At 39.4% G+C, this 72,089-nt stretch overlaps 1 protein-coding gene across 2 annotated transcripts; it reads left to right on the plus strand.

The window, feature by feature from the left end:
* The first annotated feature begins 9,872 nt into the window (after positions 1-9,872).
* Positions 9,873-47,465, plus strand: URM1 (ubiquitin related modifier 1). Of its 2 annotated transcripts, none has more exons than XM_072431462.1 (5): positions 9,873-9,961; positions 16,620-16,690; positions 23,521-23,602; positions 23,904-23,952; positions 46,830-47,465. In XM_072431462.1, exons 1-5 carry the CDS (start codon positions 9,927-9,929, stop codon positions 46,902-46,904), a joined length of 312 nt encoding a protein of 103 aa, XP_072287563.1. In that variant the 5' UTR covers positions 9,873-9,926; the 3' UTR covers positions 46,905-47,465. The 2 variants fall into 2 exon arrangements, with proteins under 2 accessions (XP_072287563.1, XP_072287564.1); XM_072431463.1 differs by lacking the exon at positions 46,830-47,465 and adding an exon at positions 27,133-30,731 and having other exon boundaries at positions 9,877-9,961.
* The last annotated feature ends 24,624 nt before the right edge of the window (positions 47,466-72,089 follow it).

The following is a 72,089-nucleotide window of genomic DNA, read 5'->3' on the forward strand; positions in this document are numbered from 1 at the left end:
GCTTTAGTGTCACTTTCAGCCTTCTTTTTTTTTTTGGAAGGTTAAATGGCTGTTTAGAGCTGGGCATTGAAAGTTGAGCAGGGGGTTTATTGTTAAGGGGCTCCCCTGCATTGTTGAGTCCTATTCAATGGTTTCCTGAAAAGAATGCACTGGGGGCCCCCACTTTTTTCCTCCTCCCTCAGCTGGAACACAAGTGCTTCGTATGGGGGAGGCCTGGAGCTTCCTGAAGGTCATGATGGTATTCACATACTCCATCGCTTCAGCTCCCTTTTTCTTTCTGTCTCTCTTTTTTTCTGCAGTTTAACCCGGGCAGAGAGACTCACTGATCTCTGCTTGATACCCAATTACCACATGAATGCACAAGAGTGGCTGAAAAAGGCCTCTCACTTTTGCTGACCCCCTCACTTCTTATGCTGAGAGGCTGTGGATCAAACAAAGATACTGCAGGCAAGCCTTCATTGTCACCCCTGCAGAGGGGTCCTCCTCTATTTCAAACCAACTATTGTCTGCAATGTTAATAAATGCTTTCACTGCACAGGATGCAAACAGCTGTTCCAGGCCTGGCATGTACTCTATGCAGAATTAGAATTGGCTTTTATTTTTTGCCCCGCTATTGCTTTACACACGCTGCAGAGATGGCAAATGTCTCTCTGTACTCAAAAGCAAAGCTTGTTGGACTGCAGTCCAATGAAATGAAATGAAACTTCACCTAGCTTCCAAGCTACTTTTAAAATGATCAAGTCAAAATGATCTACCAACAATAAAAATTCTAAACATATATTTATTTTTATATATATATATATACAGAGTATACTTTATATTTAAATTATATATTGTTTACCTTGAATAACACCGTGAACATGTATGGCACAATATACAATATATATATATATATATATATATATATATATATATATATATATATATATATAATCTCCATGCATTTTCGACTGATGGTGGAACATACATACACACACATCTGATTTTGTATATATAGATATATATATTGTTTACCTTGCATAGCAGCATGAACATGTAAGGCACAATACAATTCTGTACATTTTTTGGCCATTACCTTACTCTGATGACGTCTTAAACTGAATGGAATCGGCCAAAGTTGCATAGTCCTGACAGTAGTTGCTGGTAGCCAGCCTCCAACAGACTTCCAAATGATCATCAGTCATGGTGGAACGGTATTTGGACTTAATAACTCCTGTTATTAACCTTTGCGATCTACTGGTAGATTCACGTGTTGGACACCCCTGCTTTAGAGTAAGCCTGTGTTCATTTTAAAAGTTCCATACAGCAGGCAGATGTTTATGGCATTCACCTATAGTGCCCAACTGAATTTTTGTTTCAAATTCCTCTGTTCTCTTTAGGGTTTCCCCGCTTTTAGAAGCTATAGAAGATCCTTACAAAAAAAGTTAATATTTAGCTACCAAATAAGTTATACTACACAAGCCCTAGATCCAGAATCTAAAAGATTGCATTTATTATTCTAAAAACTCAGTCCAAAGAAAATATGTGCTGAAAAAGTAGTTGTAAGGGTAAGTGAATGTTGTTTCTGTATTTTAGTTAAAGAAAATTTAGTGAAAAAAAAATTACAAGCAGACAGGTTCTTTATTGCAGAAGGGAAGGACAATGTTTCTTGCAAGAAAACAAACTTAGCTGTCTATTCATATTCTTCCCTATAATGTTCATTGAGATGTACATGCCCAAAGCTGAGCTACTGTGTAGGGCCTAGTCCAAGACCTTTGGATGCTTGCAGTCTGCACTGCACATTAGAAACTAAGTGTGCAGACCAGGTCTGAAAACAACAAAGAAGGAACCTATTGTACTTTTGTGCAAAGTCGAGATAGAAAATGATGGGATATCTAAAATATTACAGTTCCCTCCAAAGTTAGAGATGAGGGGAAATTTTCCAGCGGGGGCACCTGTTCCAATGACACCTTCCAGGAGAGAAATTCCCCTCACCTTGTAGAAATTTCCTTTTATGACCTGTTGTGTTTTCAGACAGAAGTCTTCATGCCTCTCACACAACCTTCAAGATTCCTTCCTGCTGCTTTCCAAGACAGGAGGGGGACTCTTCCTAATAGTAATTGAACTATAACAGATTTGGGTTACCTATCATGGTAAGCTTTCTTTACTCTATCCCAAAGTAAAATAAAATAGTTTGGTCTTTAATCACTGGGGACAATAGATGTGGGAGCTGAGCCCTCTAAAACTCCAATGTTTGGATATCCTGGAGGAAAGCAACGACAGACCTCTCACTGTTGTAAATGGCGCCAGCAGAGAAGATCTATAACTATCTTCCTTTGCCAGGCAAAAGAGATGGCATCATCTAATGCACAGCTAAAAAGAGGAATTCAATACTAGATGATCCTCTCTGGTTTTGTGTCCAACAGTGAACAGTCAGACATGGGGATCGCCTATCTCAAATAGGGGACTCAGTCTCAAATGAGACCTCCGTAATCTCTGTTCCTATGCCACTAATCGTGAACAAGTGTGTAATGCAGTGACTACAGCGGTCAGCAGTGCTCAACACACTGAGTGCAGAGATCAGGAGGTGTGTAGTACATTGCAGTTACTTTATTCTTATGTAGCTCAGCAAGAGACCTTACAATTAAAAGAAAAAAAACTTTTCTCCTTTTATATAATTTTCTCTCCCACCTAAGGTGTTTTTTTTCACCCTTTCTTATTCTTTTTTTTTTTTTTTAAAGTCTTGTCATGTGACATGGCATTGTTGGGGGTCTGCTAGTGCTAAGCAGCTGTTAATGATGCAGAAACTTCTCACAAATGTTATGCCAGAATTCTGCTCTATGGAGAGCAAAATGGTAGCCTGTATGGCTCTGATGGAAGAGGTTGCCTTTAAAAAATACTGTATGTGTATTAAAATAAACTAATACTAAGGCTTTTATTGTATCATCACAGTGACCTCAAGAGTTCCAAAGGGAATAATAAGATAAACAAGTTCTGGTAAAATAGAATGTTGTATTTTGGGCATGGTACACATGGACAGTCAGATGTGGTGCTGTAATGGTTTCATGACTGTGCCTATCGAGCAAACGCTGGAAGTGATGCCTTGCCCATGACTACTCTACAGAGAATGAATGAAGGCAGTGGATGATTGCTTATTAGAAGCACCTGAATATTCATTGGTTTTAAAATGATCATAGTGGTGATTGTGGCTTAGTGGCTGGAAAGCAGTATGTTATAAAGAGCAACGCAGAAACCATTGGGTGGAGCCAGAAACGGCCTGAAAACCGTTTTGTCCTTTTTTTTGCCTAAGCAAATACACTCTTGTACAAATATTGTATACATTTAAAGAAAATAATGCATCAATTTATAAGTTTAAAAATGTAAAGTGAAGAGTAGCAGAAACCGATACACTTTCTCAACACAACAGCTGCAAATTATACTGCATTACATCTATTGCACTAATAACGCCATTGTTTCAAAGCAGGAATCAAAAAGTTCTATTCTAAGGCAAAGTGCAAGTCATTCTAAGGCATTCCTCACATTCTTGGTTGTAATCACCCCATTGCCAATTATTTCTTGCTTTGTGTAACTGTTAAATGGGAAAGCATTCTCTTTTTATCTTTTCTATGGCTCTGTTAGCTTTTGTCACAACTTTTCTCTGCATCAGCATCCCTTGCTCTGTGCAGAAACAATTTAATTAATTATTTGAGGAATATCAGGAATCTCATTGTTCAAATAACTTCCCATTCCTTTCCCATGTACCTATAAGAATTCACTTCTGCATTGAGAGAGATATAATTTGTTTTTGTTTTTATGAAGATCTAAACGCTGACCAGGGGTGCCCTTTGGATATGCATAGGGTAATACCTGTCATTATGGTGTCTGGTGTGTGAATTCCTTTTTGTTTTAAATGCTTGTTTTAATATTTTCTACACATTTACCTAAAAAAGAGTTTACAAGTGGCTCTGTATGCATTATCTGGTGTCCTGAATTATGTGTAGTCATGAAGTGGTTTTAAAGATTCTGTGGGAGAACAGCAACACTAAGATGTAACAAAAAATAAAAAATCCACTGAAATTCGTATTGTATACATTTTAATTGTGCACTCACTGCAGGTGTTGTCCAAAACGCAATCTTCCCCCTCTTCTCCTAACCTAACCCACTCTCTTTTTCTTTTTGCCAACATCCAGAGAGCTGAATTTGTGGTATTTGTCTATATTTATCTGTAAAATACAGCCACATAGCCAGCTAAGGACTGCTCCCTGACTGTGAGATTCATCCCCATAGACCTAACATAACCCACCCTCTTCTCCCACAGATTCCTACTTACTGACATCTGAAGGCCTGCGGTCTTGGTGTTTATTTACAACCAACTCAAGCTAGCTGTGCATGCATTGTACAACCCCATACCCATCTAGGGACTCCTATGAGGCTTTACTGACAGTGTGCAACTACACTGAGGGTGGATGTAGATGAACACTGAGACTGCTTCACCCTAAATATCCCTGGATACGTTATATATACTATACCATACTATATGAAAAAGTTTCCCTGTCTTCTCCCAATCCAATGGAAATGCAGGATACTAAAGAAGCATCGATGGATAAGTCACATGGCAGACAGAACAGTTTAGCTATGACATCATGGCCTAAAAACTAACTAAGGAGAAAAGTAGAAAAGGGTCTTTTCAGGTTGGTCAAGGTATTAGCAGGGGTAACTTGATGTCATTAGTATGGATGAGTGAGAATGCCTCCGTCATTCTCGCAAAAATTTCATCGAATTTCAGATGGTTTCGCAAAATTTAGACAGAAGATCTAGGAAATTTTACCTGGAGGATTTGCCGGGAATCCTTCTGTTTGTGATCCCCAGGCCACTAGAGGTTGCTCTTTGAGAAGTGTGATCGCACATTCATTGAGAAGATGTGTGATCCGCGGCACTAGAGGTTGACCTCTAGTGCAGGGGATATTCTCAATGAATGCGTTGCCAGCCGCATTATTTGAGAATATTAATTAACCTCTGGTGCTGTTGATAGCACACTAAATTTTTTTTTTTTTTAATGCGACTTAGATCGGCAAATTTAGACCGGCTGTTCTCGCTTCAAATTTGGTAACAATGGCAGGATTGGCAGCAAGATTGAGTTTTAAAAACTCTCTCGCTCATCCCTAGTCATTAGTCAGTGTATTTTACTGTGAACAACAGGTTCACAGTGTAGTGTCTACCTGAGATATGCATATATAATATAAATTCTAGTTTAACCAAAACCTTGCTTATATTTTACTCCATTTCAGCAATGCAACATCCACATATGCTGGTATTTTATACTAAGTTCAGCAGCTCAATGTACCATGGAAGGAAAAAAGATTTTATTATTTATAAAGCAGAGAATCTGACATTAACCTCCCAACCGTTAAGCCAGAACTTTTCCGTGCTAAAAAAAGTTGCAATTATCGTTAACCCCGAACTTTTCTCACTATATTAAAATCCCCACTTACCTGGTCCCACTGTCCTCATCCAGCGTCGTGTCCGTGTTCCAGGGTCGTCCTCCAGCGTCGATCTCCCTCTCCAGCGTCGGGTGCCTTCTCCTATACCAGCGGGACCAGTAAGATGCTGGCCGGCATCTTGTGTTCCGCCGGCCGGCTTCTGTCTGCGTGCGTGATGACGTCGGCGCATGTGCGGGAAATTCAAATTCAAACTCATTCATTCATTTTGTATTGGATTGAATACAAAGTCCTGTATCCAATCCAATACAAAATAATTAAAAATAAATACAAAGTATGTATTTTGTATTGGATTGGATACAGGAGTTTGTATTCAATCCAATACAAAATGAGAGTTTGAATTTTGTTCTCATTTTGTATTGGATTGAATACAAACTCCTGTATCCAATCCAATACAAAATAATAGAAAATATATTTATGTGGTTTTGTCTATAGGTATGTGACGGACACTAGGGAGGTGTTTTAGAAAAATATATTACTATACAGTATACCGAATCATCGCATTTTCAGTATTGGATTGAATACAAACTCCTGTATCCAATCCAATACAAAATAATAGAAAATATATTTATGTGGTTTTGTGTATAAGTATGTGACGGACACTAGGGAGGTGTTTTAGAAAAATATATTACTATACAGTATACCGAATCATCACATTTTCAGTATTTTTCATTTATTTATGTATTCTTGTTTAAGCTGAATTTTGTGTTTTTCCTTTAATTTTATTAAAAGTAATTTTTTTTTTTACATGATTGTGTGTTTCAAACATTTTTTATATTCATTATATCTACTAGACCCCTATTCGGACATATTTCTGTAAGTTACAGGTCTACAATTTAAAAAAAAAATTCATGAAAACCTGTAACGCTTTGGTACAGAAATCTAGACATCAGTGTAACGCCCAGGTGGTTAAGCAAATATTAGCTGGTGGTGAATCAATTACTGCCATTTAAAACACATGGCCATGGACCATTTACTTTTAGAGAATGTTTGTATAATGCCATATTTATCCTTTATAAACAGACCCTGAAAATATCTTTTCTGTAATGATAATTGAAATTTAAACTTGTTTTTTTAGGCCACAGTTCTGCTTTACCCTTTACTCTTTCCTCCAGTTTCCTCCATGTCTTATTTTACTAGTCTCAGGCTTTAATTGCATTTCAATCCCCTACTCATTAACCCCTACCGTCTTCTGACTGGCAAATAACAGTAAGGAAGTGTTTCCAATTATTTCCTTCTCTGATTTTTGAAAAATACAAGATTGCCAAAAATAATAATGCAAGTTGTGAAGTGGCAGGCAACTGTATAATAGAGATGGGGTGAAAATGACTAATTAGTATCTATAGCCTGTGCATCTAAGTGCAACACACACACTCACCATTACAATGTTAACAGCACTACAATCATGAATGTATTGGAAAGAATACAATATTTTTTGTAAGTAAGCTTTTTTATTTGTTTACCTGAAAGTGTTTGTTCCATAATGGCTGACAGATGATATCAGAACTCATTTTACCCAACATGTTTGTTAAGCAGGGCAGATGTAGCCAACAGTGAGCCCCTGTGCAGAACTGGCCTAGGACCCTTGTGGGAACTCTGTTGACTGGGGAGGGTCTTCATGCAATGGCACACTTCACATCTCCCTATATCCACTCCTAGTGTTAGAAGAAGCCAGGGAGTGGCTGATTCTTAATTACAAAAACATATTTCAGATTTTTTAGATGCCACTGGTATATATCAATATCTCTACTCAGACTATATAAATGTTATTAGTTTGCTAGGGATTCCACATGTAGAATATTCCCTGCCCCATGGAGAAAAGTTTATTACAGTGGAATATGGCTACATTTTAATGCTACTTTTCAGTGGATAAATAACAATAAAATAAATCAAAATGCTGACAAATGCATATACCAATGATGATACGAGTGACCAAATATAATCAACTAAAATTATAGTTTGAGGAACTTTTCAAAAATAAAAATTTCTCAAAGAAAGTCAATAAAATCTGGGACAATTCCAGGAACCTGCAGATTTTTAAATCGCTCCCAGCTTTTTGGAAGTACCACACTGAGAGTTATGTAGGTGTTCAAGTTTAAATACATTAGAAACAAGGCTAACCTCAAGTTTAAGACAACCCCTCAAAAAGTTGTACTGGGAAAGAACACATTCTCCTGTAAAGGGTCTCAATGGACATGAGAGCAAAGCATACAGTTAGGTCCATAAATATTTGGACAGAGACAACTTTTTTCTAATTTTGGTTCTGTACATTACCACAATTCATTTTAATTGAAACAACTCAGCTGCAGTTGAACTTTAGACAACTTAGACTTTCAGCTTTAATTCAATGAGTTTAACAAAAAGATTGCATAAAAATGTGGGAACCTAAGGCCTTTTTTTTAACACAATCACTTCATTTCGGGGGCTCAGAAGTAATTGGACAAATTAAAAAGCTAAAAATAAAATGTTATTTTCTAATACTTGGTTGAAAACCATTTGCTGGCAATGACAGCCTGTGGTCTTGAACTCATGGAGATCACCAGATGCTGGGTTTCCTCCTTTTTAATGCTCTTGTTTGTGGGGCTTTCTGTCCGAAGTTTAGTCTTCAACAAGTGAAATGCATGCTCAATTGGGTTTAGATCAGGTGAGTGACTTGGCCATTCAAGAATATTCCAATTCTTTGCTTTAATAAACTCCTGGGTTGCTTTGGCTGTATGTTTTGGGTCATTGTCTCTGTATTATGAATACAATCAACTCCCAATCAATGTGACTTAATTTAGATGGATTTGAGCAGACCGTATGTCTCCGAACACCTCAGAATTCATTAGTCTGCTTCTGTCCTGTGTCACATCATGGATAAACACTAGTGTCCCAGTGCCACTGGCAGCCATGCACGCCCAAACCATCACACTGCCTCTGCCATGTTTTACAGATGATGTGGTATGCTTTGGATCATGAGCTGTTCCATGCCTTCTCCATACTTTTTTCTTGCCATCATTCTGGTAAAGGTTGGTCTTGGTTTCATCTGTCCAAAGAATGTTTTTCCAGAACTGTGCTAGGTGATATTTTTTTTTTTTAGCAAAATCCAATATAGCCTTTCTATTCTTGAGGCTTATGAGTGGCTTGCACTTGCAGTGCACCCTCTGTATTTACCTTCATGCATTTCACGCCTACCTCCTGGAGAGTGTTGTTCACTTGGTTGGCTGTTGTGAAGGGGTTTCTCTTCACCATGAAAATGATTCTGCGATCATCCACTGTAGACGTCCAGGTCTTTTTTTTTTTTTTTAAATATTTTTTAATAAGGGTTAACTGTGATAAACAGTAATACACACAGAATCATATATACAGGATATTACGAAAAGGCATAGGGCATAAACAACAGTGCAAGTACCATAACACAAAAATAGGCACATATCGGTGAACAGCATTACATACAAAATAAAAATTCAATAGTCATCAACATACAGATGATAGTGCAATTACAAAATATATAAAATAAAATGCAACCCAAACAGTAATGTCATTAAACATAAGTGTTTACATCAGCAGTGATTCAACTTTTATAGGAGGATCATGCTTCAGCTCCCTTCCTGAGTACCATGTGGTATGTCGAAAACAATAGTACAATTTTATTTTTGTGGGAGTAGTATAGCAATAAAACTCTCCCATGTTTCAAAGAAAGATTGTGTTTTGGATTCTTTATGTATGGCAGTTTCCGCCCATTCCAACCTTAATAATTCTTGTAATTTGACCATAAAAAGACATATTGCTGAGGGGGAATGTTCCAACATTGTAGCAATTTCTCTGATTTTTTTTTTTCTGCTTTAGTTTAAGGATGGCTTGTTTCACCTGCATGGAGAGCTCCTTTGATCGCATGTTGTCTGTTCACAGCAAAATCTTCCACATACAAGCACGCACCCCTTAGCCTTTGAGTCAATTGTCCAATTACTTTTGAGCCCCTGAAATGCTGTGATTGTGTAAAAAAAGGCTTTAATAGAGCCCCAAGGGTCGCACATTGTAAACCCCACCCAAAATAATATAATCTCTACATTTGTATAACATTGTGTGCTATTACTTTTTTTAATACAATGAATATTGATAAAAATACACCTTCTACCTATTCACCCTGCCAGTGAGTTCCTTTTGCTTTTTATTTTGCCCATAATTCAGCTGTGGGGGACAACCCAATAGGATTCACTCATCTCTAGCTCATTAGATTGGAGGCCCATGTGATTACAGATTAATGTCAATGTTTTAATAATTACCCCATTAAGAAAACAAAGTGTATAGACATAAAACTAATATCCGCAGCTGCCCACCCTCTAATGTGCCTTGCTGCTGACATGTCCGGCTGTCACGTGACACTGGACCGTTCGTTTTATACAGAACCCAATGCTTCCGCTTTGTCGCCATAGAGAGTTGCAGATCACTTCCGGTGGGAGTAGCAAGATGGTAGCGCCTATAAATCTGCAGCTGGAGTTTGGGTGAGAAGGGGATTAGGGGGTTTGTTATTCGTTTTTTCGGGGGAGGGGCGGCCGTAAATAGCGATAAATAGACTGTGTGTGCGAGCCGAGCTTGTATATGTCAATATGTAGAGCAGACTTCTGGTTGCTCTGTTAACAACAAACACGTGACAGGCAGTAGACACAAGTGTACTATCATTGCCATGTATAGGAAGCACATACATGCAGTGTACACGTTGTATGTCTACAACATCCAAAGTGCCATGCATTCTACATTGTGGAGGCTGAAGGGTAAAGCACTAATGTGGGTGACGTACAAAATGTTTTAGGTACCAAAGTTTGGCCATTCAGGTATTCACATATTAAATGAATTGTCCAAAAAAAGAGCATTGGCATATCTGCAATACATAAGCATTTCTCCATGTTTTATCTCTGTATACATAGTGCATGTACTGAAAATTACAGAGTTATCTGCCATGAATTCACTGAGCTCCTGTTTGGGCTGTCAGCAGTGATGCTGCACTGATATAGTAATCAATGCTGTCACCCTGCCTTACAGAACAGCCCCCATCCCCTTATGTTAGGACAGGAAAGTGTTCTGTTGCTTAACAGGAGAAATTGTCAAGGCTGACAACACTGCTTGGTATGGAAGTGCAACCAAGGCACAGTGTTGTCAGCTCACACAAGAAGGTAGGCTGCACACTGGATTTCTGACAGTTCATCAGACATTTTCTGTACTTGACACAGTTAAAGAGGAACTAAACTCAAAAGTGCAAAAAAAAAAAAAAATTCTTCTTCCTGTTCTTCATCCTACATCACCTGACCCAGGCTCGAGATTGGGTGACGTAGGATGAAAAAAACTGCGCATGGGTGATATCAGCAAATTTTACTCTTTGTGCAAAAAGGCTCCTTCTGCGCATGCAGATTAGCCTCCTGGGATGCCTGACCTAGGCGATCGAGAATCAGGGGGTGGTGCTGCACCCATTTTTTTTTTTTTTTAAAAAAGGATTTTTACCTTACATCAAAGGGTGGTCTACCTTTTTAAGTAAAGTGAAAATTCTGAGTTTTGGTACGCTTTAATTATGATTGAAGATGTGCCCAATGAAAAGCCTGTATTGTGCTAAGAAAACTTCACAGCTACAGTTTAGGCAGAGAGGTAGGTATAAGACTAACATGAAGACTTACATGAGAAGGGAGGTAGGTAGCTCAGAAAGTCAACCCCAATGTATAAATCCTATTTACAGTTAGGAGGTACAAGAGCCTAGTTTATTTTGTAGGGTGTTGAGTATGATGCACCACATTTCCACCCTAATAATGTATTAGTGCAAAGAGCTGGGTAACCATATTGGTCTCTATTAGTTGCGCACCACTGGTTTTGAACATGCTGTAATTGATTACTCTGCATTTGTGTAGCATTTCCATTTTTTCCCAGCACATTGGTAATAGCTGAGTCTATTGGAATCAAAAGACTTCAGTTTGTCAGTGCATTAAGCCTTGTGGTAGGCAATTCAGCCCAATACATGCAATGTAAATGCCCTCTAAACATTTCTGTCACTTGCAGGAGTTTGGGAGGGGATGCCCAAGAACATAATGGCAAGGTTGTAAAGGTATTGTGATATGCATCTCGTGTTTTGGGGCAAATCGTAGGTGACACCTTTGTTATCAGTGATTTAATATTTTATTTTGAGTTTCCTATAGGAATGCATATATAGAGATAGTGGATGCTTGTCACCATATGGTTTGCCTCAACATGGGGGGAAACCCCTTGAAATAATTTTCGGATCTTCAGGAAACCCCTGCTATAATTACTATATCCGTAGCTCACAGTACATTTGTGTGGTGGTCAGTGTAAGAATGCCTCTTACACTGCTGGCCAATAGAAAAATTTGGCACAAATTGCTCATGGAACCCCTAGCAACCTCTGGAGGAATCCTAGGGTTTTGCAGAACCCTGGTTGGGAAACACTCATCACTGTGATGTTCACTGGAGAAGCATAAGAAATTCTCACTTCTTCCCCTGTTTGCACCTAAAACAGTTCTGTAATGAAGCAATATAATCAGCTGACTCACCAAAAACACCAAAACATGTTGATTATGTGCTCCATTTTGGGCTGCCACTGACCCCTTCATCACTAAAAAACAGCATTGATGTTGGGCTAGTACAATAAACTACTGAGTGCAGTGGGGAATCAGGAAATAGACATCCATGAAGTGTCAGATTCTGGAGGGTCTTCTAAAGGCAGTTTACCTTAATTTCAGTTGGATTTAGTGGTGTAGGCAGTGGAAGGGGTAAGTATTGATAACCATCTTTTTCCAGGATCCTTTTTTATTCATTTTAGTGATAGAGTCAATTTTATACTTTTCCTAAAATGCACATGCAAATGTAAATGTTTTAAAATAAAAGCCCTGCTGAACACAAAAACAATGCTATCACTTTCCTTTATTAGGGCGTGTCCCTGTCTGTATTATTTTGGTTTGGGGCCTGGCTTTTTATAATGTGGTCAATATATTAAATCAGAGTATTCCGTGAGTTAGTTCCTTTTTTTAGTTATTGTGCAGAACAAGCTGCTCACTGACAATGACAGTAGTTAGGACAAATTATAATACCAGTTTTTTTAAAGGATTTTTTTTAAGAAATACCAAGGAATGTTCAAAAATCACAAACCATAGAAAATATTGTATTATACATCAGACAATGCAAACAAGACATCAGAAACATGTAAATAGTAACAATTAGTAAAAAAAACAAACCCGGGCATTTCCATTTTTCAGGTAGGTAAGAACCTGGGAGCTAGGGGACTAGAAAAGAGAGGTGGAAAGGGGGGGGGGGGGGGTGTAACAAGGAGAACGAGCAGATTCCATAAATGCATACATAACTCCATTACAACAAAAAACACATGAATGAATAGTTTTAATTCAGGGGTGAAGGTGTCAGTTCAGCAGGGGTTGTTGTAGTAGACTAGTACATTCTACAGATGTGTAGAATTGGATCCAGTGATACCATGTCTTGGTAAATTTGTCACATCTATTGGCATCAGTAGAAATCATATCCTCCATGCGATAAATGTCAGCTACCCATTTCAGCCAGTGTTCTAGTGTCGGTGGAGTCACTCTTTCAGCAAACTGGAATATATGCCTTTGCCACATTCAAGAGATGTCTTTGCAGTGAACGTTTGTAAACCTTCTTTGACAAATCAGAAGACGTGAAGGAGGGCCAAGGCCGGTTTATCCACATCACTAAGCCTAAGAGTGATATACGCCACCGAGTCCCACAAAGCTTTAATTTTGGGGTATTCCCAGAATATGTGTATGAGCAAACCCTGTGCCGCTCATACAAGAGCCATCCACATGAGGGAAAATCTTAGCAAGCTTGGACAGTGTTCTATACCAGTGAGTGGCCAATTTATAGTTGGTCTCCTGGTATCCGTTACAAACTGAAGCTTTTTTGACAAAAATGAAGCATCATCTCCCTCTGTTCCTCAGTAAATTGAGTATTTAAATCCACCTCCCATTTAGCAGCGTAATTAGGAGAGACGGGTGTGTGTTGCCAAGAGGGCCTGGTAGGAATAGGACAGCGTGCTTCTTAATGCGTGTTTAGCAGCACATAGTTTCCAGGGGCAACAGGGATCGACTAAAGTTCCTGGGTTGTGGCAGGGATTGCAGTACATATGAGAGCTGTAAAAGTGTGCCATAGGGATGGGGTGGGGGGGGCAACTCCTTCTCTAACTGCAGAAAATTTAGGGGATCCATTCTCCATTCCGGAGAAAATGTATGGCTCTAAAGACGTCACCTTTATGCCAGGAACAGATAATTGGGTCAGAAAGACTTTTTGAGAAATAAGGAAATTCAGGGTTCCCTTAAATGGGAGACATAGGAGAGGGATAGGTATCTACTTTTTGAGAAATAAAACATTTGGAGACCACTTTTAGGGTTTCCCCAATCAATGGGTGTCAAAGCACAATATCTTTAACCACATTTGGGGCCCATGCAAGGGTGTCAATTGGGGAAGGTGAACAGGCATTCTCTAAACAGACCCACAGCTTGGCATCGCTATTCTTGCACCAGTCCAGTAACCTCAATATTGAACAGCTTGTTGGTATAAGAGGATCTGGAAACGCCATAGTTTTGGGAAGTCTTAAGCCTTTCATCCCAATCCATGGGGAACCCAAATGCAAAATTAATTTGGTAAATTCTGATCGGAACTTACACAAAATTTAGGTCGGGATATGTTATGGGAAAGGCTTGTAAAACATGCAACAGTCTGGGCTGGCCTTCGTTTTCAGTATGTTGCAATGCCCGAACCAAGTGAAGGCTAACCGTTTCAATTTCTGGAGATCCCTCCTGATTTGATTCAGCATAGGCAAAAAATTGATGTCAACCGTGCGAGGTTCACCGGGATCTGGACACCCAAATAAGATATAGTGTTTGCCCAATTAAAGGGAAAGGAGAGGGCCTCTTGGGTAGATCTAGGGATGGTGATATTCAGCTCCTTTGACTTTTGCAGTTTATGTTGTAGTTAGATAGTTTAGCAAATCTGCGTAGCTCCAACAAAAGATTGGGAGGTAACGGGTGAGGTGACATAGAAAAGTAGGTTATCCACGTAATTCGTGACTCTGTCTTCCATTTGGCCAATATGTACGCCCTTTATATCAGCGTTTAATTGCATGAGCAGGAACAAGGGTTCTAGGGATAGAATAAACAACAATTGGGATAAGGGCCACGTTTGTCTCGTCCCATTTGCAATTGTAAATGGTTAGGAAAGCTCGCCATTTATTCTCTCTCGCACTAGGCGAAGAGTACAGTGCCCCTATCAAACTTGGCAATCTCATGGGTAAACCTAAGTTTGCTAGGGTGGTGCGCAGAAAAGTCCAATCTACCCTATCCAACGCTTTCTTTGCATCTGTGGAGAGAAGCATAAGTGGAGTCTTGCTAGAATGTACAAGGTGGACGATATTTAGGGTACGAATGGTATTGTTCCTGGCTTCCGCAATACAATACACTCGCAAACAACTTGAGATCACAATTTAACAGAGATAACGGCCTGTAACTTGCGCACTCTTGGGGATCCTTGTCGGGCTTTTATAGCACTAAAATATGGGCAGATAGTGCATCTCGAGGAAACTCGTGACCCTGGGATAGTGCATTCAGAGCTATCACCATTTGACCAAGGATGGGGGGGAATTTTTTGTAGTACGCTAACGTGAATCCGTCAGGGCCAGGCGCTTTCCCTGAAGCCGCCCTTCTAATTGCTGATTATATTTCAATGAGAGTGATCGGTTTATCCAACAAATCAGCGGTATCGGGTGGAAGGGTTGGAAAGTCAGAGGCACTGAGAGAGTCATGAATTTTATTTACCCGATCAGGTGATGGCAGATCTGTGGAGCCCGAGTGCAGATTGTACAACTGGCAATAAAAATCAATAAAGGCGTGTGCAATTTCGTCAGTGGAGTGAACAATTGTACCTGAGGCCGTCTTAACGCTAGAGATATACATAGACGCCTTCTTAGACTTAATAGCATGTGTCAGAGCTGTGCCACAGTGGTTGGGATGCTCGTAGTAAAAACATCTACGTCCAAACAATTGGGCTTTGGCTTTTTTTCCTATAGAGGGAGTTAATTTGGTCACGTTTTGGGTGTAATTCGGCCTCCAGATCTACTATGTGGTGACGCTTGTGTGTTATCTCCAATTGGTGGAGTTCCCTGTGTAGGGTTTCAAGCCGCTCTGTTTTGAGCTTCTTAAGCCTGAAGAATATACCCCTAATGATAATACCAGTTTAATGACAGTCCACAGGCTTGAATACCATTGTAAGCCAGTGTACATAGGGTACAATAGTGTATATAGAACATAATGTATTTCAAGAAAACTCAGATTTTAAGTTATTGCCATTATTCCATAAAAATCAGCTGACTTTAGATGCCCGTAGATGATTTTCACCGAATTGATTGTCTTTAAAAATCTAGAACGTGTACAGGAGTCCCCTGGCAACGTTTAGTGATCTGTCCTGGTGTAGTCTATTTGCTTACTTGCCTATTCTCTCCCTCCATTTTCCAGAGCAAAGAATAGCACTGTGTGTACAGTGCTCCCTCATTCTACTGTCACTGGAAACAATTAGGAAAGGTCATTTCCAGTGACAGAAATCTAACCTGTATACATAACACTAGACTTGTAAGGAGCAGGAAACTACAACCACTGTATTGCACAGCAAAGCAACATTATACAAAGAAACAAGATGTTCCAAAAACAGTACCACTGAGATTTTTATTTACATCAGACTGATTTCTATTACACAAATTCACCAAGGAAATAATTGAAAGATTTTAGATAACAAAGAAGGTTAGTCTTGTGCCTCTCCAGTTCAATGTGTTTTGACCTTCTGTACTTGGTTTTAATAATTCAGCTGTAAGAAATGCTCTGATCATTCCCCCAATCAATGGGAATAAATAAAACCTTCCTGCTGTTTTCTGTCATCTTTGTGGACATAGTTTGTCCAGCTCTCTTGGTACCTAAGAGAGCCTGACATAGAGATACTAATGATTAGCCCATGTCCTGCAGGAGCCTGCGGGAAAACCTTTGTCTGCTGCTGCCTCTGTAGTTGCACTTTGCTGTGTTTGTGTGTGTGTTAAACCCCCTCCTCTATGCCCGGGATGTTAACATATCTCATGTATATTATCTACTTTCAGAGGTGGTGCAGAGCTGCTGTTTGATGGGGTCAAGAAACACCATGTGACCTTGCCTAGCCAGTCAGATCCTTGTGAGTATCCTTCGTAGCGATGCCTGGGGGTTACCCATTTATGATGTGTGTAAAGATTGGACATTTATACATCTGCTTAGTAAATGGTTTATAGGTTAGCTATTGATAATTAAGCCTGAATATGTAAAATGTCTACAGACCAGGAATACTAAAATTTGTCCTTCAACATACAAAGTGCTCTTAATTATTTTTAGGTTCCACTCCAAGCTAAAACATTCATCAGATTATGGACCGGCTTGGTTGCCCACTAGCTTTTTCATCTTTTGGAGAATCCATAAGTAAAATCTGCTGCTTTAAAGCCCCATGTTTTCTAACACTTCATTAGGAACTTTCTGCTTACTAACCCCCATCAGCACAAGGGGGCTTTGATGCATGACTAAACACACGCTGTGTGTTTTTACATTTCAAGAAATTCTTTGTCTTTTTGTTTTGTTTTTTTTCATTTGGTCTGTGAATCTTATTATTTTTGTCACCCACTTTAAAGTTATAGAGTTTCACCAATTTTGGAGTGTTCATCCTCCTTCTGTTCTTCTGCATCAAATAACGATAGACCCAGCAGGAAGGAAAACACTTGTGTAATGGCTGCAGTAAGCGTGCAGACGTGCAAAATCGCATAGATCTCACTATTGCTTTCATCAAGAGACATAAGAAGCCAGATTGTTTTTTGCTGCTACATCTACCAAAAGCTTGCATCTCAGACTGGATTAGACAGGGACCTGGTATTCAGAAGGAAACTTGACTATGTAAACCATGTATGTATGTGTAAAAAAATGTGCCTATCCATTCCGGGCTGCTGATTTCAAATTGCCATTAGTTAGTTCCAAATTTATTGAGCAGTTTAGTTCCTCCAGACTTTCTGGCCTTCTGGTTATTTGATGTTTGATGCACACAACAATAGCATAAACAATGTCCCCATTGGATCTGCAGAAGTCTGAAGACTAGAGTATACAGTCTGAGATAATACACCATCTAAAGCTTGCATAATTCTGTCATTAAAACAGTACGATGGGTAGCAAGAGTGTATTATGAATTTAGTCTGAATGTAGTAGAAACAAGGAGATCCTAGCACTTTAGGTCCTCATGTGCAACTCCTTCTCCAGCAAGTGACTTAGCTTTCTGATAACATCACCTCAAAATAGCAATTAGCAGAACTAAAGGCTTAGATGATTTCACACTGCAGATATAGAGCCATGAAGCTATAAGAATTTTTGTTCAGAAGGAAATGAAGACAAAAGGTAGATTTTGTCAGGGTACTACTTAGGCACAAATACCATTTGTAGATTCCCCCTATATTATAGCAAATGGCAACTTTTGCATTCAGGTCCAATGCCAGTTATTGCTGGCTAGCTAAAGTTAGCAAAAAAATTACTGATTACAGGGCAAAAAGTCCTCTTTCATTAAATAATGTAACTATTTTATTTATACTAATTCCTTTTTAATATCAATTTCTGTGCCATGCAGTCACTTTTACTTTAGCTTAAAGTGCACCTAAACTCAGAATATTCACTTTACATAAAAGATAGAAGAAAACTTTACATAAAAGATGAAAAAAAGGATGGAATTACCTCTAGACCGATCGACTGCTCTGCAGGACTGAAGGTACAGTGAGGGAAAGAAGTATTTGATCCCCTGCTGATTTTGTACGTTTGCCCCTGACAAAGAAATGACCAGTCTATAATTGTAATGGTAGGTTTATTGTAGCTGTGAGAGATGGAATAACAACAAAAGAACCCTCAAAAACCCAGTGCTTGATGTGCATTGTAATAAGTGAAATAAGTAATGATCCCCTATCAACCAGCAAGATTTCAGGCTCCCAGGTGTCTTCCTGTCTGTATGCAGGTAACGAGAGTAAGAGAGTTCTCCTAATCCAAGCTTGTTATAGTATCTGTATAAAAGACGCCTGTCCACAAAAACAATAAATCAATCAGATTCCAAACTAGCCACCATGGCCAGGACCAAAGAACTGTCTAAGGATGTCAGGGACAAGATTGTAGGCCTACACAGCAGCTTAGTGAGAAGTTGACAATAGTTGGCACAATAATTCGCAAATTGAAGAAACACAAAATAACTGCCAATCTCCCTCGGTCTGGGGCTCCATGCAAGATCTCCCCTCGTAGAGTTGCAATGATAATGAGAACGGTGACGAAGCAGCCCAGAACTACATGGGGGGAACTTGTCAATGATTTCAGGGCAGCTGGGAAGTCACCAAGAAAACAACTGGTAACTCACTGCGCCGTGAAGGCCTAAAATCTTGCAGTCCCCAAGGTCCCCCTGCTCAAGACAGCACATGTACAGGCCCCATTGCAGTTTGCCAATGAACATCTGAATGATCCAGAGGGGAACTGGGTGAAAGTGTTGTGGTCTGAGACCAAAATTGAGCTCTTTGGCATCAACTCAACTTGCCGTGTTTGGAGGAGAAGGAATTCTGCCTATGACCCCAAGAACACCACCCCCCACCGTCAAACATGGAGGTGGACACATTATGCTTTGGGGGTGTTTTTCTGCTAAGGGGACAGGACACCTTCACTGCATTGAAGGGACAATGGACGGGGCCATGTACCGTCAAATCTTGGGAGAGCACCTCCTTCCCTCAGCCAAGGCAATGAAAATGAGTTGTGGATGGGTATTCCAGCATGACAATGAACCAAAATACACGACCAAGGCAACAAAGGGTTGGCTCAAGAAGAAGCAAATGAAGGTCCTGGAGTGGCCTAGCCAGTTTCCAGACTGGTTGATAGGGGATCAAATACTTATTTCACTCGTTACAATGCACATAAAGCTTTGACTTTCGAGCACTGGGTTTTTGAGGGTTCTTTTGTTGTTACTCTGTCTCTTACACCTACAATAAACCTACCATTACAATTATAGGCTGGTCACTTCTTTGTCAGAGGGCAAATGTACAAAATCAGCAGGGGATCAAATACTTCTTTCCTTCACTGTAAGTGAATTTTTTTTTTTTGTTTTGGGCTCTTTTGAGTTTACTTCCTCTTTAAGATTCCCCTTTAATTTTTGAGTGTACTCATTACTCAAAGCAGAAGTAAACTAAAAACAAAAAAATCATACTTACCTTTAGTCCCGCAGATCCTTTGATGTCGCTGGTCCTTCTTGCAATCCGGTCCCGCGTCATCCTTGGATACCTCTTTGTCTCAGCGCAGAGGAAGCATCGGGGTCGCCATCTTCTCCCTTCTCTTCTGGTCTTTTTGCTCTGTCACCCAATCTTGCACTGCGCAGGTGCAAGATCGGGTGAGGTAGCAGCTGTGAAGGGGGGAAAAAAGAGAGCCGATCTCACTGTGCATGCATGAGATCAGCATCTCTTTCTCCTTGGAGAAAAAAAGGCCCCTTCCGTGCATGTCTGATATTAGGGCATGTGCAGAAGCAGCAGCCAGAGCCTCCTGGGATGCATGAGGTAGGTATCCCGGGCCACTTTGCCTGACCTAAACCTTCAACTCAAGTTTTTGAGCATTATATACAATAGGCTTTGTAAAACAAAGAAGGAAAAGAGACAGAGGACAAGTGAAAAGAATACATTTGAGGATAATGACTAACAAAATCAAAAAATTACATATGTAATGTAATGATTTGCGCACCTATCAAGTCTTGATTGGCGGTGCTGCACCCCCTTTTTTTTTTAGTTTAAGTTTAGATATGCTTTAAGTTTGACAACAGCTATTATTGCTTCTTTTTATAGTTAGTTATTTCTGACTCATGATTGTAATTGTTGAATGGAAGATGGTCCAGGATCAGCTTCTGTCTCTGTGGAATTTAATGTCTGTATAATGCATAAGATGGGGGGGGTAGGCTTTGCTGGGAACTCTTTAACTGATTAGAATGCAGCTCACATACATAATTAGTGCCCTCCTCCCATTCCCACCCCCCTCCTGCTAACTGACCACCTCTATTTGCTCAGCACTGAGCCCCCTGTACGAAATTGCTTTTGAAAAGAACCACTTTCTGCTTAATTAAACAGAGAGTCAACACATCTGTGAAGTTTTTCTGCTCCCCTATTATCTTGATTTTGATCACTCTCAATCCCACGTAGACTCTTCCCTCATCAAGTGAGCATGTTACCTCTGGCCATGCCTTCTACAGGGATAAGGCACGCCTGTATTTTTGTAAATTTATACTGAGAGCTCAAAAAAAGTATGCCTTTGTTAATTTAAAAAAAGACACAAAAATTCAGTAAGACCCCTCCCACCACTGTAGGGACAGCTTATGGATATTATCATATTTCTTCCTTTTTCTATTTACTTACCTACTGAATGGAAACTTTATGCAATTCTGACCCAGACAATCTCAGATTGATGCTTTTTCTTGGTCAGAATGCCAACCAGGGCCTGCAAACATCTTAAAGCAGCTAATATAGCAGGAGCTCTGCCTATGATCTTTGTTCTCCTATAGATCTAAGACGGGCAAAAAAAATCTGCAGCATGTGATGCACTTCTGGTAGGGTGCTTCTAGTATAAATTAACCCTATTATAGTGGTTAGTGTTTGCAAGTTTAGGGTTGTTTGAGGTATCCATGGTTCCACAAAATCCAGTTTATATATTTCATTTTCAAATACTGAATTCCACATTTATGAGATAATAAAATGTGGAATAACAAATTTGATAAAAACACATAAAATAACTTTACAAATGCCTTTTTTTACACTAACATTAAATAATTTGTAGCTTATCACCAAATTTAAGACACATTAGAGGTGATGTTATTATTTACACCACTAAATTTCCCCTCTGATTTGCAGATTGGGCACAGACTGCAAATTGTTGTTGGAGTCCACTAATCTTGACATTCATAACCCATACAGCTCCACAAACAATTGAATGTAATCTCTTAAAGTCTAGGAAATTCCTGCCCCTGACAGTTGTCTCTATATGAAGATGTTCATTGCACTCCTGTTCCATTTTATTGCTTTTAAAATAGATCAGTGACAATGAGCTCATCATAACCAATAGTAATATTTTAAATCTACATTGGCAGTCTAAATATAGTTAGTGTTACATAAAGCAGAAAGAAAGCAAGATACTTTGCATAGGTTTTAGGAAAGAGATACACCCACCGTACATGTGAGGAACACTTCCAATACAGTGCAAAATTAGCTTAACTGATTGCACTTCTGTCTTTAGCATACTTTGAGTGTTTCTAGATAAATCAGCATATCCTTAAGCTGCGTACACACTTGCAATTTTTGTCCTGGGAAAGGATCTTTCACGATCCTTTCCAACTACAAGGGACTGCACGATGCATGAACGGTGCTGTACATACAGCACCGTTCATGCTCTATGGAGAGGGGAGGGAGAGAGCGACGGAGCGGCACCCTGCTGCGCGCTCTCCCCCTTCCCTTTCATTAGGATCGGTCGTCGTCCATCGTCCGTGGATCCGGCAGGTCGGTCGTTCGGACGATGGACGACACCAACTGTACACACGGCAGATTTTTGCCCGATATTTGGCTGATGCCGATTATCGGGCAATAAAAATCTGCCGTGTGTACGTAGCTTTAATGGATTTTTATTTATAGCCTGAAATTGCTTTGGTGTATTTTTTTTAAATTACTCTATGGAAAAAGCTTTAGATCGATATTTCTCTTAAATATAAAAAATATGTAATTTTATAAATTGGTGGACCTAAACTGGCAAGTTCAGTCCCTAGTACATCATTCATGTTTTACATTTGGTTCACATGCCACAGATTGCTTTGCTGTATCCTGACAAAATAATGTATGGGGGTGACGCCCACTGTGTGGGAAGGCCAAAGAGCCATGGCTGCTATGTGTGATGGGGAGCGGCGCTGGTCATCGCAGGGTCAGGTGCAGGCATGCAAAGGATCGTTTATCAGCCTGAATCAGGAGGGTCAGATAGTCGTGCTTGTTTTCTACCCGCCCACATTCCCTGCCCAGGGAAGCTATTGTAATGGGAAATTACCATGGAGAGCCCAGCATCAGCTTGCTATACCTATTGTTCCCAGTCTGGGAAGGGTCCTTTCCTTCTGTCTAATGAGTAACCAGAGGTCTGTTAAAACCTGGTACAACAGTACAAGCTCGTGCAGTTAATTCCTAACAAAGAAATACCAGAGTTCTCTTTAGCAAAACCACAAGATCTGTTTTGAAGTAGCAGTTGGTTTAATCATGGGCATCATGTGGCAGCTTACTGATTTAGTACTGAATTTTCTATGTTTTTTTTTATTGCCACCTACAGATGGTTTTTAGAAACTGCGTTCTTGGTATAAGACACAGCATGCTTTGAGTTTAGAGGAAACTAGTTAATGCAATGCAAATAACACATTGGAGTGACTGGAAACCTGCACTTATACAAACAAACAACAACAAATATGGGAACTGCTTTTCCTTATGAAAAAAACAGTTACCTTGCAGCTGCAGGAACAAGCATGCACCAGATGAAACTGTAATGAAGTCAGAATATTCTGATCTGCATGTTTGTTCTGAAATGGAAATGCAAGGTGATGATACCATGGAATCAGCATGACAGCCTGCAAACTAGCTGCATTTTCAGATGGATAGGGGATGATTACTATTGTCCTACGACACTTGATTTGTGAGGTTTAGTGTGTTTAAAGTCTAACATATTTTTTTTACCAAGTTACACAGAAAGTTTGTGTCAGAAATTGTCGTAGCCAATATTCTCTAGCTGATCGTTGACGCTTTGCCTCCACTAGCTTGCTTCCTAAAGGGTATATTAAAATTATTATTTGAATTGTAAAAACATCTCTAATCTGCAGATTATCAGATTAGCCCATTTTCATAGTACCCCATGGTCCTCATGAAACAAAATGCCTGCCACATAACCCAATTTTTTTTTTTTTTATTTTGTCAGGGGACATTAAGCATTTGCTGGTGTGGATCAAAGATAATTTATTGAAGGAGCGTTCTGAGCTTTTTATCCAAGGAGACACAGTGTAAGTATTGTGTTTTTTTTTTTTATACAGTCAGTCTTCTGGGTGTCCCTTTTAAAACAGTTTTTCAGTAAATATAATGCTGTACCAATCCTAGTGCGCTGGTATTTTTGCTTTCACTCTAATTGTTACTGTAGATAACACAAGTACTTGCCCTAGAAAAATTGTTGTGAAAGGGAGCTTCAATGTTCAATTATTCTGCGTAAGATAATTTAATATTAAGCATCTTTAGTATGTAAGAGTACACACCAAGCGTGGTGTCTGTCCATTTTCAAATGCTACGGTTGTGTTTCTGTTCTTGTAGGAGACCGGGGATTCTGGTTCTTGTTAATGATGCAGACTGGGAATTGATGGTAAGCATGCAATAAATAAATAAAAAAAAGCAGTCGATCCGTTGGGAGGTTTTTTCCATCGGGTCCCACAATGTCCTGGTATCTGTCTTCCGACCAGTGCAGAGGAAGCGCCATGGGCCACCATCTTCTCCTCTCTTCTATTGGGTTCTTCTTCCTATGTCACCCGACACAGGCGCGAGATCAGAAAAAAACTTGCCGATCCCACTGCACATGCATGAGATTAACAGTTTTTTCCCTTTTGATGAAAGGGCTTCTTCTCCAGATGGAACAGCCAAGAGCTTCCTGGGATGCGTAATGAAGGTATACTGGGAGGCTCTGCACTCCCATTCATTCTTGATCGCCTTGGCGATTGAGAATTAGGGGCTGTGCTGCACCCTTTTTAAAAAAAAAAAAAAAATGGTTGTTGCACTTAAAAAATCACAAACAGAATTTTTACTTTAAATAAAAGGGTTTTTAGGTACGCTTTAAGTATCCTATTCTACACAGCTAACATCTTTCTTAGACACAAATAATACCAGGCCTATTCAGTAAAATAAGGCAGGAATTAAAGCACAGTACCTATAGCAACAAAAACTCCAATTTATTTAAATTTACCAAAGTTTTTTTTGTTTGGAACAAACCAAACACAATGTATGTTGTATTATAATAACATTTAGTTGACTGCAGTTGGCTATTGTTTGGTGCTATTTGTGACTAATTCTAGTGTTGGTGACAGTAGTTTGCACCTTGCATTTTGCTCCTTGCACTGTTTGTTGATGTCCCAAAGAACTATATCATGCTTAATTAGACCTTCTAAGTGTTTGGATCTGGTAGTATGTTATTGAGTGTGCTTAGCAGTTTCAAGTGAACCTGTCATCTCTTTTTCCTGTCTCTGAAAAGATATATGGTTCAGACATTCATTTTATTCTGATAAAAGTAACCAGGTGACTGCTACTAACAGCCCATCAACCTTAGCTATTATGATCAGTGTCAACTAAAACTGATCAGCCTACCAAAAAATAATGTTTATGTATTCATTTTAAGCAAATAAAAAATTACCTTCCTGTTGATGTTAGGAATCAGCTCTTTCACCCTGAGCAGTTTGTAGCCCAATGTTACTTATACAAACTAATTTAGTCATCAAAGTCTTTAAGAAGATCTTGCATTTTATTTAAAAAAATAATTGCAATAATTTTCCCTGTAAGTATTTTGTACAGGAGGGCATTCCCTTATTCAAATGCAGCTTTGCAAGAGGCGGGCAAGTACAAGCTCATGCTCCTTCCTATGGTTTACAGTGTATGTCAAGGGCATAAAGGCCTCCCATTGACTTTACATTGTGAGCCACATAGGAAGACAACACAATGAGGCTTTCACTCCCCCTGAAAACAACCCACATTAACAAAATCATTGTTGTATAGGCCTCTAAAGCTTCTTTTTCATTTACTTCATTTGTGAAGTTAACACTTACCAGGTAAAACAAGGAAAGGAATGACAGTCCAAACCACATTTCTTTAAAATGTCAGCAACTAGTGGCAGCACTAATTTTGTTGTGATTATGTAAAAGAAAAAATAATCATTCCTCATATTAAAATGTATATATATAATATAATATAATGTAATATATAATATTAACCTCAGGAGCCTGCAAGTGTCTTTGTGAGTGTCTAAGCCAAAACACAGGGTACTTCTATGTAAACAGTCTGGTGTTTGCAAAAATCGTTCTCCCTGCAAAAGTCAAAGTTTGCATACCCCAGCCCCTTGTTTTTGGGAACTGGATTATGATAAAGATGAAAAAATAGGTATGGAGGCCTGAGGGCACTTTCATTGTATTTACTACCTTATAGGAAAGAAAGAATAACAATAAAGTTGAAGTCTATAGCAGCGGTCATCAACCTTTTCAGGTCCGCGGACCACTAAATTCACCAGCTCCCAACCGCGCATGCACGGGGAGTCAGGTGTCACTCAAAGGGGGAACCGCCCCCAGAGTGATGTGATTATGACATAACCCCGCCCACTCTCCCATCCCAGATCTGAGCTTGCAATGAGAGAGTGGGCGGGTTGTGTGAGGGACACAGCCAACCCACCCCCCTGAACCTGGGAACTGCTCGGGGTACGTGGTCCGCGGCTCTGGCCTGTGCATCCCCCCAGCGGGGTCCTTCTCCTGACCCCGCTCGGGGATGCACCGACCAGAGCCGCGAACCCCCAAAACTTTCTTGCAGACCACCGGTTTGTGACCGCTGGTCTGTAGGGATGTTTTACTTTTTTTAAAAAGGAAATTACTTCTTTAGACATTTTTGTGTTGAATCAAAAAGGGGTCTTCTCTCCTGAATTACTTCCCACAGCTAAACTCATACATGGGCAGCATGGTTGGCTCCACGGTTAGCACTCTTGCCGTTGCAGCACTGGGTCCCAGGTTTGAATCTCATCCAAAACGCTATCTGCATTGACTTTGCAGGTCTTCATTGACTTTGACTCTTCGTGTTTGCTTGGGTTTCCCCGTCGGTACTCTGTTTTCCTCACACATTCCAAAAACTTGCAGTTAGGTTAATTGGCTTCCCCACAAATTTGTCCTTAGACTGTTAAAGACATATAACAATGGTAAGGACATTAGAGTGTCTCCCCTTTGAGGAACAGCTAGTGACATGAGAATAGACTTTGTAAAATGTTTCATAATATATTGGTTCTATATAAATACTAGATAATATTCTACATGAGAAGGCTATGATGGAAGTAGCCATTACCTATGGCAGTACCTGGGCAGTGACTGGCTGAACTTTTTTAAATGTTTTGCTATCAGTATTTGCTATATTTTGCATGAGTCAAGTAACCACGTTTTCCAGCAGATGATTCTCACACAGTTTTTTTGCTTCAAAACAGGGTATTTTTAGTGGCTATGTAGTTAAAAGCCATGTAAGGAGTCCTTTTGGTGTTTACATAGAGTTACAGAGTAGATGAGAAACCTTTCCTGGGGAAAAATGCTACTTTATTTTCCCTAAATGTTGCCAGGTACTAGACCAGAAATGTAGGTATGTTTTCTGGTGAAGGAGAGGATTGGCCAATCTGAACTCTGACCTAACTGCAAGATTCAAAATATCGGGATAATAAATCAAGAACCCTGCACGGTTATATGTGGATGCTTGCAATGCTATTGCTGTTTTCTCTTCTTATATAACCCTCATATATAGGTCATTCTCTCTGCAGGGTGAGTTGGATTACAAACTGCAAGACCAAGACAACATTGTATTTATCTCCACATTACATGGAGGATAATGAAGACCTTTTGATTTGCTTTAAACCAATCATGATGTTCCAAGTTGGGAGGGGATTTTTGTTGTGTCTTTATTTGCTTCCAGTGGCGGGTATGTCTACATAGCAGCTGCTGTGTTATTAGTTCAGAGCCATCCTTTTGGTGACGTCTCGGGCATCCTATTTATTGGCGGTCTTTTACCATGTGTCAGTTATTACACCTAGGTATCCCTAATAAAATGTTTTGTTACCAGTTTAAATTAGCTGTTTATATACACAATGAACCGATATTGCATCCTCACGTGACATGGTCTGAAGTCATTTTGGACCAATTGCCTTTTTTGTGCTTTTAAGAATATATTGCATTACATTAACATGTTTCAAATTAAAAGAACGAAATTAATGATAACCAATCAGCTTCCTTATCTTTCAAGTGAATAAAATTGACATAAAAGCCTGACAAAAACAGGTGGGTTGGTCTCCAGACTGAAATACAACACTGACGGGTGCTCACATAAGTTCTCCCAGGGCTGATAAAAAGTATAGCAATAACCTAAACCTGTTAGTTATAACTACAAAAGTGGATGTAAACCTTAACTGGATAGAAAATACCATTGCCCCTTTTTTCCTTGCCAGTGTTGCTTATCTGATGCCTTACTGCAGCCACTTCCTCTCTACTTGCCTTTTAGCAATAGCTGCATTTGATTGCCCAGTGCAGCCTTCCTAATCCTGACTGTGGCAGAACATGCCTATACAATATCCATCGGCTTATAGTCGCTAGTGCATGTGATGGGGTGATAGCACAAGAGTATAAATTAGAGACCATTGTCGCCTGATAAAATTAAGTAATTGAACAAGTACTCAATTCACCATTTTAATCAATGCTGCATATTAAAATAAAAGATTGTAAATAAATTTAAATGACAATGTTTTACCCTTTTTATGCCCTTTTGACCTTACAGCTTGGGATATTGATGGGAAGATGTATGATTCTCTGCTGTACACAGCCCCTTCCTTTTGCAATCACATTTTATATGATGCCTAATATGATTGCCACTACCTATTTATATTTTCTTCTAGTTGAATGACAGTTTAAAGAGCATTGTACACATATAAATAAATACCTCCATATTGTCTTAAAGCAGATAAAAGCACCAGTTGAAATAATTCCATTTGTGACATGTTTCTTTTCTCCTCATACAAAGGGAGATGGATTCCTAGTCTAATGAATTAAGACTTGCCATCAAGGTACCACAAGAGCACAACAATGCTCTTGTGACATGCAGCACAACGCGTTTCGCTCTTGTAGCAGGGCTTTTCTCTCAGACCTCTGGAATAGCAAAAAAAATTACATGATGCAGTACCTTGATTTACTGGAAAAATATAAAGAAACGTCAGGTTGAGTTTTGATTTATTTCCTCATAGCCGTGATGTGGTATGCTGGTCACCCCTGCAAGGATCTTGCTCATTTTCATGAGGGTAATTCATTAAGTGGTCTGAGATAGTCCCCTCCTCCATTCTGTTTGGCTGCCCACTCACCCTGCTCATTTCAGTCCCTCCACTCATCCTGCTTCACTGCTGCAATCTTTGCTGTAACATGGTTGTAAAAGGCTCTCTTGAAACTGGTGAAAAGGTCTCCATTGCTTGACATTTTTCCTGCAGTAACCATGAGAGAAAGGTGATTCATTATCAACAACAGGGGTAAAGGAGCAGTTCTGAAGCTTTAATATATTTTGCAGGAGTTAACATAAAATGTAAATGTTATATTGATTTTAATAGGGCTGTTTTTAATTTGTAGAATTTTGCTATATTGTGCAGGAATACATCATGTAATCGATTATTAAGTAGCTTTGTTTGGTGGTCAGGTAATTTATGAGCCATTAAAATGTATTGGGTTTCATATATATAGAGTGCCAGCAATTTGTGCACTGTAGGACCTAAAACCAATCCTTCAGTACATACCATTTAATAATTAGAATCGTCTGAACAATGACACACACATATTGAAAACAGTAGCACATAAACAGGTTAGAAAATTATCAGTGGGATATTAAGTAGACTATGTCCACAATATGATTGTATATCCTTCTCTGGCTGCAGGTTACCATCTGATAACTCACCTATCTTTAGATGATCAAAACTATGAAATGTAAAGCCCAACCAGGGTATAACTAGATATGAGCTCCCTAGCAAATCTTTGGATGGCCTTTACCCTAGCAAACCTCCCCCCTCCTCGACTAGCATCTTTTTGAATGGCTGCACTGTCTCTCGATAGCGTGCGGCCTTCATGGCTCTGCCTTCTTGAACTGCTGTCCAATTATCTCTGCAGAACTGGGGCCACACTCACAAAAAGAAGCTTTATAGAGATGCAGCAAGGCTAAAGCCTAAAAATGGTGGCAGTGTTTAAGATATTTAGATCGATGTAGAATGATGCAGCCCAAGTAATGAGCCCTCTCAGTCCCCTGGAATCCCAGAAAAATTATCAGTGACCCTTTAAGGCCCATGCATACATTTTGGTTAGTTGATGCCTATGTGTTAAGGCAACCTACCAAATATGCATCTGCACTTCTTTTAATGCACCATATGACATAAATAGCAGCACACTGCAGTGCTGCTACTGCAGTGAAGTATGACTCCAGCCTAACTGACTATATGCTAAAAATGAATAGGTAGGTAACTTGTCCTGTGGTTCAAAGAATCTATAAGGTTCATTTTTTTTTTTATTATTTTAATAAAAAAGACATCCAAACCTCCAAATCTGTAATGTGTTGATTTGTGAATAGTAAATGTAATATGACCAGATTTTTTCTATGCAGTAAACCAGAAGTACCATAAAATCTTCTATCCAATTACGTTATAAATGGCTTTTCAGTATAATGTTCTTGTACATGAAGACCCTTTCATAGTTCCTAGAAAGCCAGTGCACACCAAAATTCAGCTTCAATATTACAAGCTTTTATTTACATTGTGACTACAATCCACCCTTTTTCTTGCTGCACGCGTATTAAAAAAAGGGAAAGGAACCTCTGTGCTTTTTGCTGTTAAATTACTGCTTACAGAGGCATTTTTACACCTGAAGGTCATTTATCAATGTCTGGCCGCTTTGAAATATGGTGATCTTGATAAATTCCTTTAAGTCGTATTACATTTTCCTTAAAGCGCTATCTACACTGGAGATCAGCGCCATGTTAGCTGGCAAGAAGACAGATCTGAATGTGTTGGATTTCGGTGGCTTCCTTACCATATACTTATCTTTTACTAAAGGTGAAGTGTTTCACTCAGGCATTACCAAATCTACCCTTTTACATTGTGCTCCATACTTTTTAAATGTAGTCAAGCAGAAAATTCTTTTTTATTCATTTTATTTTATTATTGAAGCGCTTTAGCACCATGTTGATAGTATTTTCTACAGTATTTGCCATAAAGCAGATCTGACCGTAAAGTGAACTGTAATTTGTTACACTATATATTTATATGTATGTATTTATGTGTGTGTGTATATATATTTATATATATATTTAAACAGAGAAATAAAGTATTATATAGAAGAAGGATCCTTTCACCTGTATTTTCCAACAAGGTTGTTTTTGCACATTTAATATTATATTTAAAATATTTTTCAGCATTCATATGTATTTACTGTAAATATGTGTGTGTGTGTTAGATAGCAATGTGCGTGCTTAGATTTATTATAGTTATATATTAGTACTAAAAATGGAGCCAAGATGGATGTCAATGGTACATTGAAAAGTGCTGAACAGTATGTCAGTGCTATATAAAAACATGACACAAATAATAATAAATCATTTCAAAGTGACAGAGCAGGGACAAATGTATAATGTAAAATATTAATGTAATTTATGTTATGCTATGAAGGTTCATGTTTGGGCACTTCCTGTGACAGGTTGACAGCACTTTGACTCTGTTTCCTAATTGTGCTTCTTTTGGTACTTAACTTTCACACAGGCTTCCAATCAACATTGCATTACAACACTCAACATGTTCAACCACGCCATGGCATGCTTAGTGTACCACAAACTATGTTTTGGGTGTTTTGCCGTTAGGTATTGGAAGGTGTCAACTCTGCCCCTTGCATGGAATTGGTGCATGGTTTCACCAAATCACTACAGCTTCCACAGGAAAGGCATGTAGCGTGAGTCCGACACCGCCAAACAGCATTACCAGGTAGAAGACCTCACTTTTCTTTACTGAAACCAAGGGCATATATTTAGGTTTTTAGTTCAATAAATTTTTATTTAAATTTTTCGAGATATTACAACATAGAAACAAAAAAAGGCAAGGCAAAGAAAATAATCATGTAGTCTTTAACCAGAGAAAAAAGAACACATACTATAACTAGATCTTAAGCATATTTGTTAGCAACTTTAGTATAAACATATTAAACCAATAACGAGAAGAAAAAACGGATTAAACAAAAGTAAGGGACTGTGGTCTATTGGATTCACAAAAAATCAGGACTGCATTCGATAGATCTGAATATCATAAACAACAGCTTAGCATCAAGATCTAGTTTACTATAATTGTCTTGCTATGGAGTCCATATCTTAAAAAATTTGTTAACAGAACCACCCGCAATAGAAGTCATCCTCTACACGATCATGGTATCTTGTGACCCTGGACAGGACTGCTTCAAAATTCAGAGTGGATCTCCTTCACGCCATAGCTATCACTTGCCTAGGTGCTAAAAATACAAAAGAAACTTACTTGTGCATATGTCCGCGGATTTCAGTATTAGGTTGTGCAGGTGAGCCTGTAGGGTTTTTTTGTAACAGTATTTGTAGTATCGTTCTTAAATAGTTATAAACCCGTATCCAAAGGCGCTTTACCAGAGGGCAGTCGCACCATATATGCTGAATGGTGCCAACAGTATGACAACCCCTGAAACAATTCGAGGAACCTCTCAGAATGAACTTGGCTGTCTTTTCAGGTGCATACCATTGAAACATAATTTCATTTGTGTTTTCTTGTGCTATTACATTAGTAGAGTATTTAGCCACGGCAAAGCCAAATCTAACTCCATTGCTCTGGGGACAGAGTAGCACCGAAATCTACATCCCATTTCTCCACATAAGGTGGTTTTTCGAGCCCCTGTCTTAACCAACAGTGCATACAGGAGTGAAACGAGCCCTGCTGATTTTGGGTTTCTCAAACAGCAGTATTCGAATACAGTTAAGGGGAGAGGGTTTTGTGTTTTATTCCCTAGCAGAGACAGTAGGGCATATTCAGGTTTTAATGTTAGTTCTGTAAATTTATTAGCAATATGTTTATTTTCAAAATGAACCTATAGGGAGTGATTATCAAAGCTCCCATTGCTGAACTCATTGTAACAAATGTTAATTGCCTGGATGTAAAACTGAACATTTGGTTTCAGTCACATCAGACACAAGCATGCAGATAATGGTTTGACAATCAATTGAACACCTGAACTGTACCACTCATTTTGGTTCAGGGATTCAGAAGGTGTTACAAGCAGAAGATCAAAACATCAACCAGGCAAGCAATTGTACTTAACATAATATCTCACAGTACGTCTGCTTTACTGTCCTAAATATAGGTAATAGATGGAGTGTATTGGTTCTGTTCATTTGAATGATTTGTTTTACACAGTTACATGACAAGATATGGAAAAAAATTTCCCCAGGCAGACTGCAAAAAAAATATTATCTGACAGTGAATTTTTGTTGTTACCTGTATCAGTCCCTGTGCAAACAATAAATGGTTTTGTGGATATTTTACATTTAAAAAAAAAAAATTATTTGCATAGAGTTGTCTTTGCTGGGTAAAGGAAGAAAATATATATATATATATAGTCAGCCAGCCAGCCAGTGAGAAAACATTATTATGGGTGACACCCTAATCTTTTGCTTTAGTTTTATACAACACTTACAAGACCTTTTTGTGGAAAGGCCCCTAAAAGCATTGACTTTGTTGTGCATATCAAGCAGGTTCCCCCTTGGGTGTGGGGGGAGTTACAGTAGACATTCGGACTACTACTAGCAGTAATCACATTTTTTGTAAATATACAAAAACTGTCCCCGGCCAGCATACTGTAGAGTAAGACCCTTGCCCCCTGAGTTGAAGCAGTGGCCTCTTTGCAGAGATTTGGCACTCTTTCTGCTGTGTAGGAGCTGGAGTTGCTCAGGCAGTGGGTGTTTTGCTGGTTGGAGAGATTTATGTTTGACTCAGCAGGCAATATCAGACCTTTTCAGGGGGATCACAGCCTCCACATTCTAACAAAGGTGCAGCTTAGCAGTATGCTGAGATTTCTACCAATAGATAGAGTGAAGTGTTAGAATTACTGACGCTGCTGAATAAATTCCCTATTTGTTTTGGAGGTTTGTCAGTGCCCTATTGGAAATCCTAATCCAGAAGAGTATATTTGTAGCGGGAACATGATGTGTGTTCTGTGACTTTTGTCCAAGGGGAAATTTCCCTTACAGGAAAAGGACGTGACAAAATCTTCCCAGTGGAACGACAAAAAGACCTAGGTAGGTTCTAACCATGAGGAGTTCCTTATTCATCCTATTAAAACTAAGTTATGTAAAGAATGTTAATTATATACATTGTTACGCATACTCAATACTAGTACATTGAGATTTACAAGAGATTTAAAAGTATTTTTAAAATATATTTTAATTGTGGGTAGAGTAGGGAAGGATATTTTTTTCTGTCTTCGTCCCACGTTTTAGTGTGATTTGGACCAAGAAGAGAAGTGAACACACCTAACTGTACCACTCATTCTGGTTCAGGGATTCAGAAGGCGTTACAAACAGAAGATCAGAACATCAACCAGGCGCAAACAACCAGGTACATTTCAGGTGTTCAATTGATTGTCAAACTGTTATCTGCATGCTTGTGTCTGATGTGACTGAGACTACAGTAAACATACTGAACAAACTGAAGACTGTAACTGTTGGTAAATTGTAAGTCTTGCCCTGGTATTGTTGCATGGCAAAGGCTTTTCTCAGCATACCTCCCATCCATTTTTATTTGGTATAATTTCTTTCCTAAAGTAGATGTATGCACTTTAATAAAACAATTGTTTCAAGAGTTACCTGGAGATTTGGAGACTTCAAAAAGTCAGCTTTTAGCTTAAAAATTGCTAGGCTGACAATTTCTGGTAAAATTGGCATTTAATTGCGGATCTACACCCTTTGTTGATTATTTTTCAGTGGAATGATTGAACTCAACTGTTTAAATAAGTTATTCGATTCTTTCTGAGGGCCTTGTAATATCTGCATGATGATGCCACACTCATCAATATCAAAGGGACCACCAGACCCAATTTTTGAGACATAAATAAGGTTCTACAAGCATTCTCTCCAAGGTGGTTGTTACTGTTGGCACCTAATCAGGAACACATGTCCCTAATTCCATACATTTTGAAGTGGTGGTAAATGTAGGGTTATACTTTTTTACAAAGGGGAAATCTGCGTTATTGGTAATTATGTATAGCCCTCAACTTTATGTAAAAACCCTCAACTTCTATAAGGTGTACTTATATTTTACATGACTATACACCTATATCTTGTTTGGTGACAACTCTAAAATAAAGGCTTTGTACTCTATTTCTGTTTTAGTAACATTTATCCAAACAATGTAACAAAAGGTTAAATTGTGTCTTCAGGCACAAAGTCAGACCAAGGTTCTAATACTTCCCTATCCTTTTTTTATCTTAAAAAAAAAGAATATTACAATGTAATGTTATTCTTAGAACTGGAGATGGGAAGTGTGATTTTTAGCTAAATTGATTTTGTCACAAAATGACTAATTTTTAGGTGACAAATTTTGTTTGAGCACAAACTCTCTTTTGCAATCTGTTTTATCTTTTCTGTGAAAAAAAATACAATATTGAGGCCAGTGATTTGCCATTTTTAGCCAGGCTAGCTTATAGGAACTTCTGTAGCCCTCATGCGCAATAAACAGCCAATGCATCCATAAAGTTCACCAAAACAAAATTTATTGCACGCTCCACATTGACTTATTGCATTTTGCCAAAATGTTGATTAGGAATTTAATGAAATCTCAAACTTCAAGGAAATAAATCCCTTAGATTTTCATGCCTACAGGGAATCTGTATGTTTGTTTTTTTTTAATAATATTTGGCATAAGGAAACAACAAGGAAAGAGACTAAATTGATGGGAAATTGTTGCACCTTGTTTTTATTTAAGGGGTTTATTATAAATTTTGTTTTGCTTTTAGCAACCAATCATAATCAACCTCCCCAGAGGTAACCCCAAGTGTCACTCGGGGTACAAAAGAGATGCTGGAAGTGGTAACCCCGAGTCACACTCGGGGTAGGTAAACTTATGGAAAACAATAGTAAATAAAGCGCTTACCTGATCCACCGGCGTCCTCCATCGCTCTTCGCGTCTTCTTTCTTCCTCCGGCTGGCGTTCTCTGCACCCAATGAGTCACCGAGAGTTCCTGGTGACGTCGGTGCATGCAGACGTTCCATTTGGGCAGGGCTTGAAATTCAAATCTATTTGTATTTATTCAATTTATTATTTTGACATGATTTTGTGTTTCAGACTTTAATATACTCATACTAATATATTATGCCGTAAAATAAATTTTCATGAAAAACAATGTACCGCTTTCAGACATGTAAAACTGGGCAGCAATGAACGGCTCAGGAGGTTAAGGAAACACCAGCAATATTGATTCATCACCTTGATAAATGAGGCCTATTTCTGGACCAAAATAGGTTTGGGGGTAGGGAAGTTGCATAGTGTAGTCTGATTGTGAGTTTATTGTTGCTAGCTTGACTAAAAAATGAAAAGAAGACGTTTTTGTCTTCACACAGAAAATTGTGATGATGTATTAGTGCATGATGTAGAAAGTAATATCGGTGCAGGAGGTTGGTAGCTGATAGCATGTGTCTGAGGTTTTTATTTGCATACTATGAAAGTAGCATTACTACATATCCATGTGTTAGAGAAAATCACTCTGATGTGTGTATAACAATGTCATCTTTAGTTTTTTTATGCAGTCTTGATGGATATTATGTATTTGTAAGGTAAATGATTGACATTATTGGCTGCTTAGAGCATGTTGGAGCAAAATCAGTGTTGCAGTTTATGTTCCCTGTGTTACAGCATCACACTGTCTGCTGTAAAGGATGTTAAAAAGGTGCAGGTTTATAAAATGTGTATGCTTTGACATTTACAATAACAACAGACAGAACATGATTGATCAAACAAAGGTGCAAGAAAGTGAGATATACAGTGGTGCAATGCTGGTCGATGGCTACGGTAAGGTGATGCAGATTTGACAGGATGTTATTGATGGTGGAACAGTGCAGAGATGACGAGTTTGTAAAATGGTGGAACGGTATATCAATGGTGAAGTAATAAGGGAGAGTAATAATCCTGACCTTGTAAAATGGTGGACGGATTGTAAAGTTGTAAATTTGTGTTTTGGTATGTCAGTGATGAGGTAAAAAGGCACCATGGTCTATTGATATTAATGTGGTAAAATGGTGGAATGGTGCAGTGATGATATTGTGGGAAAACGGTAGAATGGTGCAGTGCTAATGATGGGAAAAAATGGTGGATTGGCAAACTGAGGATGATGTGAGAAAATGGTAAAACAACACAGCGAGGACAATGTGATGAAATGGTAGAACAGCAAATTGAGGACGATGTGATGAAATGGTAGAACAGCAAACTGGAAACGATATGTTAAAATTGTGGAGCAGCACACTGAGGACGATGTGATAAAATTGTGGAACAGCACACCGAGGACGATGTGATGAAATATTACAACGGCACACAGATGTCACAGTAATAATAGTGGAGTAGTGTAATGATGATCATAAAAATGGAACAATACTGTGAATTATGGTGACGACCTCTGTTTGAGTAAGTAAGGAATAGGAGGTATCTTGTGAAATGTGGTCGAGAAACGTTAAAATGGAACTCCACAAACATGAAAGGGGGTAAAATGGCCTAATGTAGAAGTGATTATGAAGTAGAAAATGGTAGAATGTTGCAGAGATTGCTAGGTGTCAAACTGGAGTAACCTTGCAGTAATTCTGATTCCTGAAGTACCACATAAAATGAATAATAGAACATTTACATAACAGGGCATGAATGTAGAGTAGATGGGGGTATGGTGGGGTGATGTTGAGAAATTAACAACTGTTGGAGACATAATATGATGATAAAAATGGTGGTACTGTGCAGTGAAGCTGACACAATACAAACAGTGGTTATGTGAAGCTAATGGGAGTTACAATGGAGTGTCAATGTAATAATGTTGTGGAAAAATAAAATGTGGCTCTGTGCATTGATACCAGCGGTGGTTCTGTGAAGTGATACTGAGGGGTTAAAAAACATAGTTTAGTATAGTGATGCTGAGGGAATTGTAAAGGTGGTTCTGTGTGGTAATTTTCATAAACTGTTTTTTATAACATTGCAGACTAAGATTAGGATGATAAAAAAGGGTACAATGCAGGAAAACTGAAGGAACCAAAATGGTGATAGTGTAGTGATATTGAGGGGACATTTATGGTACTTGTGTGTAGAAAAGTTAATGGTGATTCTGGGCAGTGATGCCAAGGCAATATAAAGGTGATGCTAAGGGGATGTAAATGGTGGTTCTGTGCAGTAAATTTAAAGAATCAAAATGTAATGGAACAGCGCAGACATATTAAGGCAATAAAGATGAGGGTGCCATGCAGAAAAAGGTAGAGGATACAAATGGTGGCTATAAAGTGATGTACATATGTAGATGATTGGTGGTTAGGTGTAGCTTGTAGAGGAGTATGAATGGTGGATTCTGTGCAGTGATGCCAAGGAGTTACAATTAGCTGTGCCATGATATTTAAAGGTATACAAATTAGTGTTGGGTGACTATTTAAAGGTGCAGTAATTCTAAGGAAATGAAAATAAAAAGTCTGTGTAGTAATGTGGAGGGATATAAATGGTGGTTGGGTACAGTAATGTTGAAGAGATGAAAATTGTAGCATGGATCAGTGATATTGAGTAAATTAAAAATAGAGGAATAGTACAGCAATGAAGAGAAGGCAACACTGTGAAATGAGTATGTGTTGTGTGGAAGCATTATCATAATGTTTGTGTAGGATTGGTACTGAGATTTTGCAGTATGTATTGTGTAAAAGGGGATGGTGATATTTGCTCCTTTGTGGTATGTGATGGTAAGAAATTAATCAGCAATCATGGAAGTACACAGTGCTATAGGATTGCATCTCTGGTGATTTAGTATAGTAATTTTAGCGAAAGACCCGTGCTGAACTAATGCAGTAATAATAGGTTTTTTGTGTACATGGAATTATTATGGCCTAAAATTACACAATATGGCACAGAAACAATTCTACGGTCTATAAGTATGTCACACTGAGGTACAATCCAAACAAGAGTGACATCATTCTTCACTGGCTGAATGCAGTATACACCACTGCTTGTTTGCGCCATATTTTGTTATGTACTATAATATTTTATACAGAAGTGGTGATGAATCACTGACCTCATATAGAAGAAACCTTGAGAACTTTTAAGGTTTCAGAATAAATGATAAATATTGAGAATTAAATCAAAATGTGCATTTGTACATATGACATATTTATTATTTAATTGATAGTTGTTGATGATGTATATTTAGTTACATCAATGTATGGAGGAGATGTGTGTGTATATATGTAATACTGTTGTCTATACCTAGATAATTTATATATAGGTATGCAGACATAATGGTATAACATATGACATTGGTTGATTTGATAATCAACAAAACAAGGTCATAGGCAAAAATAAGGAAATGGTTAAAAGCAGAAAAACCATAGACAACCCTTCTTATTAATTAAATCAGTTATAGATGTATGGATATCTATGTATGCAAATGTAAGCACATCTGACTTTCAAGTATTCAACTATTTTTTAATTCCATGGGGTATTACTAGTTAAATGATCTTATTAGCTAATAAGGCCACTATGCTTTACCTGTAACATGGAGGTAAAAATATTTTGTACACAAATTTAAATTGGTACTAAACAATGTAGATTTTTTCCTGATCTTTAAAAAAGCTGTATACAAAATATATAAATTTTAGTACATGCTTGATGGTTTTTTGCCTGCTGTCTCAGCAGGTCAATGGGAGCATTTGTTTAATAAACTTAAGCTTGAAGTTAATACTTTCATCCCTTTCAGCACCAGTGTTTGGCTTTTTGCACACAGCTCCCTGTTAAAACTCTGTTCATAGATTCTAAGCAGAGTTTTAAAAAAAGAAAATGTTCCCATCAACCATTACAATACGACAAATTTAATGCAGAATGATTGGTCCTACACTGTGGCAGGACATAAAATCACAAAGTGGATTACCTCACTGCCCTTTTCCAGAAAATAATTGTAAATGTCACATTTTATTTACTTTAATTTTCACTCTCTCTGTCTCTCTCTCTCACATCATTAAAATAAAGTTTTTTGGGTCTGTTATTTAACCAGACAGGGCACAATTCTTATATATATAGTAACCAAAAAATGTAACTCTAAAACATTACATAATCTTAAACTTTCAAAACTCCAAATCTTGAAAGAAAACACTATATACTATATTACAGAATTATAATTCTTTATTTGTGTTTGATCTTTTTATCTTTACATTTATTGGAGCTCTGGCTAAATTATTTGCTTACAGCTACATCCTTTAAATTTTTTCCTGCATGGAGTTAATTGGCTTTGGGAGCATGAAGGACAAGTATAATGAGTAAAAAACAACAAAAGCAAAAGAACAATTGTATGTAATATCCTAAGGAAAAAAATGTTTATATAGATTAATTTATAAATATGGAGAAAAAAATAATGTAATATTTAATGCACACAACAAAAATAAAATATATAGCATAATTTATCACACTATTAATAAGAAATATATTTTAAATAAGTTGCATCCAAACAGCGCTGGTCCTGAAGTTCTAGAGCTCTAGCCACAGATGTCCAGACACAATTCTTGGCTGGTAATCTCCATTGGAACAAGAATTGCGTTTGGACAATCAGTAGCGAGAACCTCGTGTGTGCAGCTGTGTCCGCAGTTCTTTGATCTTCCCTCACCTCCCCCTACTGAGGGGCTCCCCCAGCTAGCATGGTCACCCCTACCGTGTCCCCTCCATCATACCACAACCTGGGCAGTGTACACAAACAGCATGATCCCTATACACAACCTAATTATTGCTTGCGTTTGGCTCTTTTACCCCATGACTGCTATAAAACACCAACACAAAACTGCTGCCCATTCAAAACAGATATATCTATCTGGTATTTAACTCTTTTAGAGAAAATATGTACTAAAGTAAGTCTAACATTTTTTTTTAAATAAAGCTAGAATTAAATATTCACCTTTTCCATAAAATACTTTTTTTCTTGATACATTGGTAATCTTTAAGTATTGCATAAGATTTCCAATCTATCTCTTTCTGTCTAGAGCATGTCTCTGGATTTTTGTCCCTTTCTGCTTCACCTCCCTCAGATCTCCAGATCTTGATTGCAAAATGAAATATGAATGCAGCAAGAAGGAACTGGCACCAAAGACCTGCACAAACCACAGCACTTCTCACCCAACCCTCCAGGGGCACTTTCTGGGACACCCTTTTTCTCACCAATTCTCCCCCACCATCTTAGATTATGTGAATTTTATTTTGCAGAGAACATTTCAATTGCATTAGGAAAAATCTTCACAATGACACAACATACAGTGTACAGAATTGTAAACACATAATATTGTCTGATTGCCTACAAAATAAAAATAAAAAAACTAAAAGTGAGAATGAATAGCAAAAAAGTGGAAAAAATTGTATAATTTTCTGTGTTAAATTAGTAGATTAAAAATGAAAGATATACATTGAATAAAGATTTCCCTTTTTCAAGCCTTTTCACTTAAAACTAAATTTTGGATTTATTTGGAACATGGAGAAAGATATTTATAGCAATGGTCTGCTGGCCCAGGAAGGATGGATGAGCAAGACGTATGGACAAATGGTACTGATGTTTGGTTATTGCACCTGTTACCCTTGAGAATTTGAAGGAGAAGTGTTTCCAAAGACTGCAGATCCACACCAGGTTACTGGAAGCAGGCAAGGGTGGCCGGATGTCTCTTTCGAAGGTCCACCCCAAGGAATACTTAGCTGGTGGCTTGTTTTCTTCGGTCTCCATGTTTGTCCATCCACTCGATTATAGAGGGGAAAAAAAAGAAACGTAGAGAAATGGAAAATTCAGAAGTGTGCTGTAGGGCAGTGTGTTCCTTCAGCTCTGGAGACATCATCCAGAGCTTGGCTGGATGTCACTGATGCTTTGTTGGGTCCTTGAAGGCTTTTTTACTTCAGTCACACAACAATGAGAGTGTTGCAGAGGAGGGATAGAGAAGAATAGGGCAGGCCTTCAGTTGGTACTGAATTTGAATAACACCACAGGATGATAAATGGTCATTGTGTTTTTAGAGTAATGAATCTTTACTGTCTCCATAGCACAGAAGCAGCAGCTGCAATCTGAAGCCTGACACCTCTTAAAGACATCTCCCCTCCAACCCGCACTACACCCTCCCAAAATAAAAAAAAAATGGTAAATCTTAACCCAAGACCCCCCCCCCCCCCCCACACACACACACACACACAGGCACACACCTCCACTTGCTTTTTTTTTTACCACCTCCCATGTCCTTTATATGTAATACATTGATCCTAAGCAGTGCAATTCTCCGTTGGAATTGGGAATTGCAAAGCTACTGGAGGAATTTACTAAGGGAAGATGCTGAAATGGTTAAGTCAATAAAAATAGCATCTAGTTAACTGGTTGGCTGCCAGAAGGACTTGCATTAGGGCCAGGGCATGCGCTGTATTGGCAAGGCTCCTTTTTTAGCAGGCTGATGTTCTAACAGCAGGTGGTGGTCCCTTGTAGTAAAAAAAGAAACCAAGTTTGGTCTTGCCTAATATTTACGCTATTATGCAATAGAAGAAGGCAGTGCCATTTTATAGGCAATATAGTGGGTGGTAACCCATAACAACCAATATCAAATCGCATTTCAACAGTTGTAGTAACTTACTTGCCAATATTAGAGCAGACTCTTAAGGAATAAAAAAAGCTTACTTTGACTGGCACAGGGCAGTGTTCACATGCAGTTACTTATGGCAACCAATTAGAATACAAGTTTCTTTGCTCCACCATTGCAAGGTGAAATCTTATTGGTTGATCCGGGTTATGGTGCTTTATTGTATGTTGATTTTTTAAGGAGATTTGTGAATTTATGGCATCTATCTATCTCTACCTGAATGTACAGAGAAAAAGAGAAAAAATGCAAAACCCATAGTTTCAAGCTAGGGCTAATAAAGGTAATAAATCAAGAGAAACAAGATGTTAAACATAGACGTTTGGATTACAGTATTACTGCTGAGTGTACTGCTCTATAAAAGGACTTTGCAGTTCATTTATAAAAAAATTGTTATATATACAAAAAAACAATAATAAAAAAATGCTTTCAATGTAGCCAGCTATCGCTGAGTCATCCTTTTTGTACATAAATTGTGGTTTTGCTATTTTTCTACCCAAGACAACCACTGTTCTATGATCTTAAATGGGCCATTTTTTTCTCACAGAATTATGCTTGCTCTGTTCTCCCTTCTTAAAGGCTGTGCAAAAGAGGGGACATTTTATCTCTCTTGTTCTCATTATTTGAGAAATTGATGGATTGACTTCCTTGTTTTGCAAATTTATTTCTCTTTTCTCTTTTTATCTGGCCCTGCTCAACCTGTGTTATAGAGCCAAACCCCTTCACTACCGGGGGAATTGAAAATGCATTATGGACCACACGGCTTGGCTAACCTGTTCTCACTGTCAAATCGATAGTTTCCTCCATGTTGTATAAATATTAACGAACTGGTGCGAATACCTGGCCAAGCACAGTTGTAGATGGAGGATGCGTTCCATCTTGGAACTCATGGCCATTTTGTCGAAGCGATTGTGCAATGACACATTCTGTTCCGATAACAGGGAACCCATCTGACTTGCCCAGTGGTCAATAAAGACCACCAATTGATGTATCAGGCCTGTAAAGTTCAAGAAAGTTCATGACCCATATGTTTTTTTGCCTATTGATAAATGCTCTGGGTAGGCATTGTTCATATACTAAGCCCTGCATTGTGAAATGATGCTGGGGGAGCTGTACAAAACAAAATCAGGTTGGCTTAATAAAACAGTGCAAAAGCAAAACCATTTGCAAGAAGCTCTGATTCAATTTTTTGGAGACTTGGTTCTTTGTCTTCTTAATTGCGCCTGAGAAATGTCACATTAGGATTATTCTTTCTACTTGTCCCAGGCATACAGCAGAAAGTAAGTGATCTCTCTGAAGCAGGGGGATATCTCCACTCAGACAGTTGGCACAAGATCAGGTTTACTCACTGGAAAGTTTCCCTTTGGTTCCTGTGTTAACTCAAAAATGTTGGATTTCCTATCATTGTCTGTATCACAGCTAGTGGTCAACTGGACTAATAGGTAACTCAGACATTAACAAAATCTTCACAGGAGTCCTAACCCTTCCTAACGCTACCCAAACCCCCCCCCCCCCAAAAAAAAAATTTTGGCTTTACATTAACTTTAATCTTAAATTTTTGATGTGAGTCTTTGGTGAATCACATAATGATGTGTCTGTGATTGTTCCATAGATGGCTGGAGGTTACTGTAAGGCAGGGTTGGACAACAGTAGGACAAACTACAAATTCAACTCAGAACTATTTGTTCTAAATTACTCAAATTTAACACATAACATTCATTCTACTGGGTTTGGTGAGAAGAATTTTGTTCTATGATACTCCCCAAATACAAAGGTTATAGTTTTGCAATTTACCTAAATCTTTAGAACTGCACAGTCGCTCAAAGGAATGATTGATCTTTTAATATGCACCCATATCTGTGTATGTTTATATCTTAAATGGACATCCCAGGTTTATTTTTTCTCTGTGATTGGTTGGTCCAAGGGTTTTTGGGCAGGAGTAGCCAATTAACCTACAATGATTCTGATGTAACTGAAGGAAAAGGATACTCTAAAGTAAAGGAGTATCTTTTTGTTTAGGACACTTGAGTGACACTATTTTAGATTGCTGTGTACATTCTTTTCCTGGTAGAAATGATAAATTAAACCCAAAACTGATGCTGTTCAGTTGGCAGCACCATTGTAGCCCGTGTATCAGATGGGCAACCCAAAGGCCAACTAGAAGAACTCTGATAGTGGCTTAGCATTGTCAACCTGTAAGAAGGCCAGATCTCCAGAGAACCCTTTTCGAAATTTTGCCTAAAGTAATGTGCAGCTCCAATTTTTGGATACAATGGGAATTTTTTAAAGGCCTGAAATTTTTTTTATGCTGGTTGCATACATTTGGGGATGTTTCCCAAAGATGCAAGAGGAAATTTCCCTTTTTAAGGAAAATGTGTCCCCATTGGAAGATTTCCCTTCTCAGAAAATTGAGCCATGATGCTATACATTCTGTTCAATAGATTTAGGGTTTATATATATACTTTAGGAGCCTGTGAAGGATGGTACAAAAAGCTAATAAGGTAATATTGGTCGTTTTGCTGTTGATGTATCTGTTTGCCTGCAGTTGTCTATCTATCCAATGACAATGGTGGAAGGGGCAGTAATCTATGATAAATAATTCTAAATAAAATGAATTCTAATCAGAAAAAACCTATACACTTGTCACAGGATAATGGCTTCAAGCTTTTCTGTGATTGGTTAGTATAGATTAGACATGCTTCCTATCTTTCCATAATTTATCTAATAGTGTACTATCGGGAAAGCCCTTATGTATTAAAAAGGTTTGTTTTCCCAATGCAATCCATCGGCTCCCAATCGTTCTTCAGTGCACAACTAAGGTTAATAAATAGTTGCTAATATGTTTTATTTTGCTAGTACACATTATATATTTTCTATATATATCATATATAATAAGCACATACTGCTTATTTAGTACTTGTGTAAAATTCATATACATTAGTGTAACCAAGAAAGCTGTTATGTGATTAGTTGATGCACACTATTGCTCCGTATTATTTTAGTAAATAAAGCCACACAAAATACATACCAATTGGATTTATGTATAAGAGCACAGCTGTGTTACACAGGGAATGCACAAGCTTACACGGTGGCCCATGGAGTGGGTACACGGGGCTTTACACACACAGACAGTGCGGCCTTTTCAGGGGGCGAGTCACCCTTACAAACAGATAAATAAATCCACATTGTCTTGCAGCAATAAATATTATTGACTTTTCACTGGGACATCTGCAGAAGGAACTGCTCTTTTAGAGACTGGATGCAGAGAGGAGGAGGAGAACCTTTATAATGAAAGGGAAAATAGGAGATAGATATAAAATGTTATAAAAAAAAAATAAATTTAAAATGTGGAAGGGTAATGTGATTTTAGGGTAATATTTTAAAATAAATAAAAACAAATAAAATGTATACATTGAAAGGTAAGTGGGATACTTTATTTTTTCCTCAGAAGACAAATGCAGTAATGTGTTGTATGAAAACTGTACAACACTTTTGTCCAGTAATTAAATGAAGTCTATAGACATCAAACCAAATGAAATATGTCAAATCAAAATCATATATAGAAAAATAGCATTTGCATCTCTCAGTGCCTCTAAAGTATGTTGCAATCAAATACCCCAACCTCATATGCATATGCAGTCTAGGGCTGATTTAGGTCTAATGATCATTAAACTTTTTTTTATGTTTTTTGATTGTAAAAGGGAACCCAAACAAATATGTAAAAAATATATTAATGTAGAGTTGGGGCTGCATGGAACAAAGTGCTCCCCCTTTAGCCACCCTTCTACATGTTTGAAATAGCGTGTATTGTATTGTACCTTGTACGTGAATATTTATGTATATACAAAATATATACTGTATATATTATGCACTTTTTGGTAAATGATCATAGCCCTCCTTTAAAACTATATAAAGAAGAATCGTGAAAAATACCAATTATTTAAAGTAGCCTGGAAATGGTCATAGGTGTTTTTGTGGACATTACAGTGTGGTTGTAAAACAGTATGGTTTTCAAGCTTAGAAAACTGAGCTTTGGCACAGTTGAGGGAAGGCAATTGGAGCAGCAAACTGTCCTTTTTATTGGTATTGCAACTGCAAAAAACAGGACTGACAATGCAAGATTACCAGTCAGGCACTGTAATCATGACAACCACAGCAAGGGATAAGGTAAGTTAAAGTTTTTTAAAAGTTCTTTTTTAGGGACTTTAATGCACTAAAGTCAATTATCATGGCTACCAAGAAACAAGTAATTCGGCAATGGTAGCCTCTATGTAGATTTCCATTCAGTAACCTACCAGGCCTACAACATGTAATTGGGTTAAACACTATGGCACCTGCTGTCTACAATCAGCATAGCAGTGCACTTGCCATTGTTTCAAATTGGATTTATTCAGCTATGTACAGTGTAAACTGTGCTAGAAGTAGTGATTTTGTGGGTTTTACCAATATTTATGGCATCGGTGCCTAAATAATTACTGATGCACTCAGGTTTGAAAAACAGGGAAAGGGGAGGGGGCCAATGAGGTGAAGCAGATTTGCCTATTGGTGAGATGTCTGTGCTTAATTTCCCAGGTTTTACACACTACAACCAATAGTCATTTAACTTTGTGGAATGTGCACCAGGACAAGTTGGAGCACCACGTTTGAAGCACCCAAAACTCCAAAGTGTGAAAATAAAGATCAAAATGAATAAAATAGACCAGTAAGCTGCAATATATCACATATGAATCATTGTATGATCACAGTAAAAGTGTTTGCAGTATCTGAGGCATCCAGAGGAAATCCTCTTCTTCATTATTACATATGTTTCATCATGTATGTTCCTGGACATGTATATTGAGGAATAAAACATGTGGTATAGTCTGGACATTGTTTGGAATATCCTAAAAAGGTTTTAGAAAGGTTGGATTATTTGGCAGATTTCCATGCTAAATCCATGTGAGAGAAGTGCTGGGTTCTAAAATAAGGTTTCTAGTTTGTAGTGATTCCTAGAAGAGTGCAGTGTCCCCTTGGGTGGAAGAGATTGGGTAATGGAACAAGGAGCTCTGCAACAAATGTCTATTGTAAGACTGCCCAAATCAAATGAAAAAAATGTGAAAAGCAAATCTGTTTACACTAATATTAAATCTTTTGTTTTCTCTGAGCTCAGCATTTAAACAAGCTTCTAATGCTCTGATGAAAGGGAACTCATAATTATTCATTTTACCTTACTTTACATTTTCTTTTTTTTCATGGTGTAGAACCCCTTCTGTTTCTTTTAGTTTTTACTATGCTGCTTGGGTTCCACAGAAGGAAAACAAATGCAGATATATTTAATGCCACAGACTTTGGAGTCAATGGTTACTTAGGTGAGGAGAGGCTCCCATGTTGGTATTGGCAGTAGAACTATCAGAAGGGATACCAATTAACTAATGCCACTGATAAACCCTAGGGTTGTAATGATCCCTAGTTAAGAAAAGCCAATCTAGACAGTGGGGAATAATGTAAAACTAATGTACCGTATTTTCCAGTGTATAGGACGACTGGGCATATAAGACGACCCCCAACTGGTTAGAGTGGTCTGTCAATTAATTGGCAGACCACTCTAACCAATTAGTTCGGGGTCTTATATGCCCAGTATTGTACTGTTCCTTCTGCTTCTCAGTTCTCGCACAATAGCGAGATCTGACAGGCAGAAGGAACAGTACAGTACTGGTAATTGGAGCAGGGATACAGGAGGAGGTAACAGCCTACACTGCCCCTCGCGTGCTCCACACTCCTCCTCTGCTGGAGAGCCAATCCAGGCTCACGTTCTCCTCTGTGTGTAGCTTACTTCCCCTTGCTTCATACTCCCCGCACAGAGCGGGGACTCGGCCGCGCCGGACATATGAAGCAAGGGGAAGCAAGCTGCAGGTAAGTACCCGGCGTATAAGACGACCCCCGACTTTGGCACAGATTTTTCGGGGTTAAAAAGTCATCTTATACACCGGAAAATACGGTAACTTTCATTATAAAATCATTAATATGATTTCCTTTATTTACTGTCTATTGACTGGTATTTATTCTCAAAGTTTATATTAGTTATAATGTCAATCTTTCATACTTATAAGCAGTTGGACAAATTAGACAATGTAGAGAGCATCAAAGGTTATTCTTGTGTGTTGTAAATGATGTTGAAATGCTGAATTATGGAAATTGAGGATCATGGGATTTAGATGCAGCACTGGCCCATAGTGAGTCCAGCAAACATCAAATACACTTAAATGTCTGATTTCTTTTTTTCCCTCTTAACATTTCAGGCTTGGGTCCCTTTGAGGAATGTAATTTATGAGCCTGATTTCTCCAAGGCTGGAGAGGATACACTTTCAGCAGTGAAGCTGGGTGATCCAGAAAACCTGGAATAAATCTGATCTAGGATTCAAAACATTTTTACTAGCAAATAACAAATGACTTTGAAGAAATCCATTCCAGGTTTGCTGGATCAACCAGCTTAACTGATGAAAGTGTATCCTCTCCAGCCTTGGAGAGCCCTATTACTTTATAGTCACCTTAGCTAAACTCTGCAGATATTTGACCTTTCGTCATAGGTAGCCAAGCCCTAATTCCAAGGATTGCGTGACATGTTCAGCGCTTGAAGTTAGAAATAAAACAACTCAACTATTGTACCTCCATTATGTGATGCAATGTCAGTTAATATGAGTTCTCAGGACTGAAAAAAAATAAAGGTCATGAAGGGAGAAAATCTAAACTCCCTCTAAATTTGGAGCAGTAAAACTACAGTACCTTCTCGAATATCTGTCTCGCAACTATCTGGCCTCTGTACTATCCGGTCTAGTTAAAAAAAAATTCTCCTAGGGGGCGCTAGGTGACGTTGTGAGTGGGTGTCTGCTGTGGTTGGGACATCCCTGCTGCCTGCTCATCACTTCCCTGGCTCCACTTCTTCTGTGTCGGATGTCCGCGAGTGCAGCGTGTGGAGCGCTGGCCTGTGTGTTGAGGTAAGTTTAATACTGTATTAATAAAACTCTAGACTATCCTGCCTTTTTGTTATCTGGACTGCCCTTATGCCACATTAAGCAGGATAGTCCGGAGACCATTGTAATTGCAAGAAATGCTAGTCTGAAGATGCTTTCTGTTTGATGGCAGTTTTCAGTTTCTGTCACCCAGACTGAGAAGGTGAGAACAGGACATACATTTAAATCCCTTTAATGTAATTACTCATTAATTAGAAGGTTAAGCTCTACAGCTCATCTATGAGCTCAATAATTCATCAAGAACTTTGGTAATATATGTGATTCGTATATATTTAAATTTTATATTTGTTATTATTACTATTATTATTAATATTATTAATAATAAACAGGATTTATATAGCGCCAACATATTACGCAGCACTGTACATTAAATAGGGGTTGCAAATGACAGACTGATACAGACAGTGATACAGGAGGAGAGGACCCTGCCCTGAAGAGCTTACAATCCAGTAGGTGGGGGAATTTACACACAATAGGAGGGGGATATGTAGTGGTGGGAAGTAGTGATGGTTTCAAAAGACAGAAGAAGATGGGTAGGCAAGTTTGAAAAAATGGGTTTTGAGTGTTCTTTTAAATGAGCAGAAAGTAGGAGCAAGCCAAATAGGATGAGGAAGACCATTCCAGAAAGTTGGGGCAGCTCTAGAGAAGTCTTGTAGCCATGCGTGTGATGAGGTTATGAGTGAGGACGTCATTAGTAGGTCATTGGAGGAGCGGAGAGAGTGGCTGGGAGAGTACTTTTTTACCAGGTCAGAAATGTAAGTGGGACAATAACTGTGTAGGGATTTGAAGGCAAAGCACAGGAGCTTGAATTTGATTCTAAGGTGAAATGGAAGCCAGTGTAGAAATCTGCAAAGAGATGCAGCAGAAGAGGAACGGTGGGAAGGATGGATGAGTCTGGCTGCAGCATTCATAATAGATTGTAGAGGAGAGAGTCAGGTTAATGGAATACCAGAGATGAGGAGGTTACAGTAGTCCAGACGAGAGATGATAGGAACATGTACAAGGAGTTTGGTGGTCTCGGGACAGGTAGGGGCAGATTTTGGAGATGTTGCTTAGGTGAAAGTGACAGGACCTGGAAATGTTCTAAATAATAAATAAAGATTTGAGTGTCATCAGCATACAGATGGTACTGTAAGCCAAAGGAGGATATGAGACTACCGAGAGGGGAGATGTACAACGGTCCAAGGACTGACCCTTGGGGAACACCAACAGGGAGGAGAGTGGGCGAGGAGGAGTTACCATTGAAAGAAAGTTGAAAGGAGCAGTCAGACAGATAAGAAGCAAACCAAGAGAGAGCAGTGTCACAGATACCAATGGAGTGCATGATTTGTATTAGAAGGGGGTGATCAACAGTGTCAAAAGCAAAAGAAAGATCAAGGAGGAGGAGCAGGGAAAAGTTGCCTTGAGACTTAGCTCCGATGAGGTCATTGGCCACTTTAGTAAGGGCTGTTTCAGTGGAATGGGCAGCTCTAAAATCAGACTGGAGGGGGTCAAGGAGAGAGTTGGTGCTCAGGTAATCGGTGAGTCTTGTAGACAAGGCGTTCAAGACGTTTGGAGACGTATGGGAGAAGGGAGATAGGACGGTAGTTAGAGGGTAGGGAGGGGTCCATTGAGGGTTTCTTTAGGATAGGGAGAATTATGGCATGTTTAAAAGCTGAGGGGTATTTACCAGTAGAAAGGGAGAGGTTGAATAGTTTGGTTAGGGCAGGGTGGAGGAATGGGCACGGAGTGGATCAGAGGGAATTGGGTCAAGTGGACAGGTAGTAGACGGAGATGATGAGAGAAGAGATAAGACTTCATCCACAGTAATGTTGATTTACAGGTGGAAGGGGAGGGTATGGTTGGAGTGGCTCAGTGGGCATAGACATCATGTCTGATTTTGTCTATTTTATCTCTAAGTGGCAATGTCTTGGGGAGAGAATGATGTTGTGGGGGGAGCAGGTGTGGGGTTTAGGAGGGAGTCAATTGTAGAGAAGAGGTTGCGTGGGTTGGAAGCTTGAGAGGAAATGACAGCAATGAAGAAATTTTGCTTGGTGACAGTGAGTTCAGTGTTAGCATTGTAGCTTGGCTTTGTAGTCAATTAAGTCAGCGCTGTGGCCAGATTTCCTCCACTTGCGCTCAGCTGCACGAACAGTCTTTTGTAGCTGTTTGGTGTGATTATCCAAAGCCAAGCAAAGAGAATGGCTTAACATGGTGGCAGCTTCATCTGGGGAGAGGATTTTAGAGAGGGAGGGGGTTAGGGACGCAAGGCAGTTTGAGTAGAGGTTGTGGTCAATGTTACGGATATCTCCCTGCCATTGACCAGGTCTGGGATGTGGCAAGGGAGGGCAAGAGTTCGACAGGTTGAAGGTGATAAGGTTATGATCAGAAAGGGGAAATGGTGAGTTGTCTAGGAGGGTGAGGTTGCAGAGTTTAGAAAATACCAGGTCTAAAGTGTGTCCGGCTATGTGTGTGGGGCCATTGATTTTCTGGACCTAATTCATCAAGCAAAATCGGACGCTCGCTCGCGCATTTGTATTCGCGATCCGAAATCGTAAGCCGTCGCGCAATTCAGCAACTGAATCAGCTCGCGGCCGGAGCCGTGCCTCTCCGGCAGCTTTACACTGGCGAGCTTGCATTAAAAGTCACTGTTCCCCTAAAAAATCATTCTTTCTAATGGCACACATATTACCCTTAGCCCTCTTAACAGATCCTCCTTAATCGCGCAGCTGAAATCTAATCGCCTTAATTGGCAGATTCGCGACCCCTATTGCTCATTATTATTAAGGCAGGAATCCGGCTGGCAGTGAGGAAACCGGCTCACTGGAAGCGCGAAAGTACGCGCGGCCAGCGAGCCCGGGTTTCATTGATGAATTAGGGCCTCTGTGTGAGTCCAAATGAGGAGGTAATGGAGAACAGTTTGGCTGAGGAGGAAAGGTTGGGCTCATCCTTTGCAACATTAAAGTCACCAAGGATGAGGGTGGGCAGGTCATGGGAAAGAATGTGTGGGAGCCAGGATGCAAAGTTATCCAAAAATTGTGATACTGGGCCAGAGGGGTGGTAGACAACAGCCACAATGAGAGGTGAGGGGCTAAAGAGACAGAGTGGACTTCAAAAGAAGTGAAAATGAGAGAGGGTGGGGTAGGAAGGACTCTGTATGTACAGTTAGGTGAGAGGAGAAACCACGTCTAGGGGTATGTGTAAAGTGCAGGCCTCCATAGGAGGGAGCAGCAGCAGAGACAGAGTCAGAGGAGGAAAGCCAAATTTCAGTGAGAGCCAGAAAGTTCAGAGATTTAGACGGGAGAATGTTGTGTATGGAGGTTAATTTGTTTACCAACAGATCTGGCATTCCATAGACTGCCAGAGAGAGGGGGTAAGGACTTATGGGTAGGGTGAATGGGGATGAGGTTAGGGGAAGGGAAGGTCTTGCTGAGAGTATATGGAAGGGGGATGCTGTGTGGGGGACCAGGGTTGGGTGAGATGTCACCAGAGTGTATCAGTAGAGTAGAAAGGTGAAGGAGCACAGACAGAGAAATAAGGAGAGTGAAGGAGCAGAGAGACAATGAGTCATCAGACTGGGGAGGACAGGGAGTAGTGCCAACAAAGACAGAGCAGGGTGAATAATACATTTTTTACAGATAATTGGGAACCATATGCGTACAATAAACAATGTGGCAAACTGAAGTCCAAGAGAAGCAGTCCAGTAATATGGGTTCAAGTGAGGCTTGTAAACTTGCCGAGTTCCAGGAGTGGGGGATGATGATTCAGTCAAAGAGATAGTTTGATGAAATACCAGTTCAGAATGGCGGCAGCAGCAGCAGAGGATGTGTTGGAGTCCAGATGGATAAATCAGTCCAAAGGCAGGAGATGGGAGCGGCACAGTAAAATAGTGTGTCCAAATCTGTTCAAATTCCTGTGTCATTTCCCTGGATTAATTTCCATTGCATTTATAATTTGGGCACTTGAGATTTGGGCATGTGACCAGGGTCCCAACGTGACCTCGCCTGTTGTTTAAATAGAAGTGCTTTGGGTCCTGATTATGATTACATATGATACATAATTATATAGTTGGTATTACACATGAAGCATATATTATTATATATATGGCATTACACATGGGGCTCTATTTAAAAATTGATGAACCTGACATTCCCTCAATCAGTCTCTGGTGGAAATCAATTACTGTCTTTAAAACACATGAACCTGGAAGTTTCCCATAAGGACAATTTCTGATTTCTTGTTTTATAAATCCCTTGGAGCATATATTGCTTATTATCAATTTGGCATTTCACGATGAATATATTTTTATATATTTGGTAATAAACATGATGTTAACTTTATTATATATTTGGTTTTACATATGATGCATATATTATTATTTATTTGGTGAATGAATGAATGAATTTTAAAGTAATAAAAGAAATAAACATGTATTGTATGGACAGGAAATGAAACATTTTAAAGAGGAACTGATCTCCAGCTACTCTACCAAAAACTGAGCAGTCAGAGGGCTATGTGAAAATCTTTTTAAACTTTCCCCATTACTGATTTGCCATGCCTTGTACTGCACTGTTTCCCATAGGAAATAAAGGGAAAATAATACATTTGTTCCCATGAAAAAAAATCCTATTGTATTGGTTTTATACATTGATGGGGCTATTTTAAATAATTTAAACATGGCCTAATACTAAAATACATAAACACAAAAGCAATTAGATGAAATAAATGAAAATTTAACCTCCCTTTACCTTACTGAGAAGAGCCGAGTGCCTACTAGAATGGTGCTGAGAAGGAAGGACGAGATGTTAAGAAATTCACAGAGAGTTATCGCGCGGGTTGTTCACTGAATGGTAGCAACTGGCGAACTGACGCTCGTGGGTAGTCGTGGCTTTGTCTCGAGAGAGGTAAATAAGGGTAGTGCGCGGTGTTATTACTCATTTTGACCCATACAAGTTCTAGCACAAAGGTTGTATACCAAGGCAAGGTTGTATACCAAGCAAAATTTTTCGTGTCCAAGCAGGACTTATACCAAATTGGACTTATTCCAAAGTGGACTTTTAAGAGGTACCACTGTATTTGCACCAAGTAATTTGTTGTCTGTATCATGTTGCCTCTCTGCCTTCCTCGAGCCTCACAGCATGAAAAAAAATTCAAAGAAATAAACCTTTTTAGTCCAGAAAAACTTTTTTTCAGCATAAGTGCTACTTAGAGACATGCAGTGTATTACATGGTACTGACAATTGCCTAGTGAAAACATAATTCTTGCCTTTTTGTAATAAAAGTAATAAGATCTATGCAGTCTTTATTAATGTCAAACAATCACAGTTCACCTGGTAGAGAAAGATCATGCAGGTTGATTTACTTTAAGTAACTATTTAGGAGTTTAGGTTGTTTAACAAAGTGAATTAACACTGCAAGGAATAATTCCCTTCACTTCACAATATTTTTACTTGTTTTATGCAACAAAATCATACTCGTGATCAGTTGTTGATCAATCTGCCAGGGCAGATTAATAAACGACATTGGGAGACCACTGATTTTAACCTGAGATTAGCACGATTCTTCTTGAGTGACAATCATAGCTTTTTGCTTGCGAGGCAAAGTTTAGTCTATCAGGTAACAGTTCAGTATGATCAGGATATGACCACAAGCTACCTGCAATGGAAAATCAAGTGACTTTGCCATATCTGCAATGAGGCTTGCATTGTCAGGTAACCACAATATGGAAGAGGTAAACCCAGTTTTCTGGCTTCTTTGGAAGTTTGGAAAAATCCGTGGATTTAGGAAATGCACATTATTATTCCACCAATATTGTACCTGTGCAAAGATAGATGCTGGGTAATATTTTGAAACATTGGGGAGCCCCATTCCTCCCATTTTTTCTATGTTTTATCAATATACTTTGGCTGAAATGGGGCTTCTTTTTATTCCACACGAAAGCAGATACTAAATTTTGAGATTCCGTAAAGAAATGTTTAGGTCCCAGGATTACAACTGTTCTAAATAAATATGAAAATTTAGGAAGGAGGAACATAAATGCCGCTATTCTCCCTGACATTGAAAATTATTGTTTCCTAAGAGTTGCCAGTTCAGTAGGCAATGAAAGAAGTTTTTTGTATTTATATTCATACATATTGGTGGAGCAGGTCGTCAACAAAATTCCAAGAAAAGATATAGTGTTTGATCCCCAAGTTAAATTTAGCTTTCAATTTAGTTAAAAGATTGTCAAGCATTTGTAGTAGCAGTATATGCAATTTAGACCTATTAGGTTTATAGTAAGAGGCTTTACTATATTGGACAATGATCTGCAAAACTGAACGTAAAGACGATAAGGGGTAATTTAAAACAAGAATAATATCGTCTGTGAAGAGACTGATTTTGTGGTCCCTTCCCATAACGTTCACCTCTTTCACCTTGGAATCAGCTCGAATCTTCTCCCCCAATGGCTCTATCAACATTGTAAATATACCTGGAGGTACAGGGCACCCTTGGCGAGTGCTATTCATGATATGGAAAGAAGATGAAAGGGTCCCCGATGTAAACAATTTAGCACTTGGTTTAGAGTATAGCGACATAATAGCTGACTTCAGCCATACCTGGAATCCAAATGTATCCATTACCAAAGAATTACAAAAGTATCCCCAATGGACCCTGTCAAAAGCCTTCCCTAGGTCTAAAGATAACAACAGGGAAGGACGTTTGCAGAGCTCTACATGTCTAAAAATATTCACCCTCCTTGTTCAATCTGGGGCTTGTCTGTCTTTCACAAAGCCCACCTGGTCAGATCCAATAGGACATGGAAGAACCTTGAATATTCTCAGCATGGGAGCCCTAGCATATATTTTAATATCAGAATTTAGAAGAGGTATTGGTCTATATTGACTGGGAAGCGAGGCATCTTTCCCTACTTTAGGCAAAGTAATTACTACAGCCTGAAGCCTCTCCTTTGGAAATTCCCCTGTAGATGCCACTTTGTTAAATACACCTTGGTAACCCGCTTAAACAATTTCAGTAGGAAAGAATGTAGTTAGAGTTAGGTGAATACACATTCACTAATGTAAATAGCATAGAATTTACTTTGCAAATAAGAATAAGGTATCTTCCCTCATCATCTTTCCATTGATTGATATTTTGAAAATTGAGGGAGTCTTTGATGGCAATCATAACTCCGTTTCTTTTTTTAGCACAAGCAAAACAGTTTTGCAAGAAAGACTTTAGGTTCCAAGTAGGCATTTTAGAACGATGGAAGTGAGTCTCTTCAACAAATAAGACTTCCACTTGGAGATTCCGGGCTATCCGTTGCAATAAAGCTCTCTTGAAAGGGTTATTAAGCCCTCTAGTGTTTAAGGTGACAATACGAAACAGAGAGCAGGCATGTTAAACTGCAGCTGAAATTGCAAAGGATTCCATGAACAAAAAATATGAATAAAAGTAAAAAAGAAAAATTCCCATCTTTGATCGCAAATAAAACTAAAATAAGCACGTGGACTGAGCATAAATATTTTTTAAAAAAAGAGAAAAACATTGAAAGATATTAGGAAAGATAAAAAAGAGTCCCCTGTTTACTAACCAGGTGAAATTGGCAACCGTTACAATACCAATATATAAACTTTATGAGAGACAAGCAATCAGTACTGAGCATGCCGTGAGTTAGGCACATACATTGCTCTAATATTCTTTCAGGTTCCGGTCGATTCCTGGACATCCCTTGGTGTGTCAGGTGAAAGGAACGAAGGTTTGTTCTCCTGTGTGCCCTGTCAATAGTTAGCTCCAAATCCGTGGCCATCGGTAGTATGGACTGGCACAGCTGTTTGATATATGAAGCCAACTCCCCACGATTAATAGATTCAGGGACACTTCTCACTTTAATAATGTTGCGACAAGAACGATCTTCCAGATCCACAATTTTGGGTTGTTCTAAAGCTACCCTACCTATAGGGCCTCCACCCGACTCTGCCACCCCACGTTCACTCTTAGGAGAATTAGGTTTAGGACCTACCTCCACTCTGGCCGGACATGGCGATCCAGAAGGCGACATTACATGGTGAGAGGTATCCCCTGCATTGCTGTATAAACCTCCGGCACTCTCCGAGCTCCGCTGGTGAGGGGAATCATTAGAAGTATGTGCTGAAGGAGAAGCCGTGGGGGAGGAGTCGGCGCGGGATCCCTTCGGCCTGAAATAGTAAGATACTTTTTGCGGGTCTGTCTTCCCTTTCTTGTGTTTAGTCATGATCTTCAGGATGGTTAACGATCCGGTGATCCTACACTGTAGTTTAAATGTATCACTAAAGAAATTGTCGCTTGTGCCTAAAGCTGCATACACACTTCCAATTATTATTGTTTGTAAACAAACGACAAACGATCCTGCACGATATCTGCGAACGATCGTTTAGCACCGACCCTGTACATACAGATAATGACACGATCGTTCAAAGATATTGTACACACGATAGATGCGATTGTTTGAAAGATACAGGAAGTGACGTGCACCACAGGAAGTGAATACTGTGTACGAACGTTGAGATCAAACGAATGACATTCACCACACTGTTCCTTTCTCCCTATGTGCAATATGCCCTTCAAAGTGTTCTCAAGGAAGAAGAAAGCCCCCCCCCCCACTATAAATCAGTGTTTTTGTCTTTCTGGAGCTTGGATCTCACGCTGATATCTTGCAAGCCGGCCAGCCACGCCCCAGCACAAATGATTTAAACTACAATATTGTTGATACAAAATGGTTAGCCATTCCCAACCAAAAAGGCTGCATATTTCTGGGACCAACACCACTTGGTAAAGCCAACTGCATGACTCCAGTGACATCTAAGGAACATTTGGTTTAAATAGGGGTTCCCTGAGAAGTGAAAAATATTTCAAGGGTTTCTCAGCTTATGGGCTAAATCACAGAGGTGACTCTCCAGCAATGATTTGTAGCAGCTACATATCCACTTTCATTATTGTTTTTGTTGCCTGGAAAAATGAAATCCAGATAATAAAATCCGGTGTCTCTGTGATTCCAAGGATTTTTTTTAGCTCAGTTGCTGAGAGACTGCCCCTGATTCATCAATGAAATCCGCGCTTGCTGGAAGCGCGAAAGTACGCGCGGCCAGCGATCGCGGATTACCGCGGTCCGGACTCGAGTATGAATGATTTTTTAGGGGAACAGTGACTTTCAATGCAAGATCGCCAGTAAAAAGCTGTCGGATAAGCGCGGCTCCGTGCGCGATCTTTTTCAGTTGTTGAATAGCGCGATCGCGCACGATTCCGGATCGCTAATACGAATGCGCAAGCGATAATCCGATTTTGCTTGATGAATCAGGGGCACTGAATTGTTTGCAATGCTTAGTGTGAACTATACAGCTTTCAGCTTTACAGAACATCAGACAGCAATAACACAATAGAAAAGTTTGACAAAAAAATGCCAAAAAGCTGTATTTGCTGACATATTCTGGCATAAACATGACAAAAATAACACAGGTCAACAAAAAATTAGTTTTTATAGTTATCAGAAACCACAGCAAACTTTTCTAAATCAGTATTTCGATTTATGAGTACTATTATAGTTAAAATTGTATGTGCTTGTACAATATGTATTTTGTACTAAAATGTAAGCACCATTGACGTGAATGTTAATACATCTTCAGTGTGAAGTAAAATAAGGCACACTGTGGTAAAGATCTACTGAACAGTGTCAGTCCGGTATCATTGTTTCTTCAGAAATGCTTAGAGTTGTGTTTTCCTTGTGTACTCTTTGTCTGGATTGTCGCAGTCCAGCATCCAGCAGTAGTCAGCCATCATACCTGAAACTTTGGTAGTGGTGCTCTATTAACTGAATGTCCTGGTGAAAACGTTCTCCTTGTTTGTCACTCACCATTCCAAGATTTTCCGGGAAGAATTCTAGATGTGAGTGCAAGAAATTTATTTTTAATGACATGCAACAACCCAGTTTCTGGTATGAATCAAGCAGATTCTGAACCGCTTCCTTGTATGCAGGAGACTTATGGTTGCCCAGAAAATTTTCACACAACCACATGAATGTATCCCAAGCTTCTAGCTCAGCTGCTGGGAGAGATTGTTTGAAAACAGCATCCTGCAAAACAGACTTGATCTGTGGCCCTATAAATATCCCTTCCTTTATTTTTGGAGTGTCTATGTTTTGAAACTTCCCAACAAGGTACTGAAAACCCATGGAGTTTGATTTACCCATGGCCTTTACAAGGTTCTTCATCAAGCCTAACTTTATAGGGAGAGGTGGCAGAAATATTTTATGCGGATCAACCAGAGGCAGAAACTTGACACTGCTTGTTCCGGGCTTATAGGTATCTCTTGGTAGCCAATCACGCTTGACATAATGGTCTCCCATAGATGGGCTGTCCCACAGGAAACAGCAATATTTTGTGAATCCTCCTGACATTCCCATCAGCAAGCCAATGAAATTTATATCCCCACAGATGTTCCATTGGTGTGTTTTATACTGGATTGCTTCAAGTAGTAACTTTATGTTGTCATAGGACTCCTTTAGGTTTACAGCATGGGCAATCCACAGTCCGTTGGAACAACTGGTACAGATGACATGTGGAGCCCAAGATTTATCCTGGTCACCAAGTGGACAGCTGAAATATAATTTGTATATCTTTTAAAGCTATGAGGTAATTTGGTGACGTTGTGCTTTCTTAATTAATGAACCACACACGTAACAGAAACTGTCTGGATCATTAAGGCAATTTCTAGGCATGATGACAAATGAAATCAATAGCAGTTACTGCGGTCTATAACCTTAAAAAAAGAAAACTGTCATTTAATGTTGTAATATGTTAAGGCTATTTTTAACGAATTTCACACAATATTTAATTAGCTGCATCACAAAAACTGGACGTGCTAGAGAAAAACTAAACACAGATGTGAAATCCACATCAAAAATACTACAAAGCCCACATGAAATGATATCTGATAAAAATAACATGTTGACTGTATTTTCAGCTATTTCTCCTGCAGTACTTCTTTTCTGCCTCTAGAACTCCTTAGACTATTGATGGCATCATTTAACACATATACTCTGAGCCCAGATCATCTTAGACCCAACCTGTGACTGGACAGTAAAAGAGATGCAGCACAACAAGAAAATTTTCACAGCTCTTCATATATGCCTAGAGTTCAGCTAAAAGGTGTGTGAAGCCAAAACTTTTTTTGTTTAGATGGGGATATTTTATAGATTATATGGGTTAAAACCCCTTAGAGTCGATTTTGTTGTTCCCATTGGAGGGAGTAAATTCTTAAAAAAAAAAAAAGTTTGGTTCATAAACTTTTTAGTTAAAATTTTAAGCAAAACTGAACCTACAAAGTAAAATAGTGCTAAAAATAGATGTTTATAGCAAAGGGCACCGTGAGATCTATTTAAAAGCATTCATTGAAACATGGTGAGGGATACACTTTTCATGGTAAATGTGCAATAATGTGAGATATGCAATATCAGGTTGGGGGATAAGAGTCACAGTACTAGTAGTGTAGCATGAAAGAAGAGGGAGAAGAATTGCAACTGAACAAATACTTGAGGGAAGTGGACAGAATGGTAAATTGTTGTTATGTGGGCTGAAGAGCAAAAACGGATTATTGAATATTTGAAGAGGCAGAGGACAGTTAATTTGCTGACTGAAGAAAAGCATAAAAGCAATTGCTGAACTGATCAGTGATTGGGGGACCTTAACTAATATTAGCTAATATTATAAAGGGGAGAAAAAAGAGTAATGGAGATTTATTAAGAAGCGGAGAAGAGGGCCCTATGGTGGTGATAGGTAGTCACCAACCGATTGAAGTATGCAAAAGGTAGAAATAGATGGGCAAGTTTTGTCACAATCACAAATGGCCTAAAACTTGTACCTGACATTAATGTTTTACATTGCCATTGCTTAACCCCAAAAGAAGAGGTCAACCTCTGGCTATCTGGAGCACATGTAAGAACCACAATTGTGGCTAGACAGAATTACAAATCATTGCACAGACAACACAGTTCAGCTTAAACTGGTGCTCCAGATTTTTAATGCAGCTGCTGATGACCTTGGCATACCAGTGATATCCATCTCATATAGACAAGCATTATAGCCAACTGCAACGGAAACTCCAGCCAGCTGTAGATCTCCAAGAATCTGAACCAGCTACAGATTACTTCTACATACTCTAGCTGATTGTGCAAAAGAGGGGCCTCAGTGGTCTGCTCCCTATCTGCGGAGGATTTAGGCCACATACAGAAATAGATGACTGTTGCTTGAAACAATCTTTTGTGATTGTTTCCTGTCAGAAAGAAGAAATGAGTACTGTACATACAGCACCCTTCATTTCAGGAACATGGAACCAAGTCCCAATATGATTCTATTATGAAATCATAAATGGGAAAGGTAGAGTATAAGGACATAGATTAGGAAAATCTACTCATGCTGGTCTGCTTCCTCAGCGACTTTAACTATGAATGCTCTATTACGTCCAATTAGACCGGTATTGGGGAGATCCTTTGAACCAATCCTAAATGCACCATACCTATTTATTTTTTTCTAGTTAGTCATCATCCTCTGTGTCACAGTCCCTCCCGCGACTAAGGTTAGAAGATCTGAGAGACATGATCTGAGCTACACGTAAGGTTATCTGACAGTCTCTTTGTTTTCACTTGTTTCAGTGTTGTTGTTGGTAATGACCGCACCTCTTGTCTCAGCTGCAGCTTGTGGTCCTACTACTCCCACTACTCCTAGGGCAATTCAGGGCTACTAGCACCTAGGTTCTGGTGTATGAGTATTCCCACCTTCAGGGTCTTCCATAATGGCAGGAGTCAGGGCTAGGTTTAGGGTTTTCGTAGATGGTGACCGTTTCCCTCTCCCTAGCCTTTGAGGCCTAGTTCATTGTTTTTATCCTTCTATTTTTATTCAGGTGTTTCTCTCACCCCTTGACATTATCAACTGCCCAAAACCGCCATTTTAGTTTGTGTCAGTGCAGCGATGGATACTATCTCTGCTGCACTGGTCGCACAACTGCAGGGGCTGTCTTTGAAGGTAGCTGACCTCTGCACGACCGTATCACTGATTCAGAGACCACAGGTGGCTGGTTCCGACAGCGGGAACCAGGCCTGCCCTGAACCCAAGGTGGCTTTCCTGGACAGATTTTCCGGGGGAAGCGACAATTTTATTCGGTTCAAGGAGTCGTGCAAATTATATTTTAAACTACGGCCACTCTACTGGGGATGAGAGTCAAAAAGTGGGTGAAATCATTTTTCCGCTTAAAGGTGACGCTCAGTCTTGGGCTTTTTCGTTGCCGACCGGATCACAGTCCCTCCGGTCGGTAGATTAATTTTTTTAAAGCTCTAGGTCTTAACTATGATGACCCAGATGGGATCTCCCTGGCCGAGACCAAGTTACGTGGCTTTTGGCAGGGAGAGTGTTCTGCGGAGACCTATTGCTCTGAATTTAGGAGATGGGCTACAGATACGGAGTGGAATGATCCAGCTCTCCGTAATCAATTCTGTCTAGGGTTATCCGAGAGTCTGAAGGATGCGTTGGCGTTCCACGAATATCCTGAGTCATTAGACGTGGCTATGTCCCTTGCTGTATGTATAGATAGACGCCTGAGGGAGAGATCTAAGGTTCCTCAATCTCAGGACGTACGATCATATAAGATGGCGCCCCCCTCTGACACTCTGGGTGGAGAGACTCTTGAGTTCATGTCTGGTGACGAGCCTATGCAGTTGGGGGGAGCTACCCCTGGAAGGGGATAAGAATCTCAGGAATAAGAAGATACTCTGCTTTTTTTGTGGAAAAAGGGGACATTTTGTTAACGAAAACCAAGAAAAAAATGTGTTTAATCCTCACTACACTCTTGGTGGTCTGGGTGGGGAATCAGAGAATTTAATTCTGTCATTTACCAGTATTACCTGATTTCTCCTGTCTGCCAAGGTAGACTCCAAAACTGTGGAAATTGAAGTAATTATTGACAGTGGGGCAGGAGTTAACTTAGTTGATGGTCAGTTCGTCCGTATGCATAGGTTAATAACTAGTGTACTAGACAAAAATATCTCTGTGTTTGCAATTGATTCCGCTCCACTCACCCAGAAATGTTTGTCACAAATGGTGCAGGACATCCGTTTAAAAGTGGGTGATTTTCATCAAGAATCCATCTCGTGTTTTGTGTTGGAGGGTCTGCCTGCTCCGTTGGTACTAGGTTTACCATGGTTAAGCAAACATAACCCTACCATAGATTGGCAAGCGAGACAGATTCTTGATTGGAGTGATTATTGCATAGACAACTGTCTTAACACATTGCTTTGTGTTGTAACCACTAAGGTTGTACCTTCGTTTATTTCTAAATTTGCTGATGTATTCTCTGAAAGTCGAGACCAGGAGTTACCTGCACATCAGGTGTATGATTGCCCCATCAACCTTATTCCCGGAGCTATGTTGCCCAGCGAATCACCCCCCCCCCCAGGAAAGCTACACCACAAAGTGTCCGCCTTGATGTTCCTAACCCCAGGGCGTTAGGTGACAATGAAATTAAACCTGGTAAAAAACAACGACCATCTGGCCTGCCTTGGGTTCAGACGTTTAGCCAACTCCAGGTTACCGTAACAGGATGAATCGCTCCTTCCAACCAATGGTGCTATTCCTCAAAAGCCAACTTAATGGCCAGCAACTCTCTATTACCTACGTCATCATTTTTTTCTGCAGTTGAGAGTTTCTTAGAGAAGAATGCACATGGGCGCCATTTACTAGGTGAAGGACCCTGCGACAAGATGGCTCCTACTCCTACCTCAGATGTGTCAACTTCCACAATAAAAGGCTGTGACACATCTGGTTGCACCAGTATAGGAGCAGAAGAAAATCTTTCCTTTACAGCTAAAAAGGCTTATAATGCCACATCCGACCAGACTGAGATATCCGAACCTTTTCTAGTCATGTCGTTAAAGGTTTAACCACAGTTGAGTAGTTCAAAATAAATTTTTGGTAATAGTTGGTGAACCCCAAAAATCGCATAAGCGATTTCAGATTTTCGGGTTGATCCCAGTCCAACACAGCACGGACCTTTTCAGGATCCATACGAAAACCTGAAGATGAATATAGGTAACCCAGGAATTGCACCTCCGGAACAGCAAATACACATTTCTCCATCTTAGCATACAGTTTATTGTCTCTTAGGATCTGTAACACTTGTTTCACGTGGTCCTGATGGGTCTCCATGAGGAACATAGCTTATTAGGAAACTTAAAGTTTAGTGCTTCTTTTATGGGGGAGGGATAGCCTGGGACAATCCCGCCCATCATTAATGTGTTCAGTCTGGAATTTTTATTTACATCACTACCCTATGATGGCTGGCACAGCCACAGTACCTGAGCGCCCCTTGGTGACTCAGGGAGAACATATTGTTATTACTTGGAATGTAGGGGGTCTCAATCACCATATTAAGCAACGTAGGGTGACTTCTCACCTGCGTTCTCTTCACTCGGATACTACCCTGTTACAGGAAACTCATCTCAGGACTGGCAACACTTTGCGTCTCCACGGTTCATGGGTGGGTGAGGTAATTGCGTTCTCCTATTTAAAAAAAAAACAGAGGGGTGGCCATAATTTTTTGGAGGTCTCTGACTTACCAACTGATTGATGTGCAGGTGGATCAGAATTCACGCTATTTGTTAGTAAAGGGTATGATCCAAGGCACCACTTACTCACTCCATACCATTTATGTGCCTAACAGTCCTAATGCCCAATTCTTTATTCAAATTTCGGAATTTCTCCTATCAGGAGATTACCCGAGCCTAATTATAGGTGGGATTTTAATTTAGCCCTGATCCACAATTGAAAAGATTTGAATTGCAAATGACCTCCCACTGCAATATATTGCATAAATATACAGAATCATTATCCCTCCTGGATCCCTGGAGAACACATAACCCTACTCAAAAGAAATTCTCCTGTTGGTCCAAAGTTTATAAGACCTTTTCTCGCATTGATTTTTTCTTGATGCACGTTTTCATACAATTTCTAAAATTGTATATCATCCAATTTTCCTATCTGACCATGCACCAGTGTCTATGAAACTAGAATTGATGCATCTGTTCACTCAAACTCCTAGATGGCGTTTTCCCACATATTTGGCCTCTTCCCCTGCATTTCAGTCATTTTTGGTCACATCTTGGGCTTATTTCCAGAATGACAACATCCAACATTCGGTACTTCTTTAAGAAACGGGAACTTTAAGAAATGGGAAATGCAGTGATGAGAAGCATGATTTCCTCTTATGTGATTAGGCAACATACAGAGAGAAGAAAATTATGCAAATCATTGTATGACAATGTCGCAGCAGCTCATTGAGCACATGTACAGAACTCTACTGATATCACTAGGCAGGCTTGGTTATAGGCAGCACTGGTTTGAGATAACCATCTACATATCACTGCTCTAGTCTGGCATACTAAATATAACTTTTATTGCTGGGGAAATAAAACGGGTTCGCTTCTGGCTAGGCTGGCATCACCGCAAAAACCTAAACGTTCCATCCACACCTTGCGAGACCACTTGGAAGTTAAACACCACAAACAGGAGGAAATCATCCACATTTTTGAGTCGTTTTACACACAGATCTATTCTGCACAACCCCCCTCTGAAGCTGATATCACAGCAATTGAATGCTCCTACTCGAATTGAGGAATTTGCGAGAGCTACTAAAACCCTTCCCTTGGGTAAAACCCCAGGCCCAAATGGCCTACTGGCGGAACTTTTTAAACCGCTGGAGTCCTATCTCTCACCATTATTGCTGGAAATTTACAACGGTATTTTGAACAATCAACTATCCTTCCCAAATTTCACACACACCTCATTCATTCCCAAACGGTTTAAGGACATTGAGTGCCCCTCCTCTTATAGGCCAATCGCCTTACTTATTAATGACTATAAAATACTGGCGAGAATCATGGCGGCTCGTTTACAGCCACTGCTGCTCACCCAGTTGACGCCGACACATTTTAATTGGAATCAGAACAGCTATTGCTGCAACTACACTACCCTATAGTTAAAATCATATGCTCCCATGTCTTGATGCCGAAAAAGGATTCGACAAGATACTCCAGCCTTATTTACATGTACTATTAGCTCAATCGTGCGCAATTTGGCACACGATTTCAAACGTACATTAAATTCTTATATTACCATCTTACAACTCATTTATGAGTAAACAACCAACTCTCACAGACTATTGCTATGAATAGTGAAACGAGACAGGGGGGTCCCCTATCCCCTTTGATATTTAATTTGGCATTAGACCCTTTATTACGTTTACTGGAGGCAGATTATAGTTTTTCTGGTATAAAGTTTGGTTCCATGGAAGTAAAGCTAACTGCTTTTGTAGATGATGTTCTGCTGTTTATTGCAAACCCAAAAGATTCATTATGCTCGATAATGAGCACTTTTCTGGACTTCCAAAAGTTTGAGGATACACTATAAAAAAGTCTTTTGCCTCTTTTTATTTCTCAAACATAGACCAAGCTGGAGCGTCTAATTTCCCTTTCAATGGGCAAAATTACATTTTTCATATTTGGGAGTCCTGATTGCTAAAAACCCTGCTAGACATTATACTCTGAATTTCACATACGCTATTCGTGCGATGAAAAAGGATTTTAAAACTCGGTCCTCCCTTACGCTTTCTTTCATGGGTCGAGTGGCACTCATTAAAATGGTGACTTTCCCCAGGTTGGTATTCCTGCTTCAAACTCTTTCAATTTTTTTGCCATCTCATGACATAAAACAAATCAATTTTCTATTCTGTACATTCATATGGAGTGGTAGGCATGCTGTAGCCAGTCACATTATATTACAACAAACCTCCAGCAATGGTGGATTAAATGTGCCTGATACAGCCATGTACAATCAAGCAGCATTACTAAGAATTTTAAAGGATTGGATTCATGGGACATCCTTTTATACAAACCTTCAATTGGATTTTTCACTATGCATCCCGTTACATCCCATGGCAATCCTGCATACCTGCAAAGAACTCCTGTTGAAGGAGATACAAATGAATTCATTAATTTACTTTGTATGGCATATACAAGGATACTTTTCCTCCCTACTGGCAAGATAGGCCGGTAAAGGCCTCACCTCTCTCAGGCACCTCTCTTTCTTAGTTGATCCGAAGATCCACCAGGCATATTCCTTTCCAGAACTAAAAAAAAAGATTCCCTTCCTGGCAGACCTCTGACCCCACGAGATTGGGTCAATCCATTGGACAGGATGTTACTGTCTCCACAGCTTCCTGCTAAGGCCATTTCCAAAATATATGAATTTCTTAGGACGGATTTGGACTATGAAACTTCTAATATAGGTATGGCAAAATGGCGGACCCACTTTGCGAATTTGTCGGTTTCCAAAATTTTACAGATGTATTGAGTGTCCTGGAAGGCGGTGCCCGCAGTCGAGTATCATGTAATGTTCTTCCTTTTATTCCAAAAAAACTATATTTCCCCTTAGAGAGTCCAACATATAGGTCTTTCGGAAGATGGCACTTGTTTTAAAAAGGCGGCTAAACTTTATTACAACTTTTGGGACTGCCCTGTTATTAAGCAATTCTGGAGACAGGTTGTGGTATATATTCGTAGACATTTCCTAAATTACATACCATTTACCCCTGAATGGGTTATTTTTGGTTTAATGGAATTGCATGGAATTCGGTTTGACCGGGGAACGAGGTGCTTGGCACTGGTATTATCAGCAGTTGCTAAAAAAACAATTCTTCACTGCTGGTTAGATCCTATGCCTATGAAACTCTTTTTGACTAAATTACAGTATTTATTTAAAATGGACAGAAGCTGCTCTACATAAGGAATCTAAAACTCAAATGTTTTTTAAAACTTGGGAAAGTTTTATTGAGTTTTATATGTTAAATGCTGCTAATAAAACAAAATTATACAATTGCTTTTGTCACATGACATGGTATCTGGAAAAAGAATAACCTAATGACCCCCCTATTTTCCATGTGATTTATTGTGAATAATTTTGGAAACACTGTTTCTGTGTGACTAATATATGCTAAATGTAATGACTATATTTGGAATCTTTGTCTTTTGTTTTGAAAAAAAATCATGTAAAATGCTTTTATTACTAATATGTTGTTTATTTCTGATATTGCTATTTGTATATTTTTTTTCTACAAAGTTGTATATATTTGGTTGATTACTGTTTAACCTTAATAAAAATTGTTGGGTACATAGGAGCCAGTGATTGTATTATAGAGTTGTAGTATGTTGTCCCATAGGCTAAATACCGATGGTCATTCCCACCAAACGTTAACCATGGTACCCCAGTGTGTCTTGCACCGCCGGCATCTGTTGATGCGGCAGGGGATATGCGGTGAGAGCCAAATGTGTGGGCCAGAGATACAATCTGGAAAAAATTTGTAATTGGTCTCTTGAGCTTTGCATGAGAGAGCCAGTTTGTGCATTAGTGTAAATGATTTTCCCATTCTTCAGCTGAGACTTGTATTCCAATATAATTTTCCCAATATTGGTCATATGTAAGGCCGGAATCGTCAATATCTTTCAGCAGTATATGATAAAGCTGGGATAGGATATGTGACGGTCTATCATGAGACCTAAGCAGAAATTCAAATGCGATTAAGATTTTTAGTTATCAATTGTGCATTTAGATCGGAAGTTATAAATGATGCCAGCTGCCTATAAAGAAACCAGGACTAGGGTTTTCTGCCATTTTGAAAATCAAGGGAGGGCAGGGGAGGTAGGCGACCATTCTGTAGAATAGTATACACATGTCTATCCTCATCTGCCATCCTCATTAGAAACTTGTCTACCCCATAGCCGGTGGGAATGCTGGATTATCAAAAATTGGAGTCATAGGGCCAGTCTTAGACGAGGGAGCTTTCGCTCTCAACAGGGAGTACCACAGTTTCAGGAGATCATAGGTAAGTCCTGACATTGGGTGTCTAAAGTGGGGGGTAGATCTATTAACCCATGGCAATGTTCAAAGATCTATGGGGGAGAGAGAAATTTCAAGACGAACCCAACTATTTTTATCTCTTTTTTGTAACCAATCAACTAGTTTCACCAGGCGCAAGGCCCTGTAAAAAGAACCGATATCTGGTACTCCAGCTCCACCTCTTGATTTGGGTTTAGTGAGGCATTCAAATGCTTTGCGTGGGCGGTTCTTTTTCCATATGAAATCTTTACACAATTGTAATTTATGAGTGTATGAGGATGGCAGGTGTATTGGTACTGTTTAGAAAATAGTAGCTTTTGGTAAAATATCCATTTTAATTGTGTTAATCCTGCGAACCAGGATAAGGGAAGGGTGTCAGATTTTTGTAGGTCGATAAGTAGTTTACTGACGAGTGGTTTAAAATGATATAGAAACAGTTTTTCAGGGTCTGACATGATGCATATTCTAAAAGATGTGTTATCTTTAATAGACTGAAGCTGCGATTGAATAAGGGATTTATTAAGTATTTTGGATTTGTTAAAGTTAACTTTAAAGTTGCTTAAGCAACTGAATCTTTCAAACTCCTTCATTGCTGAGGGTATGGAGATATGTGGTGAGGTAATATAGTAATAAGCCATCCGCGAATAGAAAAAGTTTATGGTGACAATCGCCTAACTGCATACCTCGTATATTTGGATTCTGTCCCAATACGACCGCTAAATGTTCAATGACTAATTTATATAAGAGTGAGGATAGGGGACAACCCTGCCTGATTCCATTGTGTATTGGAAAGGATTCAGAAAGGGAACTATTAACCCTTACTCTAGCTTGGGATTCAACATATAACGTTGCAGGACCCAGACCAATTTGGCACAAAGCTTGGAACATGAAATTCCAATTTGCTCTGTCAAATACTATTTCAGCATCTACTGACAGGAGGCGCATAGGGATTTTAAAATGTTTGGCAGTCTGAGACAAAAGAATAATTTTGATTGTATTATCCCTTGCTTCTCTACTATATATGAACCCTACCTGATCAATATGAATCAGGGCGGGCATATATGAGGAGATTCTGTTTGCAATCATTTTGGAGAAAATGTTTGCTTTTACGTTGATTAGTGGGATTGGTTTATAATTAGAACCAAGGAAATAGTCTTGTTCACTTACAAGTGGTAAACAGAGAAGTCCCAAAGGCGATTCAGATGGGCAGTAGGTAGTTGGCCCCTGTAGGATAGTGAGGAACACTTTTGATATTTCCCTCTCAAGAGATGCTGATCAAAGCAGTTGGGTAGGCTGGAGAACCATAAAAACATAGACAGGGCATTGCTTTTGGCTTGGCATTGGTTATTGCATTATTAAGGAGAATTCAGGGTAGCATCCGAAGTTGAAGCAAGGCTTGGGCGACGTCCTGGAGTGGAGGAGGGAACAGCCATGGCTGGAGAACAGGGTGCAGATGGACGAGGAGGAACCTGAACCTGAGACATGATTGAGTTGCAATTGAGGAGAGATGAAGCAGATGGCCATTCAGGTAGTGTAACACTGGGCAGTTGTAAGTCCTCCAACAGTTGGGGTAGATCTAAGGGTTCCCTGAAGATACATGTTTTCCCCTCTTTGGATGATGAGATGAAAGGGAAAACCCCAGCGATAATGAATATTTCTTTCTCGTAAAACTGTGAGCAGTGGTTTAAGGGCCCTACGGAGATCCAAGGTGTGCTTGGACAAATCAGGAAGTAGCTGGGTTTGAGCACCCGCATATTCAATATGGCATTGGCTTCTCTGGCCTTTCTCATTATATCCTCTTTGGTTCTATAAATGTGGATGCGGCAGATGACGTCTTTGGGGCGCAGAGGGTCATTGCTGTGCAGGCCCAGGCTCCTATGAATTCTATAGATTTCAATATCCATTTCTTGTATGTCCAGTATCTTTGTAAATATGAAGTAGGCAGCTGCAGGCAGGGCAGAATTTGACACTGATTCAGGTATTTCTCTAATACATTAATTGTTATGCCTGTTGCGATTTTCAGCGTCATCATGTAACAAATACAGCATATTCATTTGGGTATTATGGCGGTCAATAATGCTTCTGTGCTCAGCAATCTGTGAAGATAGATCAGTGCAGGTGGTTTGAAGCGCTGTGGTAGTGGTTGATACTGCAAGGATTGTTGCATGACTAAAAATTCTGCCTTGCAGCTAGCTTCCAGCCTGCCTATACTATGATCGAAGTCCTGTCTTGTAGGTAAGGCTATAAGATGGGCCTTCCAATCCTAGAAATCCCCTCCATTAGGAGAATTGGAGCTGGATTCATAAGAATCCTCCATGGTATTAGGGATGAGAGAGCTGTGCATAGGAGAGGCACTAGGTACCTGTATAGATGAAGATCTTTTGTACCTGTGGTTCGTCTGCTGTGCAGGGTGGTGCTTGCTGGATGCTGGATCTGCTCGCAACTGTTGGCGCCTTGGATGGTGAAGAAAATCGAGGCCGCAGCTGGAGTCGCCATTTTCCAACTGCTGCATCCCTCTTGGCTCCTCTTGACCTTGGGACCTATAGATGAGATGGTGTGCATACACTAACATTCTAATGGAAATTGAATCAACCAGGGCAAAATACGGAGCTCAGGATCACGCTTCCTATCCCTTCAAGCCCCGGCAACGCCCCCCCCTATCGGGGCACTGCTTTTTGCCCGAGATGAACACAACCATTCTTCTCAGGTGATGATCACTTATATGTACGTAGCTTTTTACATACAGACATATAAAATGTTAGCCACAAAATTGGAAATAAATGGTCCTTCTCTTGCCCAAGAGGTTTTGGGTGAAAGCCAACCTCCTTAGAGTTTAGGTAGTTTAAGGAGACGAATGAAAGAAAGAGGTTTGAGGCCTAAAGATTGTAAAAGGG

Source organism: Pyxicephalus adspersus, chromosome Z (assembly GCF_032062135.1).
Source record: "Pyxicephalus adspersus chromosome Z, UCB_Pads_2.0, whole genome shotgun sequence".
NCBI lineage: Eukaryota > Metazoa > Chordata > Amphibia > Anura > Pyxicephalidae > Pyxicephalus > Pyxicephalus adspersus.

Bases quoted from the DNA above. Each gene is read 5' to 3' on its own strand.
- URM1 (XM_072431462.1), top strand. From the start codon at position 9,927: ATGGTAGCGCCTATAAATCTGCAGCTGGAGTTTGG. The intron at 9,962-16,619 runs GTGAGAAGGGGA...ATCTACTTTCAG, and splicing joins AATCTGCAGCTGGAGTTTGG to AGGTGGTGCAGAGCTGCTGT. The intron at 23,953-46,829 runs GTAAGCATGCAA...TTAATTTCCCAG, and splicing joins ATGCAGACTGGGAATTGATG to GTTTTACACACTACAACCAA.